The sequence below is a fragment of the Melopsittacus undulatus genome, chromosome 4 (assembly GCF_012275295.1).
Source record: "Melopsittacus undulatus isolate bMelUnd1 chromosome 4, bMelUnd1.mat.Z, whole genome shotgun sequence".
NCBI lineage: Eukaryota > Metazoa > Chordata > Aves > Psittaciformes > Psittaculidae > Melopsittacus > Melopsittacus undulatus.
Genome location: NC_047530.1, coordinates 72,026,677 through 72,091,183, shown reverse-complemented (window position 1 = coordinate 72,091,183; position 64,507 = coordinate 72,026,677). Strand labels below are relative to the sequence as shown.

The 64,507-nt window shown below is 44.5% G+C and overlaps 1 protein-coding gene across 1 annotated transcript; it reads right to left on the bottom strand.

The window, feature by feature from the left end:
• Window positions 1-17,688: 17,688 nt before the first annotated feature.
• Window positions 17,689-48,445, bottom strand: ACVR1C (activin A receptor type 1C). Its single transcript, XM_034062007.1, has 9 exons — window positions 48,359-48,445; window positions 33,614-33,844; window positions 22,344-22,583; window positions 20,931-21,161; window positions 20,533-20,700; window positions 19,836-19,992; window positions 19,007-19,131; window positions 18,137-18,267; window positions 17,689-17,814 (listed from the first exon to the last, which is right to left on the bottom strand). The coding sequence occupies exons 1-9, from the start codon at window positions 48,429-48,431 to the stop codon at window positions 17,689-17,691; spliced, it is 1,482 nt and encodes a 493-aa protein (XP_033917898.1). The 5' UTR covers window positions 48,432-48,445.
• Window positions 48,446-64,507: the final 16,062 nt, after the last annotated feature.

The window sequence follows — 64,507 nt, the reverse complement described above, 5'->3', positions numbered from 1 at the left end:
ACTGCACCTTGACCAGTCCTGCCTTGGCACAGCTTGCAAGTCCTGGGGGTTATTAAAAATAGCACACCCCTCCCTGTGCAGGGCAGGGGTGCACGGCCGCCCAGGCAAGCTGAGCTCTGAGCTGAAACCTGTCCCTTGAGACCATCCCACCACCATCCCTGTCCTGGTTTCAGCTGTAACAGGTATTTTTTAATGGGAATTAAAGAACTTTTCCTACATTACTGTCCTCTCACAAAAGATTTTAAGGAAAAACAAAATCACCAATTTTCAATAAAAATTAATTTTTGCAGAATTGGGCTGGCACCAGTCACCACCAGTGACTGAGGGTGACCCTGTCTGGGTGCAGTTTTACCACTGCTGGGGACACCAACTGCTGCCCATCCAAAGCAGCCAAAGAACAGACCTTGATGTCTCCTGCAGCCTGCTAGACTGCCCTTTGCCCCCCCCCCCCAGGGCTCTCCTGTGTGGGTTTCCTCAGCTGAATGTGTGCACATATGGTGGCTTTAGAAGTGGGGTTTTCTGCCAGTCCAGAAAGAAAGGCTACTGGCAGACCAGCACTTCTGCTTCCTGACACCAAACTTGTAGCCTGACAAATGCCGGATAAAACCCCCATTTTGCATGAGGTATTGGAGATACAGCAGGCAGGAGAAGGGTAGCTTCCTCTTTTGAAGAACTATTGGCAATGCTTTGGGATAAGTAATGAAAGGCGGGTTGGATTTGTTCTGATTCCATAGCAGTCCTGATGCCTTGACACGGATGACTTTAACTTCCCCAAGCCTTTGCACATGGTTGAATGTTTATGTGAAGGATGTTGCCTACCTGTGCCTTCCCAGGGATCTTGAGAAACATTGTTTTTTTCTTCAGCCAAAGGCTGGGTTAACCTGTTTAAAATACGGCCACTGGAACATCTTTATATTTGGCAGATATCTGCAATTACAAAAATGAAACATATTCTGACCCAAGCTCAAATTATTTCAATCTATAGGTGCTATTGGCATCTTTGAAGTTCATGTTTCACCCGCATGTTCTGCCCTCCTGGTGCTCAGGAAGGCATTTGCTGGAGCAGAGGAATATGTTGGCATGGGGCTTACCCCGCTCCAGGGTATCTGCTCATTGCCCTGCATTCCTGAAGTGTTGGTACATTCCCACCTTAAATACTCATCCCTCAAAACCTCAGCATCTTGCAACAGAGGAATACCCTGTCAGAAAATACCTGATCCACATAGCTGGAGGGTTTATGGCTGACATGGATGAGTCCTGTGGTCCCTGTCCCTCTCCTGGCAGACAGAAAAGGACAGATGTATGTTGCATGTCACAGCAGCACCCCAGAGATGGTTTGACATATGTGTCCTTTGCCTCTGAGATGATGAATGAAAGTCTGGGCAGATCAATGGGGAACCCCTCTGGGTTAAGGGACTGGCACTGACCCTTCTCACAGTTTATCTCTCACTTGCCTCCACCATGGTACTTGTTCGGGGGACAAAAAAAGAGTTAAAAAAGTAATGCACAACAGGGAGCAAACACTCTCCTTTTTCCCGAGAGCAGTAAGCTGTGCCTCAGGGGTGGTGTCTGCTTACTTGCTAAAGCATGCTGTGTAATGTGCTGATGGTGGTGACTCAAAGCTGCTTCCCCTTTTCCTGCCCACAATCACCCTTCTAAGTGCCTTTGAAAACAAACAAAATGCATTTCAGTTCCTCAGGCAACCCTCGTTTACTTTTCTGAAACTCAGTGAGTCATCTCCAGCCAAGCTGAGAGGAGAAACAAATGCAATCTCCCACCAGAGCAAAAAGCAGGACCTTTGAGGCTCTTCAGACAAGCCAGCTCAGTGCTGAGCTCCCAGAGTATACACAATGACATACAGGTGCCAGGCAGCACTGCCACTAATGTCTGTCTTGCACATTAAACCTCTCTAACACGCTGCTACTGTTGGCAGATTAGCAATATGGTGCTATGAGCACACCATCTTTTCATTCCTCAGATCTCCTCCAGTATGCCCATGGTGCTGATGCATTCTGGGCAGACACAAACTCAGGGAAGGCTGATGAAGAAGGGAAGAGCAGAGAAAACATTGCCAGGGCTCTCCTTTTCTCCTACCCGTTTCTGTGGAATGAAAGCAGAAAGTCCTCATCTTCCACCCTCAGACCCCAGAGAGATGCTTCTTTGCTCCACCATGGAGATCTAGCCCTTGATCAATCTGCGTCTCTGCCCCTCCAGTCCCAGAACTCCAAGGCTCTTTACAGACACCCCAGTTCCCAAAAGTATTTCCAGCATTGATGTCTGCAGAGGAACTTCCTGTCACACATTAGTGCAGACTCCAGCCTCTCCAGCACTTTCCAGGAGCAGCACTGCTCCGTAATGGAGCTCGGGCACTGTAGGCTCTGCTCTTCCCCACCACCCTGCAACAGCTCTGACTCATGCTTTCAGCCCCAGATTCAGGGCACAGCACCCTCCTGAAGGACCACAACCCGGAGACACCTTTGGGATGCTTCAAGTAGCTGCTGTTTGATTGCAACATATCTGTCAAATCAAGCTTGCTGCTTTCTCAGTGTTGCTACTTCCATAGGTTGGACTTGGCTTCCCAAGCACATTCATCTTCTGCTCTAACCATTTTCTCTTTTCTTTATACAGCTTATGTGAACTACAAATTTCTAGCTGTTGTGAAAGGAAACCAAAACTGTCGTGACACCAAGGGACTGGTTTTACATTTAAATAATTGGATGGGTGCCCACAGACTTAGAATGGATTTGCATTTAATGAAAACAGAACTGGGTTCTTCAGTGATCTTGCTGAAAATGCAACCTGAGGATGCTCCTGCAAGTTGGTCTAATGTGAATAACTGCATATCTTGTGATACAGACTCATAAGAGTGCAAAACCCCTTTTTGAAACTGTGATGAAATCTGCCGCATGGTTTCAAACAGTTTCTATATTTTTAGAATGAGGCTTCCTATAGTTACACTTTAACATGTAGACAAACCACACAAGCTGTTTTAAGTAGCTAGTCCTTTGTACTACCAACTTTTCCACTTGATAAGTAGCTGGTAAACCATGAGATGACTCAGAATAACGGTTTGAGTACTCAAATGAGTATCACCCCACAGGTCTCTCAACATAGCTGCTGATCTACCCCATGTGCTTTCCTCTGCTTTACTAACAATTTTTTCAGAATACCAAATTATGAACTATGGGGCTGATCTTGACAAAATCTTGAACCACAAGCCTCTTCTGAGGGTTGGAACTGTCCTGGAAGTTTAGGTTCCTGACCCCTACATAACCTGAGTTTCTGATTCCCTATTAGATTTTCAAACATTTGTGAAGTGTAAGATGACAATCCCGAGCCGTGATCTTGGTGACTTGTTTATAGCCAGTAAATTCCCAGCGCTTCTCATGTAACTTACCAGTGAAATTAGAAAGAGGATTTTGATAATGAATCAAACACGAGAAGCAATACAGGAATACACCAGATAGACACCTGTGCAGCTTAGCAGCTCTACCCTCTCTCAGGAGCAGGTAAAGGGCACCCCACGGCATGTATACACAGTAATATATATAACTGCTGGTTTGTAATGGAAGATACTCAGACAACTGCAGTACCACTGAGTTGTAGCATCCTATTTATACTGCTGTCTCCTGAAAAGATAATTTTCATCTGTGTCCATCTTCTTTGTTATTCAAAATAATCTCAAAAGGGTTTAAAATGAAGTAGATTTTAGTATTTCAAATATTTAGATTAGTAGATTTCAGTATTACATTCCCACACACACTACAAAAACTCAGGTGAGTATCAATTTGATCTGAAATTTTCCCATAGTTTTGCTAGCATTGAGACACCAGTCAGACCAAATCCCTCCAGCAATGTAGCTTTGTAAGTTACAGCTTCTCTCAGTCCAGCCCAGAGGAGAATGAAACAAATCACGTAAACTTTGTTTTACCTGAAGCCCATTGCCATTCTGCACCCACACCAGCACAACCCAGGACAGAGCAGCTTCATGGAGGTGTTTGCTCATGCTCTTCTCCTGCAGAGGTTCCTTCATCCACGAGAGGGCCTGAAGTGTCAGCACACCCAGTTTTACTTCCTGGGATTTGTTCTCTGTTTAACTGGAAATAAACTTCCAGAGGGCAAAGATGGTGCTCCTGCTAGGGCAGTGCTGTGAAACAAGAGTGCTTCCAAGGAGGGAAGTTTAACCATGCCAAGTGCAAGGTCCTGCACCTGGGTCAGAGCAATCCCAGGCACAGCTACAGGTTGGGCAGAGAAGAGATTCAGAGCAGCTCTGTGGAGAAGGACTTGGGGGTGTTAATCAATGAGAAAATGAACATGAGCCAGCATCAGTGTGTGCTCACAGCCCAGAAAGCCAACTGTATCCTGGGCTGCATCAAAAGGAGCATGACCAGCAGGTCAAAGGAGGTGATCCTGCCCCTCTACTCTGCTCTCGTGAGACCTCACCTGGAGTATTGTGTGCAGTTCTGGTGTCCTCAACATAAAAAGGACATGGAACTGTTGGAACAAGTCCAGAGGAGGGCCACGAGGATGATCAGTGGCTGGAGCACCTCCTGTATGAAGACAGGATGAGAAAGTTGGGGCTGTTCTACCTGGAGAAGAGAAGGCTGCGTGGAGACCTCATAGCAGCCTTCCAGTATCTGAAGGGAGCGTACAAGGATGCTGGGGAGGGACACTTCGCTAGGGACTGTAGTGATAGGACAAGGAGTAACGGGTTGAAACTTAAACAGGGGAAGTTTAGGTTAGATATAAGGAACAAGTTTTGTCATGGTTTAAGCCCAGCCGGTAACTCACAACCACGCAGCTGCTCACTCATGCCTCCCATTCTTCCCACCGCCCTGCTCCCACAGGAATGGGGAGGAGAGTCAGAAGAATGTAAATCCCAAGGTTTGAGATAGAACAGCCCATTGTACCATTTGATTTTCCCAGAGGCTGGTGCATGGTAAGGGATGTGATATACGCACTCAATGCCATCCTCTTTGGCCCAAGTGTCAATAAGCTTGTTCTAGAAATGAGTCCCATTGTCTGACTCAATTCTCTCTGGGGTGCCACGTCACCACAAGACTTGTTTCTGAAGGCTTGGGATAGTGTTCCAGGCAGTGGCGTTGGGCACAACATATGTTTCCAGTCATCCAGTGGTTGCTTCCACCATGGTAAGCACATGGGAAGTGAGGGTGGTGGGGCACTGGAATGGGTTGCCCAAGGAAGTTGTGAATACTCCATCCCTGGTGGTGTTCAAGGCCAGATTGGACAGAGCCTTGGGTGATATGGTTTAGTGTGAGGTGTCCCTGCTCATGGCAGGGAGGTTGGAAGTAGATGATCTTAAGGTCCTTTCCAACCCTAACTATTCTATGATTCTATAAAACACTGTCCTACTATCCAGATTGTTGCAGCCACAGGATGGGTGGGCAATGACAAAGTGCAATTAAATTGATGTCAAATAACTAAGAGGCAATCAAACACTGAATGGAAGAGATTCTGCCTCCGCAGCATAATAATGCTCCAGTCTAATGACTGGAGACTACTGATTTTTGCTCTTTTCTCCTCTTTGTTTTCTTTTATGAACTACCTGTACATGTCTTAGGCTCTCATGAGCTCACACACTTTCTAAATTCCCACAAGCCATCAAGTCCAGGAAAAGATAGAATATTTGAAAGAAAACAAGATGCAACAGCTTTCCAAAATCCACAGTCATTTGCCAACAGGACTGTGCCATTCCATAGCTGTAGACTAAATGATGCACTGCCCAGGCAGTGACCAGGGGGTGCCTGGCACATCCTGTGCAGATGCAAGCTCCTCTCCACCATGCACACACATGCAAGTTCTTTGTACTACTTAGCATAAATGCTTACATCCTCCTTGAGCTGCTTAGAAAAGTCACAGAAAACTAAACTTCACAACTTCTGTACCAAAACAAAGCCTCTCTGTACTTCATGCTAAGTTACTGCAGTTTCTAGTCTGCCATGTCTATGAATTCAACTCACAGTTTGGTAAAGGGAGACAGGAAACATCAGCTTCTGAGCTCAGAGGTGAGTTGCATCCTTATGAATGAAAGAGCACTGGTTTGTGTCTCAGCAAGGCTTTACATTCAAGCTCGCTGTTCACCAACTCTAAAATGCACAGAAAAGTATGGGAGACTTTCCTCCAAGCACAGCTCATGCAAAGCTGCCTGCTTCTGAAGCACCCACCCTTCCAAGGCTGACAAGCCTGCTGGGTTTCTGCCCACACTCACAAGGGAAGAAGGAATGACTGAGGAGCCATCCTCTGCAGGACAGGAACCTGTACCTTCAGGGTCTCATGAGCTGGCTCTTCTCTGCTACCAGGTTTGTACCGATGACTCCTTTGGACCTGGTTTACCTAACAAAAAGAAAATTAAGAATTAGTCCTTTCTCTTTTAGACCAAAATTCTTCACCGATCAGTCTCTCATGAGCTCTTATCCCCACGTGAAAGCACTTGGCATTTTGCTGGTGCTGCCAGGATGCAGCAGACAAGGCATGGCACCTGCACACTAAAGCACACATCTGGTTCACTGGGGCAAGTTGCTTCTCTTCCATGCGTGCTGGAGAAAGGGATCTCCAAGGAGCATGAATTTTTCAGGCTGCTGGAAGTGCAGCATTTCACTCTCCCAGGTAATAGGACACCAGCCCTGGCTGAGGACAGCAGTCAGTGCTTGCAGATGAGCCACAGACCACTGCTGTTCCACTGGGGACCCACTCCAGAAACTTTCTGGAAACATACAGTTACCAAAGTGAGAGTGCACTTATGATCCCACTCTCTGTTGCAGAAGGACTGAAATCACACATAATTGCCTATAATACAGTGGTCCTTTTAGGAAGAAAAAAAACCCAAAGCCCACAGTATCTTTCAAAAGCCATGGAAGTCTCTCTTGGGTAGTAGCATGGTGGATTTCATTTTGACATATCTTAAATTTGAATAAAGTCTGACTTAAAGCCCTAGGCTATGGCTACGTTAGGAGAATTTCCAAGCAAGCTGACCGCAGAATTGAAGTGCTCTGTGTGAGTGGGTGTCACTCAGATTTACACCACTGGAAACCTAGCCAGCTGGAAGAGTGGGATCCAGGGACTCTTGTATGAAAGGGAGCTCAGAGTTCACATCAGCACAGGTTCAAGAACAAGGTGCTAAGTCCAAGAGCAGACTCTCCTTCCTACAGGTACAAGAAGCAAACCCTTTTCTCAGGAAGGATGTTTTCCAGCACGGGAGAGAAGCTGCTTTTTGCAGACAGGGAGGCACAAGGGTGCAAGGAACGCCCTGGTTCAGCACCAGTGCTTACTATCTGTTCACCTCTATTAGAATAAGGGTTCATCATTGCTATAAGCAGAAGCTGGATGTTTTGTGAACCACCATGTCTGCTATACACCAGGAAGAGCACGCACAAGGAGGAACGGCAAGGCAGAGCTCACACACCATTGCCGCACAGCTCCCTACCAGCACAGGGGTCTGGAAAGCATGCAGGACACACTTCACACATGACTTATTCCTGTCATGGGTTCAGCAGTAGCTCATGCTCTGCCAGTGAGGAGGGAGAGATAGGGCGCCTGGTCTGGGCTAGTCGGGGAGGTATTCCATACCACAGCACGTCCTGCTTGGGGAGGGGACTGGAAGCTGGCCGGGAGGGAAGGAGTTAACACGCCGGGCTGAGCTCGGGGAGGGAACGGGAAGCCCTCTCTGGGGCTTCCGGCTGCTGGCCTCGTGGGGGCGGGTGATATCGTATTCTCTCTCTCTGTTTGTCACCTCTAACATTGATTTGTTATTGGTACCGGTAGTTTACTTCTGTTATACCTTGATTGCTGGACTGATTTTACCTCGATCCGTGGGAGTTGTATCCCTCCGGCTCTCCTTCCCATCCCTCCGGGAGTGGGAAGGTGAGGGGGGGGGGGAAAGGGAAACAGAGGGGGAACTGTGCAGATTTAGTTTAAACCGTTTTTATCGCAATCCGTGGGGGCTACATTCTTTGGATTCTTCTTCCTAACTCTCCGGGAGCAGGGAGACTTGATTTAAACCACGACAACTTTTGGCGCCCAACGTGGGGCCCGAGGGTTTGAGATAAGAACAGATCTGAGCGGATTTATAGTCATTTGTCACAATGCTGTTTTATTGGCTCTCACAGTTTTTTCTCTTGATCTCACGGTTTCAGGATTTTACCAATTACTTTTCATATATATTAGCTGTGTTAGTGTTTATCAAGTATGGGGTTTGGGCTAAGGTTCTGGTCTCATTGTACTTTATGGTAATGACTTGTAATACAATAGAAACATTAATCATGAAACTGATTTGGTTTATGCTCCCGGTATGGTCACCAACTTTATATTTTGGGAGGTATATAATAGAAATGCTTGGGAATTTCACATCTTTTTTCTCCTTCTCGGGTGGTCAACCTGTGAAGGAGACATTCTGCTATCCTCCCAGTGTTCTCTCCAGATGGTCTACAACATCATTTGAGGGTTTTGAAGTTTTTGAATGGCCTTTTAATACTGTTGAGACTTGTATGCTGATTGCGATGGGTATCACCATAGTAGCACGCATACAGAGTGTGTTTTGCCCACAATTATTTCATCTGATTTCAAGAGTTAAGCGGAGTCAGGTCTGGTCCTGTGTTGGGGTTAAACGACGAAATAGGAGGACCAGGAAATCTTCCCAGAGGCTGGATAGTCATGAGTGGCAGGGTGTATGGGATAGTATGGGCAAGCATCTAGGTCAGTGGGCCCCTCCAGTACTTTGGAATTTTACTCCTGAACAAGTGAAGAATCCGGAAGAATTAGTAAAACAGCTAAATGAGGTGTGTTGTCGTCCTGGCCATACCAGAGATGGACAAATTACAGCAACATGCTGGGGCTTGGCCTATGCTTATAGGGCCTCAATCGACATTATCCAACACCTTCAAAAGGAAAAAAATGCCCCTGGATCTGATAGCAACACAGAAGTCAGCGCAGCTGTTCCAATTCCAAGTACAGCAGCTACACCATCCCCAGTAGTAAGTACAGTTGCTACCCAAACTTCAGCTGCGACAGACAGTGCAGCTACCCCAGCAACAAGTACAGCAGCTATTCAAACCTCGACTGCGACAGACAGTGCAGCTGAACTACAGGACCAATTTGTACCAATATCGGTTGCTCCTGTACACAAGAGAAAAACCAAAAGAGAGGCAAGAAGGACGAGGCAGGATGAAGAAACTATGCATCCACTACCTGGTCTAGTATCTGATCAGGGGTCATCATCACACGACGAAGAAGAAGTGACTTCTCGATCTCGGACCTCAACTGAGCTGCGGAATATGCGAAAAGATTTCACCCGTCAACCAGGGGAGCACATCATCACCTGGTTGCTCCGATGTTGGGATAGTGGGGCCGATGGTCACAAACTAGCAGGTACAGAAGCCAAGCAGCTGGGGTCACTTGCTAAAGAAGGGGGAATTGACAAAGCAATTGCAAGAGAGAAAAAGTCCCTCAGTCTTTGGAGGCGGCTTTTGGCAGCTGTGAAAGAAAGGTTTCCATACAAGGATGATGTTATGAGTCGTTCGGCCAAGTGGACTACTATAGACAAAGGCATCCAGTCCCTGAGGGAATCAGCTATCGTAGAGATGATTTATCACATCAAGCCGAATAATGGGGATATACCCATAGACCCAGATGAAGTCGAATGCACACGACCCATGTGGCGAAAGCTTACACGAAACGCACCGTCGTCATATGCCCATTCATTGGCAACGGTAACTTGGAATGACATAGTACCACCAACAGTGGATGAAATGGTTCATAAACTCCGAGAATTCGAAGACAATCTTACCCCTTCCATCATCTCAGCTGTGGAAAAAATGTCTCAGGATCTCAGACAGGATCTCAAACAGTTGAGGATTAATCTGTCTGATTTATCTAGCTCTTCACGTGTGCCAATACGTGTTTCAGCTATTAACATAAAGGCGAATTATTTTTGGCCCGGTGGGCCCACGACACTTCAGGCCATCAGGGCAGAGACGCAACGTATAAATGGGCTCGTGATCGAGGGGTGGACTTAACAATGGACACTATCGCCCAGGTTATTCATGAGTGTGAGACATGTGCTGCAATTAAACAAGCTAAACGGTTGAAACCTCTTTGGTATGGAGGACGATGGCTGAAGTATAAATATGGGGAGGCCTGGCAAATTGACTATATCACACTCCCACCAACTCGCCGAGGCAAGCGCTATGTGCTTACCATGGTGGAAACAACCACAGGATGGCTGGAAACATATGCTGTGCCCCACGCCACTGCCCGGAACACTATCCTGGGCCTTGAGAACCAGATTTTGTGGTGACATGGCACCCCAGAGAGAATTGAGTCAGACAATGGGACTCATTTTCGGAACAACCTTATAGGCACTTGGGCCAAAGAACATGGCATTGAGCGGGTATATCACATCCCCTACCATGCACCAGCCTCTGGGAAAATTGAACGGTACAATGGGCTGTTAAAAACTACACTGAGAGCAATGGGTGGGGGAACTTCCAAGCATTGGGATACACATTTACCAAAGGCCACCTGGTTGGTCAACACCAGAGGATCTGCTAACAGGGCTGGCCCAGCCCAGTCAGAACTTTTACATATTGTAGAGGGGGACAAGGTGCCTGTAGTGCACATGAGAAATTTGCTAGGGAAGACAGTCTGGGTTACTCCTGTTTCAGGCCAAGGCAAACCCACTCGTGGGATTGCTTTTGCTCAAGGACCCAGATATACTTGGTGGGTAATGCAGGAAGATGGGGAAGTCCGATGTATACCTCAAGGGGATTTGATTTTAGGGGAAAACAGCCAATGAACTTAATTATACGTTGTTGCTTGCTGTGTAATTTTTTTTTATAGTCCATCAACTAGATGTCTTCAGGTCACCAGCGACTGGCCCTGACTTCCCTCTAACCATCGTCCCAACAGAGAATGAACTTTGATAGAACCAGATGAGTTCTGCAGTAAAGGGATGATCAATATCGGCAGGCAACAATCCAGCACTGCACACAGACTTCCCTGCTATAAAAGACTATTACAAACTTAATATCATGGACCAAATGGACTCAATTGCATTATAGGGATTGGTCCATGTATTAAGAAATGATTTTTTTTTATTTGTCTGGGTGTACGCAGATGTATATATATATGTGTGTATATCTATATGATGATATATTGAAAATGTGGGATCTAAGCATGACGTGAATGGTATGGAATAAGGGGTGGATAATGTCATGGGTTCAGCAGTAGCTCATGCTCTGCCAGTGAGGAGGGAGAGATAGGGCGCCTGGTCTGGGCTAGTCGGGGAGGTATTCCATACCACAGCACGTCCTGCTTGGGGAGGGGACTGGAAGCTGGCCGGGAGGGAAGGAGTTAACACGCCGGGCTGAGCTCGGGGAGGGAACGGGAAGCTCTCTCTGGGGCTTCCGGCTGCTGGCCTCGTGGCGGCGGGTGATATCGTATTCTCTCTCTCTGTTTGTCTCCTCTAACATTGATTTGTTATTGGTACCGGTAGTTACTTCTGTTATACCTTGATTGCTGGACTGATTTTACCTCGATTCGTGGGAGTTGTATCCCTCCGGCTCTCCTTCCCATCCCTCCGGGAGTGGGAAGGTGGGGGGGGGGGGGGGGGGGGGGGGGGGGAAAGGGAAACGGAGGGGGAACTGTGCAGATTTAGTTTAAACCGTTTTTATCTCAATCCGTGGGGGCTACATTCTTTGGATTCTTCTTCCTAACTCTCCGGGAGTAGGGAGACTTGATTTAAACCACGACAACTCCTCATTTCACAGCAGTGATAGGAAGCTGAGGAAGTGGTGGACAGCAGGAACTTGCCCCTTCCCAGTCTCTGCAGAGACCTGAGAGCCCCGTGCTCATGGCAGCATCCTCCAGCCCCGCTGGATGAAGAGCTGGGAGCACATGCCAGAAGAAGAGTTTGGGTTCATGTTTGAAAACTCCAGTGTCACAGGTTACCTGAAACAGCCCTCAGCCCTTTTCCCCTCACATAAATAAACACTAGAATCAAATATTTTCACACTCCATGGGAACACAATGGCAGAGTGTGCTTAATTTATTAAAATCACCACGTCTTTCCCAAAGTATACCAGTATGTAAAATATGCATACAAAATGCAACACTGAAACGAATTATTTACATCCAGGGCAGCTGCAATATCAAGCAATAACTTTAGCAGTAGTTTTGAAAATAACTTGCTGCAGTGTACACTAGATTAGGTATTTCACAATATGAAGGTTGAATTTTTACCACTGTACTGCTATATGAAGTTTTAAGATATTACAGTATTTCCAGATAAAATATTAATGCTCCTTTAAAAAACAGACAACTTAGAAACTGATCTGTAGACTGACAAAACACACATTTCTCTTTGGGGACTGAAAACCACAGCAGATTTAGACGCAAATATAATAGCTACATTCAAAATACATTCAATCTATTTATGCCAAAAATACATTCAGTTTAAATTATTACTTATTGCACATTTCTTATACTCTGTAGAAATATATTGTACCTCTTAATGTGTATTTCCCATACAGTAATAAATTGTACTGCCTGTTAAAACAGAACACAGATGTCTTTTCCTAAAAGATTCACACAGATTGGGGTACCCTGCCACATAGGTATGATTCCTGCCACACCACTTGGAATCACAGCGCACAGCTGGCACTGCCATGGTTCAATTCATGGGAGAAGACAAGCTCCCGGTGCTGCTGCTGGTAGCACCCATGCACAGTGGCATGAGGTTCCACGTGCAGGCTAAGGAACAGCTCTGCAAAACTGAAACTAAACCACAGTAGGAACTTCTGAGCCATAACCTGTGTGAACATGCATCACTTTTTGTGCACCTATATCTGCACACCACAGACAATGTGGTAGAGAGTCTTCCCACCCATCCTCCCAGTAAAATCTCTGGTACGGGTGGGAGCCATGCAGGAGCACTATCTGCTGCAGACAGAAGTCCTGGAGCTAAGCATGTCTACATAGAGGTGAGGCAGAGTAAGATGCCATTCGTAGCATCAATGAAGGAAACACAAAGACTTCTTTCCTATGAGCAAGGATGTGTCAGGGACATCCTTGAGCCCATCAACAGCCACATAAGATCCCAACAGAGACTGTAAGAAGACCTTGATCCGTTCAATGTTAAGAACCTGTTATAAGGACTAAACATATTTCTAAACAAATTTATTTATAACTCCTGGACCTATTGCAAAAAAAAAAAAAACAGAAGTGACATAACAATGACTAAAATATTAAAGGATTCATTATAGGGTTATATTAGGGAATGATCTCAGTTAAGTGCAAATGCCTGTAAAAGTAGCAAAGTGCAAAATAGATTAGCGTTTGGATTTCTCAAGGGCTATTTGAGGGGAACACTTCAGGAAACAAAAAATCAGGTGCTTGAGAAAACAGCAATTAACTTTCCCTTTCAGTTCATATTCCATGTATTAAGGTTTATGTTGTTATTAGAAGCAAAATTAAAAGACTAGTAACTCCTCCAAGATAGAAGCATCAATTAGGAGAGGCTGGTGACAGGTCTTGAGCATTCTTGAGCTTGAAAACTTCTATGAGCTTAAGAATTTGTACTTTAAATGGAGATTAACAGGAACATCAGTAAATTCTCAAGAAATCAAAGGCTCCCTAAAACCACAAAGTGTCTCAGCATAACCTCTGCTCTTAAATTTGAACACAACAAATCTACATTGAGGGAAAAGGCCACTAAAACAAGGGTTCTTTGGTTTTGTTTAAAGGAGTGTATATCTTACAAACAAAGCCCAGTACAACATCAACCCTTTGGCTCAGTTATGTTTAACTCTAGCTTGCTAAAACATACATTTACTTCTCAGGAAAAAAAAAGAAAAAAAGAAAACCAGTGCAAAAATATTGAGCTAAGTGAAAAGCTAGGGCAAACAGACCATAACATCTATGCACAAGAAAAGACTGAACGTATTCCCAGGGCTGGAGCTGTGAGAGGTGCAGCCCAGCCAGAAAGACATGGCCTAAAAATCCACCACCCCGTAAGACTGACCAAATGATTAGGAAAAAGCAAGTGGCATTTACAACTGAAAAGAAGTTACTGATGGTGGTTACAGTGGTGTCTGAAGCAAGATTTAACTAAAAAAAAAGCAAGGGAAACAGGCTGCACCCCAAGGAGGGTACAGCAGAGGAAGACAGGCTTCTACCTATGTTCTCCCTGCACATCTTGTCCAATTTCATTACACCATGCAAAAAAGAAGCGGGTGAGCTGCAGTGTAAGGGTATTGTAACAGCCACAAGAGACTTGCAAAGGCAGGAACCATATTTACTGCAGTAGCTACAACAGGCACAAATGCCACCTCAATCCCCAGAGCAGGGGAGGGCTTCAAGAAACACCTGAGCAGCCACCAGCAGCACAGCAGTGGCAGCACCAGATCCACAGCCTCAAGCAGGTAGTACTGTCCCCGATCACCAGTCCACCATCCTGTTATCCAGTAAACCTTCCTGGAAACACCTCCGAGCTCTGGAGAGTGCGTCACCAAAGCGGTTTATGCCAAAATGGTGGGTTTTTAATTTCACAGCATGACTTCAGTCTAGCACAGTTCCTGACCCAGAGGAGCTTCTGCGTAGACACCAAAGTCCTCCACTGTGCAACCCGGTTCCTGGGAAAGAACCCCCAGGAACAGTTGTTACATACACTTTAGAGGCATAGATACTTTCAAAGGATACTAAGGGTAAAAAGTGCATAGGACAATTTAAAATGGAAGAAAAGTCTCTAGAAAGCATTCTGATAACTCTCCCTGCAAAGTTCAAGGAATGCTCCATTTTAGGCAAAAAAAAAAAAAAACCCTGACATATTTTAAAAGTGGTATAAGAGAAGCTAATGGTGTCCCTTGGCCACCTTGTGTTTTGTATAGCAACTGGCTGAGTTTTCACCAATGAGTCTCAATGCATCGAGACTGCTGCAAACATCACAGGCTTTTCAACCAGATGGTTCCTTTACACCGCTCAGCAAACACCACTCCTTCCTCCACTCCTTCCTGATCATGAACCTGCTCAACCACAAACGGTACTGCTAACAAGAGGCATACCTGCTGTCAGCATAACAGCAGGTGTACTTGGCCTGCATCCTCCTTTTGAAACTACAGGGTTTGTTTTAAAATAATTTCTTTCCGTTATTTCAGCATTATTTTAATCAACTACTTCTGTTTCATTATTGATCACTTCAGCAGTGCTGTGATTATGCAAGTGCATCACACTGCAAGGAGGAGACATCCAGGAATACACTGGAGTCATTTCCAGAGTTCCACTGGCTAACTGTTCATGGGTACCCATACTAGCAGGTCACCCTAGTAGCTTGAGTAGGCTTCACTCTTTGATACATTCTCCTTGTTATTAATTGTTCTAAATGACTCAGTTTAATGCATATTTTAACACACTTCTCTGGTTGGTCACAAACATTCGATTCTTTTTTTCTCAGACAAGCTAACTGGGTCCGCAAGCACTGGGAGCTCTGGAATGACAGACCATTTCCTTTCAGGCACCTTCCCAAGTGCCACAGCAATTCTGAAAAGCATGTCTCACCTGCACATTTTACACACTTTTGAAGCAGTGGTGCTAATACTATGTAAAATTACTTTTATTTCAGTGGATAAGACATTTCCTTTTCCCATTTAAAATAAATCTTTGATTGCTCCTTTTTAACATAAGGATTTTTTCAAGTTACATTCTATAAGAACAAATGCTGGATCTTTCGTTTGCAAATATTTTGATACTGAAGTCAGCATCATTTGGATCATGCAGTTGCAACAATCACCCTTCATACAGCTACAAAAGAATGCACCTGCTGAGCTCCCTGGTGTAGTTTATGCAGTTGAAGCACACAGGTATTAAATCTATAGGACAGCTTTGATTACGTCTCAGAAAGCATACGGGAGAAAAATCTACTAGCAATTCAGTAGAAATACTCTGCACCTTTCAGCTAACAGACCATGCAAAGACTTACAGTATTTAACACAAGCAGGAGTGACTAAAAGTTATGCAAACTGGTAAATGGCATTAGAGCCTATTTACAGTGCAATTAACATCTATAAAGCGTCCATAATGTCCTAGTGTCAGGATGAAACATGAGTACTGATACTGCTGAGCATCCCACTCAGTAAATGTTTAACCCATTTTTCCATGTAAGAGCTCCAGTTCAAGAGGTTACATGTCAAAGATTGATCTTAAATACCATACTTAGGAAACAGCTCGCTTCCACAGAACTACACTGAATTTTTGCAAAGCTTTGCTACTCTGGAAAGACCTCTGGGCTTAATTTCCATGGATCATTCAGATTCCAAAACATTTAAAGAACCATATTATTATGAAATGTATAATTTTGGCTACTAAAAATATTAAAAATATTTAAAAATATACTGTATTCAAATGTGTGGACCACGGAGTGGAGCAGTATTCACAAAATGCCAGAACATCAGTGAATTCTGAAAAAACACCCTACTTCTGATAGCTTGCAGTATTATTGAAATACAATTAGAAATGTTCATACTTTTCACCAGCCTGGTGCTGTTACAGAAATCCATGTGAAACATCTAAATAGGCTGTATTGGCTTCTTGCAAGGACATCAGTGCTTTAGTTTTACATTTTAACAGATCCCTAGGCCACAACAGACAACAGCAACAGTGACCTAGTCCAGAGTACAGGTACATTTGAAACATTAAGCCTTGGTCCCTGCTTGCGTGGGCACCTCCATATCCTCCAACACAGTGAAGTGGGTGCACAATATGTCACTCCAAAGAGAAACAAACCTTTCTGACAGGTTTCAACTCTCTCCCAAGGATTAATTTTGTTAAAGCTTCCCCCTAAAACATCAAAAGGCACTAAAAAAATGTTACCAGTGGCAGATTGGCAAAATGTTATTTAAAAAATATATACTCTCTCGGATTAGGTAGAATTCCTCCTATTCCATCCCTACATATCTATCAGGAAAGTATTGCCTCTATTATTTTTCCTACTACTAAAAATAAAAATTGTCTCTTAATCAATATGCTCAATAAACAAATGAACAGAGTGAAAGAACTCCAAATATTAACTATAACATAGGATATGAAACCAAGACAATGAAAAAAAAAGTTAATAAAAACCTGACCAGATGCTTTTGTTCACAACATACATACTTAGTAGAATTTTCACCTTTTTTATTTGCTTTGGTAATGATAAATAAAGTGTTTAAAAACACATTTTACTGACAGGCCCTTTTCAGATACTTCCATAAAAATATGTAAAAAGCTGGATTAAATTTGGTCTTTTACTTGGTTTGAGGATAAAACTTGCGGTTTCCCTTGCGAACAGGCTTTAAGCAATACTAGTTATTTCCAGTATGTTTGGGGTTTGACTAGGATAAAAAGCACAACAGCAGAAGGTATTTTTTCACTGCTGTGGTATTTCAAGCTCCTTTCTGCAATTAGCCTAGTGTCTAATATTAGAAAACCAAAGCAAGTCATTGACTTCTTGTATAAAGCATGATCTACTAGTCAAAAGCTGCCCCTTCCAGTGGCCAAATACAAAGCTAGATGTCAGTGCTCTGGTTTGGGCACTTAAATACTGAACCATGTTATCTGAGGTAGACCAAACATAAAAACAATGTCACATGTTAAAAGATGAACAGAAGAATTAATTCCCCTCTCGTCCTCCAGGGAGCTTCATCAGGCTTTGGAGTCCTCCTGCACACAGAGCTGTGAGATGGTCTTCTTGATACGCAGCGCGGTCAGCCGTGCAGCGCTGTTGGCATACCAGCACTCACGCATTATCCTGCCCATCACTCGCAGCGCCTGTAAACCAGAAGTTAAAAGAACAGGTCAAGAATAAAACCATGACCTCCTGCTTTTATTTTTTAAGAGCAATACCAGGAGATAAAATATAGCTCTCCGAAACAATAGTACAACAGCAGTATCACAGATTAAGACCTATGTTTGAGAGAGTTCAGCACTGGGTACAAAGACAGTTTGTATAGATCTGGGAGCTGAAAAAGAGCTAGATATCTGAAACACATCTACAGTCAAAAGAGGCTGGACATCGAGTTCCCTTTGCCTCACTGAAAAATTCCACCTTAATTTAAATATGCTTTGTAATAAACAGGAAAACTGCTTTTACCTCACAGCTTTGCCACTGGTTTGGAATATTTGGTCTGAGCTTCTGCTCACAAACTACCCTTCTCATATCTTCTATTGAAGGATCAGAAGGCACAACATCATAGTAAGGCAGCTGGTATTCCTCAGTGATTCCTAGGAAAGATTTATTGTGCATGTAACACAAAATCCAAAGTAGCTGCTCCAGAATAAACTCTAATTGTTTTTACAGGCAATGGGAGAGAACAGAGGAACATTTGGGACTATACTGAACAAGTGCTCTGTGACAGACTTCTATTACCACATACTGCCAAGATAACAGAGTGCTTTTGGTTTATTAAAGATGAGAGTGGTCTGGACTGCAAAATTAGTTGTGTTCAGCTCTGGGGTCCCCAGCATAAGAAGGATGTGGAGCTGTTGGAGCAGATCCAGAGGAGGCCATGAAGATGCTCCAAGGGCTGGACCAGCTCTGCTATGGATACAGGCTCAGAGAGCTGGGCTTGTTCAGCCTGGAGAAGAGAGGGCTCAGGGGAGACCTTAGAGCAGCTTCCAGTGCCTAAAGGGGCCAACAAGAAAGCTGGAGAGGGACTTTTTAAAAGGGCAGGTAGGGATAAGACAAGGGGGAATGGCCTTAAACTGACAGAGGGTAGATTTAGATTAGATATTCAGAAGTTCTTCCCTGTGAGGGTGCTGAGGCTCTGGCACAGGTTGCCCAGAAAAGCTGTGGCTGCCCAGTCCCCTGCAGTGTTCAAGGCCAGGTTGGACAGGGCTTGGAGCAACCTGGTCTAGTGGAAGGTGTCCCTGCCTGTGGCAGGGGGGTTGGAACTGGATGATCTTTAAGGTCCCTTCCAACACAAATCATTCCAGGATTCTATGAAAAGGCCAGAAACCTCACCTCCAACAGAGCACCTTCTGGCTATCTCCCAGTATACTAGCCCAAGAGAGTATATGTCTGCTCGCTTGAAAGACTCGAAGATATTCATGTTCATTGCGTCATCAAGTATCTCAGGAGCCATATACCTTTAAAGCACACAAAGGTTAATTTGCTAGAGCGTGTACATATGAACAACTGCAGCTGCACTGCTGCATGCTGGAGCCAGGGAGCAGCTGGTCCTACTGCAAAAAAGGGAAAAGAGAAACTCCTTTGATAGCAGTTTTGAGTGTAAGGGACAGAGTTAGCCTGAGTGGCTGAGAAAGTCAGAGACAGTGCTTCACACTGTGCAGTTCAAGTGACTGTCACGAACTAAGCCATCGAAACCCCAGGGAAAGACAGGGATGGGCTACCAGTAGAAACCAAGCATGTCCTCTGTTAAAGGCACTGGTCTCCAGCTCTGCTCTGCTGCTTGCCTTTCACCTTTCACTACCATCAGCTATGCTGGTGGAGGCAGGCAAATCACAAGAGCAGCAGTACAGCTACCTACATCCACACACGTTGCCATGACTCCTCATGGTTCTGGGCATGATGCGCTTCCTGGGCCCAGCAGCACATGGGGTGACCGACACAGGACGTCCGCACCACAGAGCAGCATTCCATGTGAGCTGCTGTGTTCCATCCCAGCCCAGGGCTGGCAACTGCCTTCTGCACCCAGCCAGCAGGGACAGAGGGCTTCGGTCTGTTGCCAACACTTGACGTGCCAAAAGCAGAGGGGGAAGTCACCAGTGGAGGAAAAGGCTGAGAGGCACAGAGGAGCCATCCCGGCAATCAGGAGCCCACCTTCACCCACCTCCTGGTCCCAACCCGGGGATTCTGGGGAATGTCAATGGTGTTCAGCACCGAGTCGTGCTTCACTGCCAGGCCCAGGTCTGCAATGGCACAGCTTTCATTCCTCTTCACTAGGATGTTTTTAGATTTCAGGTCTCGGTGAGCGATTGCTGGCTTGCCTGTTCACAGAAAGATAAAGCACTGTCACTTTTGATAATAGTATGAATTTTAACTTAATGAGCAAGGAAGAAAACCCTTTTTTATTCAACTTTATTACTATACCCTGTAAAAATCCACTAAAGCCTATTTTGTACCCAATCCAGCTCTGCTAAATGCCATCAATTAAACAAACAAACAAACAAGCCCTCAAGGACATTTTTGTCCCAGTATTGGTATTTCAAGAATAAAACACTAAAAGAGAAAGTGGCAAGTTTGCCCTCTAAATTAATTCAGAAAATCCTTGACTGGCACTCCCTTTTAGCACAGCTGCTCCCACAGGCACCCGCTTTAAAGATGTAAAAGGAGAAGCAGACAGAGAAAGTGGGAAGAAGATATTCCTATTCTCTGTTGATACTGTACCATACTCACTCTAATACTGTGTCTTGCAGTTTAACAGTTTGTAACATGCCTTCCTATACCGTATCACCCATAACCATTTTTGCAAATACTACTGAAGCTCCTTCGAACACTTGAAATACAAGCAGAGGGGAAGCACTTGCCTTGTGTGCCAACAATCTCCATGTGGAGGTGTGCCAGGCCACTGGCAACTGAGAGCGCCAGCTTCACCATGCCCTCCACTGTCACGGTGACTCTGTTCAGGTAATCAAACAGGGACCCTTGCTCGTGGTACTCAGAGACAAGCCAGAGCTGCGTCCATGTCCCGTTATCTACTCAGAGGAAACAAGATTATTCAGCTTTAAAAAGAACCATCCAGGAAAAGCCTTTCCCATTTTGTGGCCAGCTCAGGCATGCAAACGAACAAGTCTTCTGACCACACCATGAGGAAGGCGCTCAAGGAAAGCTGTGACTTTCAAAGTGGTGTTTCAGATGGGGGTCGGGGCAGTAAAAGCAATTCTTACACAGACACCCGGGATTTCCCACGGGACTCACAGCATACCCTTGTTATCGGCAGCAATGAAGCCCAGGATGTTCTCGTGTCTCAGCATAACCGTCTGATAAATCTCTGCCTCACGGAACCAGGATCGCTCATCTCTAGAGGAGAAGATTTTCACAGCTACATCTTCCCCACACCATTTTCCACGCCAGACTTCACCAAATCGGCCTTTTCCTACAATTTCCTGTAGGACAATAGTCCTCGCAATGGTTCTTTGTACCAGCAAAGGTAAACCTAGTTTAAAGAAAAGATACGAGTATTTGTGACATAGCACTGATCTTTAAATCCTGAAACTGAACATTTTCCAGTGAGCTGTACTCAGGGCTTTGCTTTCAGAGAGTACCAAGGGAAAATCTGCCATCAGCACCGTGCAGACTGAAGACCAGAGCATGGTTTTGGAGCGTGCCAAGACCTTAGCTACTTAATTGGGTTTGATATGGACTACTGCTTGTTTTGCAGTCAATTTGTTCTGGGTGAAATTTTCAAAAGGAAAAATAAATTATTGTGGCAGTTTCACACTGTTTTGCTGGCCATAAACCCCTTCCTCCTTTGACCTGATACCATGTTTGTCTGGGGCTTAAAATAACTGGTTTTTGTTTTCTTTTTTGTTTTCTTTTTTTTTTTTAAATCGGGGCAACCTTGCTTTTAACAGCAAAATAATGAGCAGGAAAAATGCAGTTTGAAGACCAGCTTACTCAAATCACTTCCATTTCCCCAACAGAGCCTCACCCTGCAGCCAGTACTGCCTTCAAACGGGCTCATTCTGGCTGTCTGTGGCCAGCCCTGGGTTGGCTCTGGGCAGAGAGAAGCAAACTCGCTCTTTGGCTGAAATCAGACCAAACTGCACCAGCACTCACAAGACTCCATCTGCCTCCACCATAGCTCAGCACAAATAAAGCCCTGTTATTAGCTCAGGGTTGCTGATGAACAGTTGAAACTTCAGGATAAATAAAGCCAAAGTCTACTCATTATATCTGTCAAAAGCAGTAGGGAAGTATAATAAATGAATCTTGAGAGGCATGTAGGTAATAGAAAACAACATTTCAGCTAGAAATGTTTTGTTTCAGACTTCAAACTGACTTCTGAGTTAACTTTTCTAACTTTGCCATTCAAATAATCAAACTTTCATAATTTGACAGAAAAAGAGCAAAGCCCTATTGCTGCTGTAAGGTGTTATCAAGTGTATCAGCACAAAACTTCCCTTGACATAAAACTTGCCACTGATGTAAGACCTTCTGAGTTAAGACCCTCACCAGTAGGTACCCTGTGCCCAGTTGGCAATGTTCTTTACATCCCTACAAGCAAGGTGGCACATGTGCCTTTTGCATCAAGAGTATTTGCTCTTTATGTTTGCGGCAAAGGAAAGGCAGCCGCGGTGAAGGCAACAGGCAGGGGAGCTGGGCAGGCCCTACATACCAGAGCCGGAGCCAGAGGTTGTCATGTCGTAGATGAGATCCTTCAGTGTCTTCCCAGAGTTCACCAGGTTGCACTCGGAGAGGGGCTCCTCCACATTGGGCTGCTTTGCCCTGCCACGGGCACAGCGCCGACTCTGGCAGGTGCACACCACCAGCACCGCCGCGAGGGACAGGATGCAGACAGGCACCGCCACTGTCACCGCCAGCACCACCGGTCCTGTGCTGGCTTTGCTGGGAGACTCTGATGCTTTTGTTAGACACAAGGGAAAAGAGGGGAAAAAGACATTAAGTGAAGGGCTGTGGAGCAACAACGTATCCAGGTTTAATGATTTCCCACAGTCATCCTGCCCAGCACTGGCAGCAGTGAGACAGACCACATTTCTGTAAGTTATGGAACCTTTAACCCCACACTTTCTTTGCAGGTAGTCCGGGCTCAGGTTAGCACTGCGAGCACTGCTGAACACCACTGCCTCAGGCAGACTGCCCCACCAGCAGTTCCTTAGGGGAACACCAGCAGAGATGCTCAGCAGCATATATGGCTAGTGGCAGCACAGCTGCAGATAAGGTGCTGTACACACATTTGCTATGCCTGCCCCCAAACGGCCCCAGGAAAGCTCTTCAGACATGCTGACCCCTCCATACATGGTACTACCTGCTTGTATCTCCACTGATATGTTACTAAACACGCAAAGACTTCTCACAATGCATCCTGACCACCAGCTTCTTCAGGTAGTCCACCCCACCTGTCCACACCATTCAAGACTGCAAACATCTGAAGAACATTTCCTTACAACTGCAGTTCCAAAAATGCAGCAGAAACCCTGCAGAGTATGAGGCTTAATCTGTTCACATTGGTGAAATGCTATTTGTAGTTAGCTGATTCCCCACCTCCACACTGCAGAAGATCAAGAGACAGGACCTGCAGATCTCACCAAGATACAACTGGTGCATAAGGATGCACCAACTTGCCCACCATCCTGGCCAACAGTAACCTACATTCCACATGCAGGAGCATAAGCAGCAGCTCCACAAGCAGGTAATCTGCACTCAGTGAGCAACACCATATCAGCTTTGTAACCACAGTGCCTTTCCCACACTTGAAAGCCTGTGTATAAATTTCTCAGCACACTGCCCCGCTGAAAACAAAGCATTGGAAAAAAAATATTTCCTAACAATGCATACAGAAATACAAAATTAGAGTAAATGAGGCATTACAAGGATTTCTAAGACAGAACACTTTCAGAACTTGTGTTCATGAAGCTGTATTTCACAAGAGTCAAGAAACAAGACTGTCCTGGATTATTTTCAATTTCTCAAACTGTAAGGGTAAAACAAAACATATCAGGAAGCTATAGGAATACATTACTAAGGTATTTACTTGCACATGCACACACAATGGGTCAACCTTAATGACCCCAAAATTGTAAATAAGCAAAATTACAACAACAAACACACACACAAAGAAAAAACCCAACACTACACCCACCCACTCCTCCAAAAATAAACCCAAGGAATCCCTCAACGCTCAGAATCACGGGTACCAAACAGTGGATCTAAATAAAGACTTTGGAAGATTTAAGAATCATGAATCCCACACCACCAAAGTCACCCCTCTGATATTTTAGAAAATGAACCACCCCTCTCTCCCTTCAGAAAAAAGCTGAGCAACCTGTATGCTCTAATCCAGATCTTGAGAGTAACTCAGAAGCAGCCTCATGGCCCTCAGCAGTGACTGCTACTTTCCTCCAGTTACTACAATAGAAGTACTTCTGCAATGGACCTCATCAAGCCATGCACTCAGTCTTCAGAAGTGCCAGGAGCATTAGCTGTGGAAAGCTAACTTGCTCCTTTTTCTTCTCTTCCTTAAATTTTAGCACTATATGCTTATAATTAAGTGAGAAAAGAAAATAAATGTTAACAACAGAAGGCCCCATGTCTATTCATGGCACACAATACAAATAATTCTGAAAACAAAGTTGTTCCATCTTGCCTGCAGGCTTTTCCTTTAATAGACTTCAGCTGGACACTCAAGGGGTTACCTGCTAGATTTTTAAGAGGATTTGAAGGCAGAACTCCCCCTTGTAAGTGCTGCTTGTTAACTGACACACTGTGATTTCCCAAGCTCTTCTTAATTATGTGTCTACATGGCAGAGGTTTCTCCCGAAGCAGGTAGGAAGTGCAGCAAGCCTCAGGAACTTGGGCACTGTCACTGAGCACTGTGCCTTGCAGAGCTGCTTCAGCTACACAAAACTGCATGACTGGGAAATATTGCATGCACAAGGAAGGCTGCAGAGGAATGCTGTCATGCTATGCAGCTGGCACAGAGCTAGAATGTTGTGTTGTGGTGAGGAGTTGTCCTCTGGGTGTTCATAACACTGCACTCCTAGTGTCATCACCCAAATCAATGTCCTCATTGCAGACCTAAGCAGATTTATTATCTGAGTGGCTATGAAAGACAAACATGCACAAAATACTTACTATAAAATGTCAGGTTTTCCCACTAATTGCTGAAAAACAACATACCATGAAATTAACAAAATATAAAACTTTATTGTTCTTAGGCCAGTGTGAAGAGTATCAAAAGGAAAACAATCAAGAAGCTTTGAACAGCAACAGAAGAGAGACTCGTAAGGGCATCTTCACAGACAGGAACACAAGCTACAGGTCCTGAACAGAGCAGCAATTCTCCCCAGTGCAAGCAGTCCTACTGATAAATATCTGCTCCTAGCAGTGGGTGATCTTAAGCACCTGCAGGTCCTGCACATGACACATGCCAACAGGCAGGCAGCAAGCACTGGTCCTGGTGGCACATCTTTCACCAGTGCCTGCTGCTCCTGCCTGTGAGTCTTGCCATGCACCCTCATTGTCTTCTGCTGGAGAGTCTTTCCACTTTGTCAGCACAGGGTGTGCTGTGGGGTCACAGTAGTCCCTTCTCGCAGCTCCTTCCTTCTCTTCCCTCTTTTTTCACGGCTTTCTCGGTTCCAGAGCACCACTCTTTACAGATTCAAACTTCTGAAAAATCTCCACTTCTCTTTTTCTTTACTTTCATGCTCATTTCCTTGCAGGCTGGATACTACAGGCAGCAAACCTGTACAGGCAAAAAAGAGTAACAGTTACCATTGGCGTTTTATCCTAAAATCATACATACCTGTGTATATATATAAAAATTTCCAGGATCTCCTGAAACTGGGAAGCAGCTCCAGCAGTGCTTCAAATGGGAGAAAAGCCAAGTTTTGCTAAGAGCACAATACACTACTTTGCTTAGCTTTTCTTAGTTGTTCCTGAACCCATTGTACACCCCCATTGCTGCAATAAAACCTTGGCCTCCATTTAGAGAGGCTGCATGGGCAGACTGGCAGCTATGAGAGTAACTGCGTGATGACAACAAGCACAAAGGACTGAAGCATAGAGCAAGGTGAGTGGAGAAGTTTCCATTTCCACAAGCACTCTTCTCATTGCTCAGTTTTCACTACTACAGCCACATTACTACATTGGCCGTGTCTACACTACCTTGTCATTTACTCCACAAATCTAGGTTTGTTTCCTAGATTTGCCAACAGTGAGACAGACAACAATGCGGTTTAGGCTTCTGGGATGTGACAATTTGTAACTTGTGGTACACTGTTTGTACACTGTGAACTACTGCAACAGGTTGCATGGCAGAATTTTAAGGGGCTCAGAATATGCTCAATGTATATTCAAAAGGGGCAACAAACCACCCTCACAGAAAACAAAAAAAAATTATCATCAATTTTAACAGAAAAGTGATCCAATTCATTTTTACTGAAAATGTGTATCCACACAATTTGTGTCATCGAAGAACTGCAGAGAGAGCTTTGTGAGATAACTGCAATAGAACTTAATTTTTAGAGCTATTTCCCTGCCATATGGCATTCTGGGAGCCAGGCAAGCAGTGGAGTAGGCTGGAGAAAGCAGCAGGTCTAGCAGGGACACTGTGAGCACTGCAGGCCAACAAAGCTGTCTTTGACTTTAGGGCAAGGAGCAGGAGAAGCCTCAGCTGGAGCAAGAGGATGGAGGAGGAAGCACAGAGACACTAATGGCCATTCTGGAGGTGTAGAGCAGGACATCAGAGCAAAGCACAAGCAAAATTCAAAGATTCTCTTACACCCATTCAGGAGAGTGAGATCCAGCATCAGGAAAACAGACACCAGCTTTATGACTTATGCAGTGACAGTTGTTCAGAATAAAACCAAGTTCAGTGATGCTTACAGGTCTCCTCTGAGATGCTGCTAAGTTGAGAGAGGTCAAGTGCAGAAGGCAAGTTAGCAGTGAGACTGGAAGCTGAGATGTCTGGGCCAGTTTGCACGAGGTCTCCACAGAGTTTCTGGCAAATGAAGAGATCCTGACTGTCTAGAGAAGTTTCTTGAAAGGAGTCAACTGGAAACCTCCTTTGTCATCGTTCAGTCTACTTGCTGTACCAAACTGTGGATCAAGGTTGGTGGCAACTACCCAAACCCTTTCCAGTTCTTCGTAGAGCACATGGAGGAAATTTGAGAAGTACCAGCGCTGAGGTTTCTGCTGCACAGTTGATCATAGGCCATCTTCAACCGCGACCCCTCGCAGCAGGGGGTCCTGCAGCCAGGGCAGCAGCCATGCCCTTGATGGGCTTGTGCACCATGGCCCTTTGGGGATCCTTGGAGCTTCCCACAGCATAGACGATACAGGAGCAGTGACAAACAGCCCCAGTGTAAAATACGTGGCACATTAGGTACAGTCATTAAAGGCAACATCACCCAGTAAGTGTGGCAATGTTTACAGCAGTTGTGCAATGTTAAACTCTTCGGGAAATAAGAAAACCCCTCGTGACTACCTAAAACTATCAAATCAACACCATTAATCACAACATTTTGCAATCTGATTGTGAATGTACTATTCAATGACTTACTAAGAATAGAAGCTGAATACATGTTGCCATGTATGAAACAAAAATAGCACATCTGGCAATATTTATAATTTCACAATATGGTATTAGTTGTATTACAAGTTGTGTAAACAAAATAGTACTTTTAGGCAGAAAAAAAAGGAAGGAGGTTTTTTTTCTCCTCCAATGAAAAAGACATTACACACACAGCATTTTCCTTGCTTTTAACATATAATGGGCACCGTAAAACTTCTAAAAGCCCTGAACTATGCATGTTTAAACTCCTAAACTACTTGGGGAGAGGGGAGACGGGGAGAGGGGTAGAAATATGGACTCTTTCCAATGTGGTAAGAAAATACTGTATCTGTAATGCGTCTACACTACAGATGTAGTACATCTGTAGGGGGGCTCTAGTCAGACATACAGAATACTTTTAAACAATTTCAAAAATACACAGTTTGGAATAAAGTCTATAATGAAGGCTATCCCATTTCCACCATGGTTACAGACCCCGTCACCCCCTCCAGGACATTCAGAAATCAGCTGGGAAAGGTCTTCTCAAGGATCCAGGAGTTTGAGCAAACCTATCAGTCAGGAACACAGCTATGAGATAAATGGATGCATTACATGAAGTGCTGTTGCCCCCCAGCCCGGCCTCCTCTTTGCATGGTTGTGTTCTTATCAGTCCCTCCTGAGAACATGAATATGGGACAGCCAAGATGGACAAAAGCCTGTGAAGGATTTGCAGAAGACATCCACAGAGCAGCTATGACAGGCGGGGACTCTCCCCACAGAGGTTTTTTTTGGAGGAGAACCTCAGAAATCAGTCCAGCCAGGCACTTTTCTTTTGCTCCATTCCCCATCCACCTTGCTGTTATTCATCACTAACATTTTAGGGTAGTTAGAAGAATTGTGTTTTGTCTCTCCATTCACAGTCCAGACCTTCCTTCTAACTCTACTCTTGGACCAAATCTGTGCTGGCGAAACAAAGTTAGATCTTTTCATCCTGTTCAATAACAAATGAGGGATGCCAAACAAATGAGGAACGCCAAAACCAAAGGAGAGTTTTGCCCTGTTTTGCACCCTGCAGCACAGCCACGCATCCCTCAAGGTCCATAAACTATTAAAATCTGTATTCAAGCACAGGCTTTTATTCAGAAAGTTATTAGCTGAAGGCTGATTTTTCTCCTTTTCTATATTAATATGTACCTTATAAAACTCTTGGTACAGGTATATCTGACTTTTTAATACTAACATATCCATTCTCCTAAGGTCTTTAATGTCTTTAAGGCATTTTTAAACAGGTAAATGAAGAGTATTTGTTCATGTAACTATGAAAATCTTGCACAACAATTAGTCTAAGTGGTACCATTCGTCTCTCTTGACAATATGAACATACTCAAGGGATTTTTGTTTCAACAATTCTATTACATTTTCCTTTATTTCATCCCAGTGTGTGCCACTGTAGGTGATATGAGGTCCATTTGAGCCTTTGTACAGTTTGGTCAATATGAATAAAGAAGAAAGCTGGCAAATTACTTTTTATTCAGTTTGTTAATCCCACTATTAGCTTAATCTTGTTGCATAAAGCCTTCTTTCTTCTCTGACTCATTTTCCATTATGCAAATACAGAAGAGAAATCATACGCTTTTCATCTCAAGTTCTAGGGATGCTGCTGTGCCAGGTCACCCAAAACAGCAGAGAGGAGACCATTCTTGCTGTGTGCTGCCTTTGCTGGAATGACAAAGGTACTTTTGAAGGCAAAACCCTAAAAGCAGAGAATTCTTTGCTGCGCTGAATTTTCCCACCAACTCACGGACATGTAGCTGTACTCACTGGACACATCCCCATGATTTTTTGTTAGAAGCTGACGTTTTCTTTATCCAGCCTCTGAAAGCAGCCTGGTCAGAAAGCCCAGAAATCTGTGACAAATTCACCTGCATCCACCCCATTTCAGTTATCAGTATCTGTAAAAATGGGGGCTTACAATCTAGTGTCACTAGGTGTTTTCAGATCAAGAGGTAGAATGAGAAGCAGCATGAACCTTTCTCCACACTTCTATAGACATGCAATTAAAGACACCAGACCTCAAGAGGGCCTCTTATCTATATCTGGTAGCAAATATAAAGTGTCTGAGCTTTCAGGCCCCAACAATTCAACAGCTGCCAATTCACTGTCTCCACCTAATGAGGTAACTGAGGGCAACATCAATTTTGCTGCCCCCTCCACCATAGCCAAATGTAAGCATCACATTATAAGAAGCTCCATAGTCCACTTCAGGGCTGCAGGTAAAGGTGTGTCATCTATGCACAGATGGGGGTCTGTATATATACCACAGGGGGGGATATATCTTGCTCACAAGTGGGTCTGGATCAGAGACCACAGGCACTGCCTCCCAGATCTGAAATATGCCCTGAAAATCCTGAGACACACAAGTCTGCAACTGGAAGAAGTCTTCAAGCTGTTATTAGCAACTCTTCAAAATAGCCTGTTGCATGCTGAGGTACACAGAGGCAATTTCTCATACAGAGAGAGATTCACAGAAAGTTCCACTTTTCTGCAGCCCTGTTATGACATCCCACTGGCAGGGGAAGGTCACCTCAGGCAACCTGCTGGGCAGAAAGTATTCCAGTAAAAAGAGTAGAACCCAGGAAATGAATTCAGGGTATCACTGAAGCCCCCTCCTTACCACAGACTAATCCTACACCTTGAAACTTAGCACCAGTTAACGCAAAATACTGCAATGAAGTCCCTGCCTACAAGAAGCGTATAAAAAGCAGATATCCAGGCTGAATCTGTCCCTAAAGATGTGTATTTTCAGACATTGTAAAACCAACTAAAGCAAAAGCAACCTCCTCTCATGCAAGGCACAATAACACACGCTCTGCTGCTGTCTGAGGCATGCAATGCCATCTGCAGTCTTACTATGGAAATTCATGTACCAGCAATCAGAACAAATTGCTTTATCCACTCAGAGATCTGCACGCTGCAAGCCATTTGATTGTTTTCCAATCACTCGTGATACATTTACAACATCAGCCCTTGGTAATTAACACAGGGACAAGCCAAAGCAGGGCACCACGAAGAGGCACTGAAGGACAGTCTTGTGTCCCCAGCTGGAGGCAGCTACAGCAACCAGAGGAAAAGCCAGCCAAAGCTCCAGCCTCCACTTTAATTTTATCTCAGTCAAAGAGGAACCGAAGATGTGGATTTGGATTTCTAAGTGCCACATAAGACCAGAAAGAAACAAAAAATACAAGCTGATCAAGTAATTGCCTAAAACCTTACTCTGGAAACACCAATTTCCTAAGCTCAGGAGTGCACCTGTAAAGGCAGCCTAGGCAATGGTATTCAAACTGGTTTTTCCCTGTGGCAGAGCCCACCTCCTCAGTATGTTGTCCTGGTTTTTCAGCTGTAACAGTTATCTTTCTCTTAGTAGCTGGTGCAGTGCTGTGTTTCGGCTTTAGGCTGAGAGCAATGCTGATAACAAACCACTGTTTTAGTTGTTGCTAAGTAGCGCTTACCCTGATCAAAGACTTTTCAGTCTCTCATGCTCTGCCAGTGAGGAGGGGCACACAGAATCACAGAATCAGCTAGGCTGGAAAAGACCTTTAAGGTCATCAAGTACCCCAGAACTGCCAAGTTCACCACTAAACCATGTCACTAAGGGACTCAGTTACATGGCTTTAGAACACTTCCAGGGACAGTGACTCCACCACTGCCATGGGCAGCCTGTTTCAATACCTGATCACCCATTCTATGAAGGAATTTTTCCTAATATCCAATCTAAACCTCCCCTGGCACAGCTTGGGTGCCTATTGCTTGCTGCTTCGAGAAGAAACAGTAGCTTCATATATCTTAAGAATGCTTCTCTGATTTACCTTAGTTCAGGATTCAGTTGGACATTACTTCCGGGAGGAAGCAGAGACAGGACACTTCACCCAAACTAGCCAAAGAAGTATTCCATTCCACAGTATTATACTTTAGTTATTGGACTGTTCTTACCCAGCCCTTGGGGTTTGCATTCTTTCAGTTCTCCTCCCTGTTCAGCCTGGAGCAGGGCAGGGGAAGAAGGGATGGGGAGTGAGTGAGCAGCTGCTTGGTTCTGAGTTATCAGCTGGGCTTAAGCCACAAAACAGGTACACTGCTCGAAACTTCCTATGGCAGAGGGCATGGGTACTGCAGAAACAGCCTGGACAGGCTGGTTGTACTGCCAGGTCCCTCACCTACATACTCAGCAGTGCTCCTTAGAAAGGTTATTTTCACTGGAGCCCAAATGAAGCTTTCCTGCAGCATGAATTGTGTGAAGGAGAGCTGTCAGGAAAAAAAACAGCAATCAAATAACAATGGCACTGTTAAATATCTGACCAACATGAATTCTCCCAAATGTTCAGAGCAAAGGGCTCAGGCTAAAAAATAAGTAAGTAATGTTCCCTGGTTCTGAAATATGAAACCAGAGGTTTTGCAACTACCAGTTCAAGATGACAGATATGCTTCCACTGCTCCTCTATAAATAACAGGCTTCTCCCAAGATTCCAGCATCCCAAGGTGAAAAAAATAAAGCATGGTATTTTATTTGTACATTTCTAGAGCATGACCACTATTAATACCTCCTTTCTCTTGTCAGCTGGAAGACAACCATTTAAATATCTTTGCTCTTGCCCCAAGCAACAGGTGAGGTTAGGTAGGGGGGTACAGAGCACCCAGCTGCTGGGCTTCTACTTCTGCCTAGGCTGGCTCTCCAGAACTGCCTGGAGTAGCTTGGAATAGCCCTTCCATCCAGCATCTGCCTGTTCACACCAGGAGATGTTGGTACCCAAGGCCACCACAGCAACTCCCTGGTCTGCTTCCTGCATTTTACATTATGTGCTTCACTGTATCTTACAAGTGCTTCCAGTAAAAGCCTTTTAAGTTCTGTTAAGGATTATATGAAAGCAGCTTAAACACAAGTTGTAATTGTAAGTTATGTATTAATTTGCATCTTTCTTACCTGTAACTTCTCTCACTGGCATAAGTGTATAAAAAGGTATTATCTGATAAGGTAGTATATTTTACAGCTTTTTCAAAAAAGCCTGGATTAAATGCAAACATTGGAAAGAAGAGTCAAACTTAAAAATAGGATAAATATTTATTTTTTAAAAGCACTGAATCAACTTCATTACACAATTTTGAGTCTGGCAGACTCAAGTACTGCACCAGCTGTATAATACACAGAGCTTCTGGAAGTGCAAATCTTTTTCCTCCCTCTAATTGGGACCAGGAATCTTACACTTTCTCACTCCTGCTGGGCAAGAATCAATGATACCGATCTAACACCAAAGAAAAGCTGCCTTACGAGCTGCTAAAATGAACAACTGAATCCCAGAGTTCAAGACAGACTAACAAGACTGCTGAAATGGCATCAGCCAAGGACATTCCCCAGAAATGACCTGGTGTTCTGTACCCCTCTCGCCCCCCACAGTAGAAGACCCTACCTGCTGTAGGAGCCAGGGAGGACACTTCTGCCTTCCTGGTCACCACAGAGCCACTGTGTACCCCTTGCTCCTTAAGCATAGGCATGAAATCATCAGCTGTAGTAATTGCTCCTCAGTACAGGTCACAAAGACATGGCACTTGGTGACACAGACTGGCCAAGGACAGTGGGGAGCAGCTCCTCACACACCAGGGCACTGCTGCATCATTGGTCAAACTTCACCACCAACACAGATATTTGTCTGTCCAAAATCATGGGTGTATCTCCCATATACAATGCAGTCAGCACCTACAACTATTCACCTTCTTTCCAAACCTCTCTAGTCTGAATTCTTACCTGAGCCATCTAAAGCAGGTTTGTTAAATTGTGTGCAGAGATGTTTGAGACTGTAAGACTTCAGCCAGTGCAAGGTCTTCATTATTTCCTTGTGATGCACCAGTTAACAGCTCTCAGCTCCTCACAATGGCTAATTCACAGCTGCTATACATCGCTGATCCATGCCCCATGGAAAGTCCCCAGTACATTAGATATCATCTTCCCAACATCTAGACTAATGCCAGTTCAAATAACAAACTCCTTAAGATATTCCAGCACATAAAACCTGTGAGGTTACAAGTATCTTTCCTTCAGACACTTCCTTTCACCTTCACTGTTAATGCCCCATGGGATATCAAAGACAACATTTGGAGTATCTTTAGGAGATGGAAGAAATTCTCTCTTCCCCAGACAGAGCTGCAGTTTAGAATTTCCCATCTGAAACAAGTCAGGAAAAAGAAACAACAGGTATTGTTTTACAGACAGCCTTTAAAATCCCACTTAGCTGCCTCTTAGGGTCACATCCTCTGCACAGTATTTCTGCACTCTCAAGCTGTCACACAAGCCTCTGAACAGCATTCTGCACTCGAGCAGCACTTACCGACAGGCAGGCGGAGGGTGATGTTGTTGCAGAAGTCAGTGTAGCAGCACTCGGTCTTCGTGATGTTCTTGGAACTGTGGCAGAAGACCTGTGCGTTCAGCTCTGGAAGGGAGACGCAGGACTTGATCACCTCCTCCCGCCCGTTGGTCAGCATGACCGAGGCCCAGCAGGCACCCTCTGTCTGGCAGGTGAAGTTGGTGTGCTCACACAGCTGGCACACGCACTTGAGACCTGAAAAAGAGGTTTACAGCTTCTGTGAGAAGACCTTGAGAAGACAGACCCCTACGACAACCATGCAAGCTTGTCTGGCCAGGTGGCCACCATGAGCACCCACGGGAGCTCCAGCACAGGTCCTGCACTGAGGCCATTGCCTACACTGGAGGAAGCCAGTCCTGACAGAACAGGTCTCAAACATATACAGATGGCAAGTTTGAGAGCAGCTTGTCCTTGGTCACAGGGAAGTACATAGTGTCTATCTTGCATGGTGGAGAAGACTGAACATGGCCAGCCCTCACCCGTGCCAGCCACCCATGCCACGCTAGCAATATGCACATCTTGCCAGAGCCGACTGGGTTAGAGAAACAAGTCCAAGGAAGCACCAGGAAGCAAGATCCTGGCACACACCACCTGAGACCCTACAGACAGACACAGGAAGTAACTATGGGCTTTTCCACCCCATGTTTTCTGAGATGATGCACCGTTTACAGGCACACAAACAGCTGCCTGATTTCTTTTGGAGGAAAAGTCTGCTGACTTCCAAACTTTGCATGTTTTTTACCATAACTTCATGTTTCACCAAACCAAATAGAAACACATTTAATTACTACTACATTTTTTCAGGCTCTATTGACTCTTGGAAGATGAAGGTGGAAACCAAAGACACATCATCTCAGTGAAACACCAGATGTTGACCATACATGTTTTTGCTTTCCTTGTTTTCTTCCTCTGCTTCTTAACAAAGAATTTTTGCTTGCTTCATGCCAAGTTTAGGAGCCCATATCAGCAGTGATAACTCAGACACCTTAACTTTGGGCTGAAATCAATTTGTAAACAAAAAATGAAAACCAAACCCTTCTTTAAATGCACTTTATGTGATTGTTTTGTTTCTGTACAAGCAAACAAACAAACAAAACAAACCCCAGCAAAACAAACACCTCATTTTAGAGTACAAAGGCTTGTTCTCTTCAACTTTTTATGCAAACAGTCCTTCACTGGGTCCCCAAAATGCATCCCGTACACCTTCTCAGGTCAGTTATAACCCTGCAAGATTGAACCCTGCTCTACTTACAGAAGCCAGGGTATTTAAAAACAATACAATTAAAAAGTAATCTTATCCATAAATCAATTCTGGTTTTTGGGGAATTGGGCAGACAGAGACTGTTTCTTTTAGTTAAAGATAACACATATCTGAAAAGTATGAGGGAACAAGGATGGCCACCAGGAACAGAAGAGCTTTCTTCCAATTTAGCTGGCCCCTGACAAGGCAGTGTGCCCCACTCTCAGCTACCTTTCCCTAATCATACCAGGACCTAAAACAGTCTATACCATCACCCCCAGCTGACAATCAGCAAAAGCTTTGTTTACACAGGAATGCCCTGGCTCTTTGTGTAATTTGTGTCCCACAGCTGAGGGGGAAGGAGCAATGGCCGATGGCTGCAGCAGTGCTCGCCATGTGGCAGGAGGAGCAGGGACTCATCTCAGAGCCTCTGGAGGAGCAGAGAAGTCCTGACAGACGTCAGTGCAAATTTGATTTCTGTTTCTGTGACACTATTTGTTTTCTTTACAACAACCTTCATCCTGTGCTACCCTTCTGAAATAACAGCTTGTAGTGTTTATCTTCAGCTTAGGCCCGCAACAAACTTCCTTGGCACCATATGTTCGTGTTTATCCTGGATGCAGGGTATGCTAGGAACCATATCACTGTCTGTCTGCTTTGGCTGTCTCTCTGTGCAGGAAGTGAACACAATCAATCACCCAGCAACAAAACAGGTGAATCTCTTCCTTAAAGATATTACCATAGTTCTAGAAGAGATGCCAGGAGCAAGACTCATCAGATCCAAATAAAAAAATAGATCTAGCAGAAGAAAAACAGACACATCATCACCAGTGCTGCAAAATAAAACCATTACTTGAGGAAATGAGTATAAGATTGTCACAAGTGCCTTCAGTGTTTCAGACACATCATTATGCTATTTTTCTCCCCCTTCTCATCACCTAAAAATAAAATGGGAAATGATCTTTACAATGTCATCCACAGTAGGTAACCGCAAGTTTTATCAATATCCTGGTATTTTGTACATTGCTTGAGAGGAGCTGAACAAAACTGTCATTGCAAGTCCCAAATAGCTTCAAGGGTATCCCTCTGAGCACTGTAAACACAGGGTGAGAACAAGATGGCTAAGGGGCTTGTAACCTCTCTGACCAAGCTAAGACAGTCACTTATTTCCAGAATGAAAGGGGCTATGCACCACCTCGACTCTACTTGTAACCAGCACTGGCTGGATGCCCCGTGAGCACACCAGTCTGACGTTGGCTCACCTGGCTGGGAAAGCAGAGGGTGCCACCGCTTGAAGACCAGTATTTTCTACTGTTCTGTTCCCAGCGTGTTTTATTCTGGTCAATGTCCATTTTTCTTTCTACTTCACTGAAAGACTCTAACCCCATTTTTCTCTTTAGTTTTGAGTGTTTTGCTCAGAACCAACTTGTCCAATCTACTGCCCACAAATGAAAGTTCACAGACCTATGGAAATCAGACCTGCTCCCCACAGAGCTGTTTCTGTGAAAAGCCATTACACAAAGAAGCATAAAAAGAAAGAAGGTTTTGGTCAAAATTCCCAGTACAACCCAATTACATCATTATTGCTTCTGAAAGTGAACGCATTCAGCTGCTTGACAACAAGCTGGGAGGAGCAGGGATGGGAGCATGTTGAACTCAACTTGCAGGGAATTATTCATGCCCACTGGAGACTAGAAAGTCCTGGAGACCAAGGTGGCCTGACAAGCATTCCTCGTTCTCCTTTGGAACTACTGAGCTCACAGACATATGCAAGACAGGCACACAAACTTCTGATGGGAACACTACATTCAGTTTGGAAGAAGTGGAAGAGCTTACAAAGAAAAAAAAAAACCCTTGTCCACACCCAAAACCATTACATCCTAAAAAAAACACTTTAAAGTGTGTTTGTTCTACCATACTTGAACTGTTGCTCTTTTTAATCATACCTTTAAAAAAGCTGATAACCACTGCCCTAGCAGGTACAGACCCTTCAGCCTGTTCTTCTCAACCCAGCTCCTTCCAGTTGTCCTGATCTGTCCCAAACCCCACCCCATCCCAGTTCCCATTCCCCCAGCGTTAGGCAGCTCCAGACCCCTACTGCCACCTAATGCGAGTGGCTGTCCCCAGGAGTGTCCACACCTCCCTACCAGTACATCAGCTCCTCCCAAGGTGGCTCACACTCACTCATACCCCACCAGCTCCCAAAGCCTCACCAACATACTGCCCCATCCACGTCTCTCCCTTCACCCTCTCCCAGTTACTGCTGCAATCCTTGCTCTTGGTCCTGCTTTCCTTCCTATGGGATTGCCAGCTGCAGCATTAGCCCCCACAGCCTCTCAGCCCTGACTCCACCAGACTCTTCCCCATCTCTCAGACAAGGTTTCACCCTCTCCCTGCTCAGCAGCAGCATTCAGTGCTGGGGCAGGGGAAGCACTGCACTGGCAGCACCAGAGAGAGGCTTCTCTGTTCTGCTACTTCTGACAGCCATGAGCTAGCCTGCTTCTGAAATCAGCTGCTCCAGCCAAGTCTTCCTAAACCAAGACTTTTTGGCCTGGAACATGTCTGGACTGTCAGTTGTTGTGTGTTGGAAGTCAAAGGAACAACATCATGACAGCTGGGAATAATACACTGGTCAGCAAGAACGGAGGCTTCACATGTCTCTGCTGCTAGCAAGATTCAAAGGGGTCCTACCAAGAGGTGAAAGCTGCACTCCCTTCAGCCTCATATTTTGTATTTTCCTAGCATTGCATCTTCTGCCATTGCTCACCCATGGTTAAATGCTGCCCTCACAGAGGAAAAAGAAAAAAACAAACAGGAAAACAGCATGGCTAAAACTATTTAAAGACAAGTATGAGCTGTGGGGGAGACAAAACTCTTTCCTCCCAGAAGATTTACACAGACCATTTTAAATATAATTCTACAAACAAAAAAGCCCAAGGTTCCCTAGATATCTGCCTATGCTACTGGGTAAATTCTCATGTAGAAAAATACATACAAATACCCAACCTTTTTTCCAAGACCATTTATGTACATCAAGAATCCTCTGTTAACAGAGCAGTATGATCTTAAAATGTAACCATGAAAGTATGTTTTCCTGCACCTGTGCTATTTCAGCTGCCCCACCTCAATGGAATTGAAGAGGGTCCTGGACCCTTGTGAATATGCCCGTGGGAAGATCCACTCTTTTCCTGCTCCTGGTCCCACTAAACAAGGGGACCTCATCAGCTCCTACCCAGTGCTATAGAATCCTAGAATGGTTTGGGTTGGAAGGGACCTTAAAGAATGTCTGTTTCCAACCTCCTGTCACAGGCAGGGACACCTCCCACTAGACTAGGTTGTTCAAAGCCCCTTCAGACCTGGCCTTGAACACTTCCAGGGATATGTCTCTGTACTGCACCACATGTGTAGCTCCTCACGGATACCTGTACAACCACTTGACCTTGGCAGAGCCCATATCATCATCCCCACTGACAACCTCAGGGACACAGGACTCGCCAGAATTTGAGGTTTATTCGTGCTGATCCACTAGGCATGCCTCAGTGCTCTTCCAGTTTATTCATGACAACTTCCTCTATTACCATTTTCTTTTTATGGAAAAAACATCTATATTCACCTATATAATCTGGCAACCTACAATAACTAGCAATGTATCTCAAGCTTTCACACTACTGCATAGTTTCTGCTCTACTTTGACTACAGCACTGTCCCAGAGAAGCTGGCAAGACGCTCCCCTCAGTTTACAGACCAGAGGAGTAACAGCATTATGACAAAAGTTCTCCTGTGTGTCTCACACTGCTCAAGCAACACCACCTTAGAACCATGCTGTCCCTCCCAAGCAGCCATTCTATGGCACAAAGGAAGAGGAAGAATTTGCAGATATTGACTGAAATTCTGCAAGTCCCTACAGGCAGCAAGATATTCCTTTTCTATCCCAGAGGAAGGAACACCACATATCTCCAGCTCTGTTCCCAGGGACGGTCCTGCCTTAGGGGTATAGTACCATGGGAAGAAAGTCAGGACTTCCACCACCACAGGAACCAGAGAGGTGGAGTAAAGTGACTGTGAAGGAGTTAAAGGGAAAAGGACCAAAGAGGCAGAAGGAAAATATGCTCACAAAGTTTCAAAATAAGGCACTTTTTAATCCACTAATGAACATGACTCTTTATTTACTCAAGCACATTTCCCTTAAAACATTGCATTCTCTGGTTGGGAAATTAGGAGAAAGTGAACAACTGAAATACGCCATAGCCTCAGAGAGCTATGTTAGGCATCCAAACTTCATTGCCAATAGTTACAGTTCTGAGCATGTAATTGTCCAGCAGTCATTAACAAATTTGTGCCGAATCTCCCCAGAGAACGGTTCCCCACGGAGGCTGCACCTCTGTAAGGAGCATACTGTCCTGCCAAGATCAGCTGTATAGCCCAGGGCAGGGTCAGAGCAGGAGGAGACATGAGCTCCCTTTGGTAGGGACAGCAGTTACAAAGACACTGCATGACAGGGCTGTGCAGGTCTCTTGACTTCCAAAGAGAAGCCCAGCACTTGTCAAGACCCAAGTGAACAACAGGAGAAACCAACAGCCAACTGAGGCGACCAGGAAGTAATTCATGAGCAGTCCAATACACAAGGAAAGCAACCTTTAGATACTGAGGCCAGGATGAAGAGGTGTTCCCTGGTTTTATCATTTTTAAGACCTAAGTAGTTCTCAAGCATTTTTTTCCTGTTGTTATTGCAATAGGAGCTGAGACTCTATATCAGTTTCATGGATGAGACCTACCATGCATCAAGGACAGGATGATTTGTTCTTTGAGCAGAAAATAGCCTGCATGACTTACAGAAAAAGCAACAGGTTGTTTTTTTGCCATTTAGTTTTCAATGCAACTGTAAGAAAACACACAATACAAGCAAACACATTGTGCAACTAACTTACGTAGCAGGAATAACTGAACCAGCACCTGATTCACAACAAACCAACACAGGGATGCACAACAGAAGATTGTTTTTTATATGCTTCCATCCATTTTTCCTCAAGTGTCAGCTTCAAACACATGAATCATTAGATAATCAAAGATCAAGAATGAAACTACACGTGAGCAACATATGAAAGAAAATTAGACACCAGGTAACAAAAGTAGCTAACAACTAAAACAAGTAAATAGACATAGTGTAACCTCTACAGTTAAACTGAAAGAACTGAGCATGTAACTGGCATAAACTAAGACTGTGGGACTAAAACAATAAACTAAAAACTATAGGGACATAAACCCCCAACTTGCTATCTCTTGTGAACCACACAAGGTTCTACATTTCAACAAAGATTTTTTACTATACGGATTTAACAAGGCATTAATCTTCCATTAAGTCATAAACCAGCACTACCCACAACACTTAGCAGTTTATCCTTGTGACTGCAGGGCAGCAGAGCATTTCAAAATTAAATTGGAAAGCAAATATCTAAGTGGCCTTGCAGCAACCAGTTGTCTTTAAACATAATGGGAAGGACGGCTGAATGTCCAGAGTGCTTCCATCCTCAATCCTTCTGTACAGTTATTCTGTATTGTGCACTTCATATATCCTTTCATTTTATTTCCAGATTAAGAGATCTGGGGCTCATGTGAGCATGGGCTCTCCAGACTGCTCAGGTCCCCATCTCAGGCACAGACCACAGTGTGAGGACATAGCTGCCCCCCAGGCCACCCTCACATGGGAGGAAGTGTTGCAGTACTGCAAGGCCCATACCTGGACCTGACCCACCACTCAACCCAGCCACCTCACTCTTGGGATGGTGTCAGGGGCAAAAGCTTCAGTGCTGTTAAAAAACATCTCAAAGGAGACCCTAAGAACTATAGGCTGGCCAATTCCCATTGTCCGGTCTGTTACTTATGATGGTGCTGGAATAACAACTGGTTCAGGCACAGGTAAAGGTGCCACAGGGTCAGCCGGCTCTGGCACTGTCCCTCAGCAGGCGCTCTCTGACCGAGTCTGCATGACTGCGGGTAACCAACCATGGCAAAGAAACTTCACTGCCATGAGGCAGAGTTGCTTGAGTCTTATCCAGAGGTCAGCCCACTTGCCTGTTAGCGGCTGGGATAAAAGGTAGAGGGAAACCGCCAGCCTTCACAGTGAGAGACTTTTATCTGCAGAGCCACAAAAATGTGTGTTGTGTGCTCCAGTCATCTGGAAAGGGGAATCGATAAGAAAGCAGCAAGGTTTGCTGAGGACAGAAAAATCAGACTTCAGAGAATCACAAACATCACCACGGCAAGGGACTGAAAGACAGAAGAGAGTAAAATCATACAGGAGAAGAAACAACTTCACTTGTGTATGTGCAGTACCCAGCCCAATACCAGCACTCAGAACAGAGATGGCTCTGCCTTTCTCTGGGGAACATCAGCTCAGCTCACAGAGGGAAGCAAAACCAGGAGAAGCCAGGAGATCCAGTGCCCTGTTCTGCCATCTGGGACTGGTTTCCCTCACACACACCAGAAGGGCAGAGGAGAAATAGAAATTGTTATGGGACAGATGGCAAAGGGGACTGGACACAGATTAGGAAACTGGGCTCTTTCATGTCAAAGCCAACTTTGGGGAGATATGAAAGTTTTATAAAGAAATCATAGATCATATTGAGAAGGCGAATGGGATCAGTCACTCACCACTGCCCATTAACTTGACAGTCTCAGGCAGCACTGATGTTATTGACAGAAGACTTCAAATAAGCAAGAGGAAGCACACTGCTTTCTCATGCTGCCTTGCCACCCTTCCCAGCAGCACTAGGTGTTGATATTATTGCCACTGTTTAGAATAAAGCATTAGTATATGCAAAAAGTCAATGGCCAATTCCACCCTTATGCACTAGACATTTGTAGAAGCTGCCATGCACGAAGATACAAACCCATCTTCCAACTGAGAACCCTTAACCTGCCAGCTGGGGGAGCTGGGAGAGTCTAGAAAAGCACATTCCGTACTCACACTGTATCCCACCCTCCCTCTTCAAGCATGTGCTGGAGGAGCAATGATGGTCGGGGCTGCTGAGACCATCCCTCTGCCTCCTGCATGCAGCCACGAGCCCAGGCCAAGAGGGGAAGAATTAACTTGCAAATGCTGACTAAGACTCTGCAAATCTTTCCATGTAGCCAGAGATGTGCATTCCCTCCCAGAGCACTGCGCCTGCTCACATGGGTCTCCACATCCATGGATGTGACAGTGCGTCCCTATCACATTCATTCTCTTGTAACACATTTCTTCAGAAGAGGAAACCAGAACCTTGAGTAATGGCAAGTGCTGAAAAACCCTTGTTTTGGGGGCTACTATGAAAAATACGGAGAAGTCCCCACTCTGAAAAAAACAAAACCAAACCAAAATCAGTAGGAGCAATAACAGAGTAAAAGCTAACTACATAAATATACTGCAAAGAGGACTGATACCAAACTAAGCAAAAACTAGAAAGCTGTAGAGAAGAGAGGAAAAGTACATATTCCAGAACTGAAGAAAATGTCTTAGAATGACAGCACCAAGTAGTTCCAATATTTTCATTCCTTAAAAATACATATGGGAAGTGATTTTATTAACATCTACAAGTATCTCAGTTTTGGATGTAGGGCACTAGGTGCTCAAAATCCCTCCTCTAAAAAAGCTCAGCAACCATGACCAAGAAAAACAGTAGAGAGAAGCCGAGGTCAGGCATTTAAACTAATGCTAGCAGAGCAGGGAAAGAGCAACGAAACCCCAAAAAATATTTTTGTTGGAATAAGCTATAAAAGGACATTTGCTAATTTCTCATTGGTTTTGATTATGTAGGATATCCTTTGAAAACGTGTGCTTTAGGAAACAGAAGCTGTACAGCCAAACACAATGCATGCAAGAATTATGTGAGATACAGCCTACACATAAAGCTGAAGAAGAACATGCTGGTCTTGATCTGTAAAGTGCTGAAGAAGGAGCCAGTGTCGGGGTGAGGGTAGGAGTTCCATGGGGAGGTAGTTGCAATAACAAAGGGCTGACAGCATTAACCAACTGCCAGTGTGAAGTGGCTGGCATAAAAAAGAATCCCTAGGACTGAAAGCTGAATATAACCAACATCTGAAAAGAGTCAGACAAGGTACTTTACATCTAGGAAACAACACTGACTGCCTTTTCTATTGCCATACAGCTCCCCTCTAGTTAAATACAGCTTTTTTTCACAAAAACAAAGGTAGGTACTGAGGGATGAAATTCTATTTTTAGGATGAAAATTTGAATGTTTTTAAATTGCTGTCTTAAGAAGAGCATAATATTTCAAATCATTTGGAAACCTAACACATCCCTTTTACTTAACTGACGGTGGTTTTGCCCCACTTTATGTCAGACTGAAAATGTTTACTGCTGGTGAAGTGAGAGGGATGCAAGTTCTGCAAATACTGCTCCAATCGCCTAGAATCAGCTTCCTGGTAAACATGGAATTGAGGAAACATTGACTTTTGAGTGCGCTTTATTTATTTTTGCCGCTGTCAAACTGAAGACGCACCAAGCACAGAAAAGATAAAATTCCGACTGCATACTGGCAGTTGGACAAGATGATTGTTGTAGGTCCTTCCCTATTCCATCAGAAAAAGTTAACTTGCAAATACCACTTGTTCTGGAAAAAGGCATTCCCCAGGCTACACTCATCAGTGGTATGAAGCCACCTCTGAAGGAGGGCTGGCACAGCCAAGGTTACATCCATCACTTCAGTCCTAAGGCAACGGAAGAATTCTCTCATCTTGGGGGACCCCAGGACTGCAGCATCTCTGACAGCACTCAGGACAGGACATGTGCTAAAGTGACAAAACCATCAACCCCCAGAGTGATTTGCCTCAGTGATTCTCAGCATCTAGATTTAGGTATCCAACTTTGGCTTCAGTTAGGACTTTGTTCTCTGCACGATAGCTAGAGATGAACCATGATAATTCAGAGCCTAACAGCACTTCAGTTACAAGAGAGGAAATCACACTTTTGAACAGGGAGTTATTATCCAAATATCTCTTCCCTATTATGTGTTCACTGCTCAACACTTTCATGTCATGGTTATGTTAATTACCAGGTTATCAGAACCTTCCCAGCTAGGCAGAAGCTGAATTTCTAGCCTACAAAAGTAAGCATGGAAAAAAGCCCTGAGCCTATCCCTCCCAGCACCTGATACAAAGAATACAGTAGCAGACTATGGCTCCAAGGAGCTTCAGCAGGATGTCCAAGACCCCTTTTCCTAGGGATTTCTGTTGAAAGCTGTGACATCGCAATGCCGTAACTCAAGACAGACTTTGTCAGAAGCTCCAACATATGTACAGCTGAACCAACAGGCACATGCAGCAGCTCATTCCCTGCCTGACAGGGATGAATGGCTGCACTGCTGCATGTGGAGAGCAACTGCATTGCTCTTGTATCAGCAGTGCTCTTCAAAAGTGACAAAATATCCTGGCCATATTACAGACTACAATAATCATTGCACACAGCTGGTAAGAACCTAGAGCCTACTCCAAAAAAGCAAAATGAAATTGCACCCACTCATCCCCCATACAGTCTTTTATCTTTTATCTGTGTGAATTGCTGGTAGACACCCTGGCAGATCGCAGTCGGGCAATAAACCCCTTGTGGTTCTCATCTATGTTGTTTCATTAAAGCTTATTTATTTTTACAGCTTTTTTACTAAAAACTAGGAAAACAGAGCTTCAGTGACCCACAGAAATGAGAAGACAGCATCATACTGGTAATTTGTCACACAGCAGTGAATTAAATTGTGCAGTGAAGTACAACTGCTTTGCCACTGCCATACTTCTTTCCAGGGACATACTATTTTTGGTGCTTGACAACATGTAGGCTTTTCGTTGCCAGTTAATAAGGACTAAGGAAACCAAACGATTAAGCTGGAACAAAGATGCTTTTCACAGAATGTGGCTCACTGGACCCTTCAGCTGCACACATGTACACAGATGTGCAGTGGACAGTTCACAGCAGCTATTGCCGTGAGAGTTACACACCTCGGACTTGTAGCCTGAGTTTACGTCCTATAGGAAACACTGGAATAAACAGCTAAACATTCAGACTTGAGATCCACAGAGCATTTTCAGCAACTGTTTGTAACTCAGTACAGGGATATTATAAAGCATGACAAAGATAAGATAAAGTTGCTTAAATATATTACTACTCACATAGCAACAGTCAAATTTTATGCTATTTTCATATATTTATCATTAGGTAGCAATTCACAATAGCAACCTATTTTGCTTCTCACTTTCATACAGCAAATTTATATCATACCTGGCTGTAAGCAGTCATTGCTTTTCCATGTCTGTGCTTTCAGCTACGCAAACTCTTGGCACTCCCATGGTTACAGTGAAGATCCACACCCACCCATTTTACTGTACCTACAGGCATCTTTGCCATGCATCAGGGATAACTTACAGTTTTCAGGGTTTGCTTTCTGGGGATTAAAATGCTTTTAAGTGGGAAACAAACTTTCACAAATTTAGCGTATGCCTAAAGGCTCTCAAGGAATACAAGGCAGTTCAGTGTTGAGTGCTACAACAGTCTAACATGCCACCAGCAGATACCGCAACACTCTTCCTTACTGCAACCTGTACCCTCAACTCCTGTTTATTTAGAAATGCTCACAGCACCCTGAGTACTCTCCAATTCCCTGAAATAATGCTATGAAGAGTATGGAAGAGCATGCAAAGCTTTTGATACAGCACACATGAAGGTGATGGAGAGCAAAGATGGTGAGGGCCAGGAGGGGGAAGCAATCTTGAGAAGCCCACAGCAGGTAAGCAGACAGGAAACAGCAGGACCATTCACCACATCAGCAGCAAAATACATTTCCCCTTAATGCTACAAACATACCTGAATACTGGGGCACCATGACATGCTTGCATGACAGAGAACAGGGGGTAAAAAGCTTATCAGCTTATTGGTGACACGGACAGTGGGATCGAGGGCGCCTTCAGCAAGTTTGCCGATGGCATCAAGCTGTATGGTTCAGTTGATAACGCTGGAGGGAAGGAATGCCATCCAGAGGGACCTTGACACGCTTGTGAGGTGGGCTGATGCCAACCTCATGAAGTTTAACCATGCCAAGTGCAAGGTCCTACACCTGGGTCGGAGCAATCCCAAGGCACAGCTTCAGGTTGGGCAGAGAAGAGATTCAGAGCAGCTCTGTGGAGAAGGACTTGGGGGTGTTAATCAATGAGAAAATGAACATGAGCTGGCTTCAGTGTGTGCTCACAGCTCAGAAAGCCAACCGTACCCTGGGCTGCATCAAAAGGAGTGTGACCAGCAGGTCGAAGGAGGTGATCCTGCCCCTCTACTCTGCTCTTGTGAGACCTCCCTTGGAGTATTGTGTGCAGTTCTGGTGTCCTCAACAGAAAAAGGACATGGAACTGTTGGAACAAGTCCAGAGGAGGGCCATGAGGATGATCAGGGGACTGGAGCACCTCATGTATGAAGATAGGCTGAGAAAGTTGGGGCTGTTCAGCCTGGAGAAGAGAAGGCTGCGTGGAGACCTCATGGCAGCCTTCCAGTATCTGAAGGGGGCCTATAGGGATGCTGGGGAGGGACTCTTCCTTAGGAACTGTAGTGCTAGGACAGGAGGTAATGGTTTCAAACTTAAACAGGGGAAGTTTAGATTGGATATTAAGGAGAAAGGTGATGAGGCACTGGAATGGGTTGCCCAGAGAGGTTGTGAATGCTCCATCCCTGGCAGTGCTCAAAGCCAGGTTGGACAGAGCCTTGGGTGATACGGTTTAGTGTGAGGTGTCCCTGCACATGGCAGGGGGGTTGGAACTAGATGATCTTAAGGTGCTTTCCAACCCTAACTATTCTGATTCTATGATCAGAGCATGCTTAGTCACATACCCTGATCAGACAGGTTTGCAGTGGAGTGTGAGCTGGTATACAGTAAATCAAGCAGATGCACATCTAAATACTTTACAAGCAACAGCAGTCACTGCTCAAGACCTGAAGACTGTTCCTAGTTATGTGTAAGTCCCCTCAGTGCCCCCTCTGAAGAGCTGTAAGGCTGCAGAGGACATCTGCCTACTCTGGACTGTACGCACACACACCCTTATCCAATCCGGACTCTGAAAAGATAACTAATGGGATAATAAAAGCAGAGGACACTACTACTGAAACTTCAGAGAGCAAAACAGTGCAAGACTACTCTATATAAATAACAATCAAAGCCAGTGTGATTCATTAGTGTACTGAATAGTCTCCAGAGGGAAGTAGTAATGGCCACAGCACTGGCGATGCTTCAGTTCAATTCAAGCATAAAAACCCTTGAGTAGCACAGGGCTGTCTGTATCTGTGGTTCACTTCCAAGCTTGAATAACAAAAGATGAGACAAACATACAGAGCTCAGATAGATCAGGTCTGACAGTCGTTGAAGGAAATAAAGATTTACCAGAGGTACAATACTTTATAGAAGTACTTCAAACATCAACAGCGGAGCCTTGTTACTCCTCTTTTTCCAAAAGAAGTGATTATGTGAGCTTGGAGCCATGACCACCCCTTTCTGCGAGAGTGTAATGAGCATCACACCAAGAAGCTCCTGGAGTGAAAACATTGAGAGAAAAGTAATTAGAGTAAGCCTAATAAAAATATATATTTGAAAGATTCTATCCTATGCTGCCTAACTTCTGGTTTGCAGAGCACTGTTTGAGAGCATAGGCTTGGGTTTTAAATGAAAAATTTAGGTGAATGAATGTTTCATAGCACCTGCTGTGCAAGAGAAGAACCTGTATTGGAAGAACTTAGACTCTGTGTGTTTCATGCCCCCGCCCGAAGCCTCCAACATTGTGAACCTTGTCCCATCCATCCCTGTGTCCTGCTGGGAGGACAGGACAGGGCACACGCCCTGGGGGCCCCACAGGACACACAGCACGGGGCAGATTCCAGAGTTTCTCACCATGACCAAGGGTGTTCAATTCGACGAAGCTGCCTCTGAAGCACCAAGCAGAGCTATGGGTGCACAAGTACAGCGCGGGGTGCACGCCGGAACGCCCTCGGGGCAAGATCCACCAGGTTGCACTTGCTAGAACCGAGCAATCGAGAACTGGATGATCTTAAGGTCCTTCCCAACCCTCACCATTCTGTGATTAACTTCTGAGAGCGCCGGGGTCAAACGGGCGTGGGCTGGAGCCAGCCCCGGGCTGGTTATTCCCCGTAAATCCCAGCTGACCCATTTCTTGCGCGGACACGTCGGTCACAACGAAATGCATTAAGCTCCTTAACCTCCCGAGGAACAGCGCTGACCCGGCCGGGCGCGGGCACAGCTGTCGAGCAACGGGCGCACGGCGGGGCGGGGGGCACCCGGGGCGAGGGAAGGTTCCGGGACAAGGGGAGAGGGTCCCGACGCTCTGAGCAGCGATTGCTGCACCCGCGCCCAGCGGCGACCGCGCATCCCGGCTGCCGAAGGTGGCAGGCGGGACGCGCCCGGTGCCGCTCCCGGTGCCGCTCCTACCTGCGCACAGCGAGACGGCGGCGCCCAGCAGCGGCAGGGCCACCCGCAGCACGGAGCTGGGCACCCGCCACATGGCCACGCACCGACGGCGGCCACGGATCCTGCTGCCGGGCGCCGGCCCCGCCGGCAGCTGCCCCCCCTCGCTGCCGCCGACAGCTATAGCGGAGCGGGGAGGGGCCCGGCAGGCCCCGCCCGCCCTTACCTTCCCCGGCGGGGCGGGGGCCGGCGCTGCCCCGCCCGGAGCCCCCATGTCCGTCCTGCTCGGCCCCCTCCAGAGCCGTGGGTCCGGAGGGGAAGGGATATTGGAGCCGGGCTCAGCTCAGCTCAGCTCCCCGGTTCTGCCAGGGGAAACCCGCGCTGGCACCGCCTCATCGCTCGCTACACGAGCGGTGGTTCACCATGACAGCCCTCTGAGAGTCTCAAAGGCAGGTAAAGGTAAAGCTGCCCCAGAAGAAATGACGGCTTCTCCTCCTCAGGTTTTAATTACGATATTTTCTAAAAACATATTAGTGTTCTTCAGCGTTCCAGTTCTTAAAGGGGCCTACAATGCTGGAGAGAGACTTATACATGAGCATGTAGTGACAGAACAAGGGAGGAATGGATTTAAACTGATAGAGGAAACATTTAGATATTAGGAAGAATTTCTTTCTTTATTATGAGAGTGGTGAGGCCCTGGCACAGGTTACCCAGAGAAGCTGTGGCTATCCCATCTCTGGCAGTGTTCCAGGCCAGATCAGACAGGGCTTTGAGCAACCTGGTCTAGTGGAAGGCATCCCTGCTCGTGGCAGGGGAGCTGGAACTGGGTGAGCTTTAAAAGGTGCCTTCTAACCCAAACCCCTCTAGGAATCTAGAATTCTTCCCCTTGGTTGCTTCATCAAGCTATGCCAAATTCTGAACTGTTTTCAGTGTTCATTCAATGTCTTGTTATAATCTATTCTTCATCAAGACCCTCATAAGCTCCATCTCCTTACAGCCTGGATAGCACAAACAGCCGAAAAAGCTCTCTTACCCACTACAAACCACTGTGACATCGTTTGCAGCATTTAATCCTGACTGCTCAGTAGTACTTACATGTACCATCATAAAAATAAATCAATGAAATCTAAATCAAAATATAATCAACTCTGTACTAAAAATGTTAGTGGAGCAGAGTATGTGGCCTAAATTACTTTCAGGAAGGTGTTGAACATGCTCCATTTCTTTATATTTATTTTAAAGTAAAACCACTATTTCCCACACATTGTAGCATGCATCTCTGGATTTTTATTACTGCCATGCACGACTTTATTATTATGATGACATCTCTGTTCAGCTTTTTAGGTTTCCCTAGACAGTAATTCCTAGCAATGATCTTTTTCCAGTTTTTTTTTTCAGTACTGAAGTTAGTGACATTTGTCAAATCAGCCTTTTGCAATCTACCTTGTTCTACCTGGTATTTCCAAATGTGCTGACAGAGGTTCCATAATTGCATCAAAATGCCTGAGGGGAAAAATAATATTGCTACCAATTGATTTTATTCATCTAAGTTTCCATATGTATTTGTTCAGGGTCACAATATCAGCCATATTCACAAGGTCTTCACCTTTACTAGCTCCTAATGCCAGATGTTTCTCCACTCTACGATCACACAGAGCCTCCCTCCACCTCACTCACCTGGTGAGTTTGAGCAACTGTTGTTCTGAACACCTCTTCCAAGGCAACTGTAATTAAGGAGTTTCAGCAAGGTCCTGGGATTTGGGAATTCAAGGCATTCCAATGCTCTGCTGCTAACATTAGCAAATTTATTTAGGAATCAGTTCAACTAAGAGTCTGATGCTGTAGAATGGAGGCCCAAATAACATGAAGGAAAATGTGCCAATAGTAAATGCTGAGTGCATGGACATGCTGATGTTCCCACTCCATCCTGCTGAGATTAGGCACCACAGCAAGGCATTCCTGCTGACTTGGGAGCCAGAGCCTTGGATCCTCCTTCATAACTTGCTTTGGAAAAAGTAAGCAGATCTAACTAAATTCTTTCAAGATGTCCCAGAGAAGGAGTGCCAAGCTGTGCAGAAATCAAGTCAGTGATGGAAGCCTTTACCTGGGAAGTGCTTGATTAGCTCTGCAGCTGAAAAATGCTATTCTGGCTCCTGTGGAAGATCCCAGACCAGCTGAGCACTGGTGCTACTCAGGGCTTGAGCACTCCCATAGGAAAGGGAGGTGCCTTCCCAGGAGTAAGGAAGAAAACCACACAACATACATGCCATAGGGGAAGCATGACCGCCTTCCTTTCCAACTCTGTGTGCATGCAGATACAGACCAAAGGGATGTCACCTGGGGCACAGGGACAAAAGCTGCTGCATCCCCAGAAGCTGCAGGCTGTAGAGACATGTAGTCTTCCCTTTTTCCCCTTCCATGGACATCCATGTCACCCCATCATTAAATGCAATGGGAATAACAACATCTTATTACAATTAAGTTCAGCATGCTGATATTTCATAGCAAACACCGTAGGTATGTGTAATACTGTATTGAAAAGTAACACAGCATCATATTATATACCTTACTGCTTTATGAATAATGGAAAGCAATTAGAAAATACATGGCAAGGTCTAATAAGAAAAAATAAATGCAGGTTTGGGTGTCAAAGTGATAAAATAATAGAAGAAAGATTTGCAACTCCTTCCCTTCTGAAAACACAGAGGTATTAAGTGCTCTCTGACTATGGCTCGACAAGAACCTGTTCAGCCATATGTTACTTTGAGGTAGATCCTCTCTTGCCTGTGGTAATGTCACAGTGTTAAAATCCTCACTAACATCTAGCTACTGCTCTTTCTGACAAAATCAGATAAATGTAACACTGTTCTTGGCAAATCCACATTTTCTTTCTCTCCTCTTGAAGACTTACAAATAACTTCATTTGCTCAGTGCTACTAGAAAGTGTAAATATATCTCATCCAGACTCATCTCTTGTTCATAGCATGTAATTATTACATCTGCTTTTATGTATGAAGACATAGAATTATTAACTATGTAATTAAAGCAGACAAGGTTATTCTTCAGTTTTTAAAAATAATCTCTAGAACACATTTGTTCACACTTCACAGAAGTGATGAAGAAAACAGTATCTCCTGTGCCTGTCAAGAACATGAATCGGAGTTTATAGATGGCAAGAAATTTGCAGTTCTTAATGAAAAGTCCATTCTGATTTTAAATAAACATTTCTGATTAAAAATGTTTGGTTGTTTATTTTAATAGAATCCCCTAATGTACTTTTCATCTCACTACATAAAATGGAAAGGCTTTTCAATTTTCATTACAAGCTTTAAAGGGTTACAGCAGGAAGAATGTTCCACACTTTCTCCCTTCCAGTAAAATAACAGAGCAGGATAAAGTGGTTTACTGTATGCCCTTTCTCTGTATCACAGCCTTTGGAAAATCTAATGTGTAAACTTACTTTCAAGCAGGTGATAAAGCCAAACTCAGTGAGAACACGACAGCTGGTACCCAAGTGCTGAAGTGACGAAATCTATAAAAACATATATACTCAGTATGACCAGGTGTAATGGTGACAAACATATTTCACTGTGACCCTGATGCTGCTGGCAGACAAGTTCACCATCCAATTGCCAGCTGATGTTCTTGTGTATGATGAATGGTTTTCCCAGACTCTCTTTTGGAGCAGCACAACTCAGTTCATCGCTGCTAACACACGTGTACAGGTTTTTCCCCATCACAGGAGCATGTTCCCAGAAGGGAAAAAAAGAACGCTAATTACCAACTCTTAATCATGACTAGCTTCTCCTTTTGTTTCTATCCCGTTGTTAACAGCCTGTGCTGCTCGCTTTAGTAATTTCTCTGAAGCACAGAGCACAGTAGAAGAGCCATGCTCCGTGTTCTCATGAGCAGTGCCGAAATCGAACTCCATTTGTCCTAATTAGTTTGTCCTTGGTGTACCATGGTTTTTATTAAGTCAAATTTTTTGTTTGACTTTCAGAAAAGCAAAGTGCCTGACCTTGCAGTGAAGCCAAATGGAGCTCTGGTTATAAATGGCTAAAAACACTTGTCTTGTACATACCTCCTACAACAAATTACATAAATTTGTACTAGTCATATTTCTATCAGAGATTTGGTAGTGTTAACCCTTGCACTTCCATCACACAAATGCAGAGCAACTACTAAATCCTCTACACAAGACAAGGCAGAACCATAGTTTTAATTTAAAAGTTCATGGAGATGTCAGTCTGCAATTTTCTGTTCTTTCCCCCATTGTAACAATTTTTTAGCTGCATCTACATTATTCCTTGAATAAGACAGATACTGAGGGTTTTTCCAAGCATCATTTTGCTTAGTATTTGTTGGATATTTTAGTTTCTCCTCTTCTTCTCACATTAGTATAATTGCACAATTTTTTTTAGCTGAGAATCTGTAACACGTAAACATTGAAACAACGAAACTCACCTACAATAAATCTGCCATTTAAATTATGTCTTGTAACAACCTTAACCCCTTCCTTCCTATTCCTTAATTCCCCACCATCCCCAACAACATATGTGCATGAGTTTATCTTTACTCATTGATACCAGGAGGCATCTTGTAGTTAAACACATCTAGTCTAAGAAATGCTACCTATAATTAATCTATTATTAGATAGCAAAGTCTAATCAAATCTCTATGCCTTCCAGAAAATGACAGCTGGTCTGGAATACACTTTTAAGTGAACATGTATATAATGAGCACTCTTGTTTCTTATTTGGACTAAATCTAACCAAAACCATCAAGCTGAGATTATGCACAAAGATTACAAGATTGTTTTCCAATGACATCCATGAAACAGTATGGTTGCATAGTTTATTTCTGATGAACTACATTAATAACTCTGCTTCAGACTTTATAAACCCAACAAGTCAGTTTAAAAGCCAGAACCCTCATTCTCATGCAGTACTTTGCTTAGCTGTGGAAGAAGGATTTCTCTGGTTTGCTCAGGGAACAGGAATGCTGAATGGTGTCAGTGATGCTCTAGTGAGAGCACTGTTACACTTGTTTGCAATATTCCCTTTGTATTCAGCCTGCAAGGCATCTCTACATTTGTACCCTTGGACAAAGAGAGCAGCCTACATGGACATTTGACCCAGCAAAGGAAATCACACTAGTACATGGTCCATCACCACAGGATAGACCATCAATAGCTGCTGCTGCTGCTGATGATGATGCAGTGAGAGAACTAATGATCAGCAGACCTGAAGGAAAAACTGTAAAGGTATGCAAGTGCACTTGTTCTGACTTCAGAAGTCCTATCTCTAACCAGGATGATCCTATCCTCCCGTTATTTCATAGAGGAGTGAACACAGGACACAATTCTCAAGCAGTACAAGCTTGCCCAAAATCGAAAGAGATGAATAGAAACCTTACTCCCTCCAGGCTTCCTATTTCCTGTGAGAGTTCTCATTTCAACTTTTTTCCCTTTTCCCCAACAATCTTCTATCCCCAGTTCAATATAAGATTTTCAGGGTGAGGAGACTCACAGAAAATTATTGCTCCATGGAAAATACTCTATTTCAGAACATTCATTTCTTGACAAGACCCATGTGGGCAGATTTGCATCAGAAACAACAGACACAAGTGGATCATAACTAAAACCAAAGTAATTTTGAAAAGGAAGTGCTTGCATAAGAAATACCACTTACGGTAAAGTTGGAACTTTTGAACAAGCCCCACCAGTGCACCTCAAGGGACAGAAATGCAACCCATGATGCTGTCCTTGACACGCTTCTCTGCAGCAAGTGTTGTGGAAGAGCAGGGATGTAAGTGCTTGAGGAGAAGCCCCTTCCCTGGGTTCCTTGCACTGCCCTGCACCCCCAGCAAGAATCTCTTTGCTCAGAACCTGCTGAATGTGAAATGAGTGCTGTATTTTCTTTGCTGTTGCCTCAGAGCTCAGGGAGCTCACGTGGTGGGGTTATTGCTAACTGCAGTCAAGGATGCAAAAAGTTGAGATTTGTTTGCTAGAAATCTTATTTCTTCTTCTACCATGATACTAACTTTGTTCCAAGGTAACATCTATAACATCAGTGTCAGGGAACCCTGCACAAGAAGCAGTAAATTACTGTTAATACACTACTGACAAATTACATGAAAAGCAATGTATTACATAAAATGATAACTAGATTGGGGGGAGCGAAGCCAACTGGTCTTTCTTTTTTTATTTTTTTTTTTTGTTTGAATTACGATAGAACACTGATGTTGCATTAAGTCAAGAAAGTTTCAGTGAAAAATCTAGTTCCACTAAAGTGGAAAGAAAAAACTCCACTCAAATTGAAGAGGATTTATCCATCTGAATGTAGCATTCACCACCTGGAACAAGTAGGAATATAGGTTGCATCTATCCAACCCCCTCCAGGAGGTTACATTATATGTGTTATTTTACCAAATTTATATATTCACATAGTTCAAAAACTGGTTTTATTCACATCCTGCACATCGAGAGTGAGGAAATATCACAACAAAATTGATAGACCTGTTAATTAGCAGCCCATCCTAAGGGATTTCAAACCATTCAGTGAATAGTGACCACTGCATTGTCAAAGGCTGGACTCACCCGGTCTGATATAGGGACTTGCAGAGATGGCTTCATTTTAGAAGAGATTTGCTGAGCTCAGGAAAAGTTACCAGACACCCAATAACATGTCCCAGGTAAAACATCCTGCCAGGGACTGGATGCCTAACCTTCTGGCAGATAGCACACGGAGGGAAGAGAACAGAGGGGTGGGAATGCCGTCTCTAAAGCTGGCGCCAGGCAAGAGCCTACCCTGCTGTTCTGGACAACGTTCCTTCTACTGTTTTGAAGAGATGCTTCATCAGTAAATCAAGTCTAAACACCAACTAAATACCAGTTTGGACACACAAACCCTATATATACATATGTATACACACACACATATGAGAATCCTAGTAGGGTAGTGGACTGATGGACTAAATAATTCCAGTGAACAAAGATTTGTTTATGAAAACCAACATTACATATACTTGCATGCCAAATCCAGAGTACCTTATTTAGGATCTCAATACATACCTACTAGAAATTGTAAGGCTTTTTGACACAAATCAATCCCTACCACTTAGAATACAGATAATGGCAGTATATTTAAATATCTAACAAGTTTCTTCCACTTTCCCTCCGCATTTATATTTGTATTTATGAAAGAAAAGTAGTGTGTCAGAATACTAATTATATTGCTCCATCATACCTCTCATGCCAAATGCTCTATCCAGCTTTTTTATACATCACATGTCGATGCTGTCAATGTTATCTGTGTTAAACCAGTTCATGTAATTTAATACTGATAATGCTGTCTGTCTTCAAAACACACTTGAGACCTTTTGTTTCCATCTAGGCCATTGAAAAATTAATTGTCTGGGCCCTTTATATGCTATTATGTTTGGTATTATATGGCATCTTTGAAATCTGGAACAATGCATTTCAAACTGTCAGGTTTTAACCACCTCCTATAGGTGTCATGTAAATAAATGGCATTATAGCTACTATTGATGCAGAATAAAAAAATCAAAGAAACAAAACCAATAAAACAAAAAAACACTGAACCCATTTATATTCTCTCAGCCCTCTTCTCCATACTGTATATGTTGTTTGCCTCCAGTCCTCAACCACAGCTCCTGTTTCGGAAGCACCCAAGTTTACTATGGTATGTAACAAAGCCTACTGTTAAGGCAGCAGTATATAGGCTCAAATCCGGTGAACACTGGCCTTTTCTTGGTTTGTTGCTTTTTAGCAGGTTACTGATGTTGCTCAACAGCTACAAATTTGGTGAACTGTTTTGAGATACAGTAAGAGTACAAAGTACAACACCTGAATTCAAATGGAACTTCTGTGATTTAGAAGTAGAATTCTCTATGTATGTCCTTATTACTGTCCAAGTGAGAATGAAGAGCAGTGAGTGCCCTCCCTCCTTGTCCCAATGCCAACAGCTGGGATTCACTCATGGAGTTGCTGGGAGCAGCTCCTGCTGAAAGTATCTGAGCTGAGGTAGAAGTCTATATTAATGGGTCACTGGTTGAAACAGCACTTCAGGATCTACTAAAAAGTACATTAAGGGCAGAGAGGGGGAGAAAAGCGGGTTACTCACATCTTGTGTTTCTAGAGCATTCAGTGATTGCAGATTGGGGTCCCCAGCTATCCACAATCACTGATCCTTCACCCTTTGTCTCTAAACTTCATCAGGCCTCTGACACACTAAATGCCAGCAAAAAAGAACAACAAAACAAGGGAGGAAGACAAAAACCCCACCACACTTCGAGGTACTGTGAGGCAAAAGTGCTCCCAAGTTAGATGTTTGCATGGCATGGTTCATAATACAGCAATAGCGTATCCTGGGGATTTAAGAGTCTCTGGAAATGGATAACACCATAAAAACAATTGCCAACTGGAAGCACTTCTAGGGCTGGCTGGAAAACAAGAATCTTATTTTGTAATTTGTTTTGCTCCACGTCAGGACAACACTGAGACCTATTGAAATTTTGTGCAAGCAAAACAAAATGAAATCTATGGACATCCCAGAATAGCCAGCACATCAGTAGTTACCCCTTACTTTAGCCATCACATCCCATCCCAGGTCAATGTTCTAACTACAGAGCAACAAAAAGGTTTGCTGTTTCCCACTCTGTTCATCCAAAAATGCTATGAAACCTTAAAGAAACTGCCATCAGAATGACACATTCCTGTAAATACATTATATTGCTGACCATAGCAACTAGAAAAAGAGTAAAAAAAATCCTAAACTGTTTCAACAACCATTTTACAGTTCCCTATCACCACCCCTACCCCTTTTCCCCAGACGCTGCTTTCCACAGCTCCAGAATCTTCGTAGAATGGGTTGGAAGGACCTTAAAGATCTATTAAACAGTAGCCACTCATAAATATATATTAAAAGTTCACATTAACCTGAGCAGGTGCCTTCTTGATGAGGACGGTAACAATAGAACTTCTCAGAACATTTTAGCACCATTCAGACATAAGAAGCATCTAAAGAGTGCAACTAGTGCAATTAAACAGTTAATTCACTAATGGGACTGCCCACTCTGCTCCTTACCTCCATTTCTTGGGATGACTGGCAATGTTCCTACTCTCACTGGTGCTGAGACGGCAGTTGCTGCAAGGAAAATGGCAGCAGAACCAGAGGATGATGAAGCTGCTGACTCAGGCACTTGGTCCTTGCTCCTCTTTGTTGCCTTCTGTAGCGTTAAGCGTGAAACACGAGCTAAGCCCAGATCAGCTTTTTAGCTTGTGCTCTGCTTCATGCCCAGCCTCACGTAGCAAAGACCTTTTGTCCATTAACCACCTGTGAAAACCACAAGCAGAGAGACCACTGCTCAGAGGCAAACAGTGCTGGGGATGTTTCCGAGACATGTTCTCACCAGTTCTTTCTATACCAGTATAGACAAGAGCACATTATTTTAGTCTTCCTGTGGCTTCTACCACTAACCCTGGCTTTGGGCCAGTCAGAGTGTACTGGGCATCAGGGCTATGCAGAGGATTTTCCATGGGGAGCTCCTTTAGGCCCAGTTCAGGAACCACCTTGCAAGGGAGCGAGATGACAGAAGATTCATGAGGAAAAGAAAAAGGAAAACTGAACCATCCACAGATAATTGCTGGAAAAGGCCAAGGAAACAAAGGGTAGGAGTGTTGACGTTCAGCGTTGAACTCCTGACAGAAAACACTGATGCTTGTGTTCCACATTTAGAATCATAGAATAGTTAGGGTTGGAAAGGACCATCAAGTTCCAAGGATCATCTAGTTCCAAGCCCCCTGCCATGGTCAGGGACACCTCACACTAAACCATGTCACCCAAGGCTTCATCCAACCTGGCCTTGAACACCGCCAGGGATGGAGCATTCACAACCTCCCTGGGCAACCCATTCCAGTGCCTCACCACCCTAACAGTAAAGAACTTCCTCCTTATATCCAATCTAAACTTCTCCTGTTTAAGTTTTAACCCATTACCCCTTGTCCTGTCACTACAGTCCCTAATGAATAGTACCTCCCCAGCACCCCTGTAAGACCCCTTCAGACACTGAAGGCTGCTATGAGGTCTCCACACAGCCTTCTCTTCTCCAGGCTGAACAGAATCACAGAATCCCAAGGGTTGGAAGGGACCTCAAAAGATCATCTAGTCCAACCCCCCTGCAAGAGCAGGGTAACCTAGAGTACATCACACAGGAACTTGTCCAGGCGGGCCTTGAATATCTCCAATGTAGGAGACTCCAAAACCCCCTGGGCAACCTGTTCCAGTGCTCTGTCACTCTCACGGTAAATAAGTTCTTCCTGATGTTAACCTGGAACCTCCTATGCTCCAGTTTACACCCATTGCCCCTTGTCCTGCCACTGGATATCACTGAAAAGAACAGCCCCAACTTTCTCAGCCTGTCTTCATACATGAGGTGCTCCAGTCCCCTGATCATCCTCGTGGCCTCCTCTGGACTTGTTCCAACAGTTCCATGTCCTTTTTATGTTGAAGGACACCAGAACTGCACACAATACTCCAAGTGATGTCTCACAAGAGCAGAGTAGAGGGGCAGGATCATCTCCTTCAACCTGCTGGTCACGCTCCTTTTGATGGGGTCCAGGATATGGATTTCTTAAACAGCTCAAGTGTATGACAAATATTAAGCTATTTTTAACTCCATGCATTAAAGACTGCATGATCCATGTACAGTAAATAGTCAAACAAGAATAAATGGGTAGGCCTTATTTTTCCCTCCTTATTTTTCAACTTCTTTTTACACTGATTTATGGTAAGTTTTTCTCCATGAGCTGTTCCACTATCCTTACTCCTCTCAATTCCCTCATTTTCATTTTCTTTATTGGAGGTAGGCAATGTAATGTGCTAGCTATTTTTGCAAGTTCCTGGCTAGCATCCAACAGTTCTCCATCTCACCTGCCACCTTGGGTAGGTTTTAAAGCCTCAGGTTTTCCAGGAGAACATTCCAAGAATAAAAAGAGAACTATGCTGTGAATCTGAAATACTTATGGTATTTGGGGTAGGGGGGTTTTGGGTGGTGAAAATGGAGAAGACTGCTGCAGAGACCTCTGCGGAAGAGACTGATGTGATGCAAAGTCCTTGAATCTAGTTAGCAACAGTCACTGAGCTTCAGTCAAGTATGTCACGATCTTTTAAGATCAAAGGAACAAGTTGACTGCAGATTTTAATGTCTTTAACAAAAAACATCCCTGGCTTAGCTAAGTGTGATTTCCTTCTGGCACAGCTTTCCTCTCAGTCTGGAAGGGAAAGAGCAGTTCATGGAGATCAGAGGAAGGTGGGCACAGTTGAAGGTACTTCCCTGGAGAAGCTGTCCAGGCACAAGGACAACTTCCCAGGCAGGTGAGGGAGGAACAGATACGGGTGGGGAGTTTGGGAAGGAGAGGACAGAAACAGTGGCAGATAGGCTTCAGTGTGCCCATGGCCAGCACAGAGAGGGGTGGGATTGGGCTGTGAAGGGGACCAGGGCATCAGATGCTCACAGAGCTATTCCGCAGGGTGCCTACCCCAACACTCAATGCAGAAAACTGCTGCAGCCCTCAGATGTCACACACACAAATCCCAGTGAAGCTGCTGGAGCAGGGATCAGGCAGGCACACTTGAGCAGCAGCATGTCCTGAGGTCCCGAGGGTCTAGGTAGCACAGGGCTGAGCCTGTGCCATTCCCAGACTCTGCCCAAGCCCAGCTCCACACCTCATAGGCTATTTAAGGTCTGGCCAAAGCTCAGAGCTCCGGGACACTAGCCCAGCTCACAATCCTCAGCAAGACCACACAGGCTGGCTACTATGGGTACAAACAAGCTGAGTGCTCTGCAAAATTCCCAGCGCTGCAGCCACCTGTACAATTATGTGCATCAGGAAAACCTGGAACAGACCCCCCACTTCCAACAATGGCACTGAGGCTCTCTGTTGTATTGTGGACCAAAAGGACTCAGCAGACTGAGCCTGGCCAGCAAGTTGCTGTTGGAGGTTGCACATTCAGTGAGCATGTTTAAAAGCTCTTCCTGCAGTTGAAGGGATAAGGAAAACATGGAGACCAGGTAAAATCCTGATGCAATTCCCAGGGCTAGATCCTGATTTTACACTGGCAAGGGATAAATATTGCAGCTTTACTCCACCTAAGGCACTCAGATATCTTTAAATCAGTAGAAAGAAGCAGTCATAAAGTGTAGCATTAACTCTAGACTGACCTGAAAGCTGTGCAGTACTGTAACCAGTTGCCTCTTCCTCCCTTTCCTAAAGGGCTGTTTTAACCAGAGTTAACCAGGTCAGAGTGTACTGGCTCCTTCTAGATGCTGTGAAAGCCACCAAAAAACAAAAGTTAGAGCTTTCCCAGATGCTTACAGAAAGATTAAAAATTTACAGGTGTTGAGGCTGAACACAGCATCAGCTTTTCACTTGTTGAAAGGAACAGATTTTAGCATAATCACAAAAACAAGGAGCTGCTAAAACTGATGCCAGTATCCAAATGTTAATGATTTTAGATGCTCAGGGCTTCTGTGATAGTGAAATCCTCAGTTATTGCACAGGAAAAAATGTGGATGGCATTTTGGTAGTGACTGCAGTTGTAAAGACAGAATTCGTACTTATCAGTGTTAGGTAATTGTTAAAACCCACCTCACATCATCTGTGAATCAGCTGCTTCATTACTTATGCAGTTCACAAAGATGAAACATGCCAGGACAAGGCCCTTTGAAGCATGGGCTCAAGCCCCACAAGCAGCTGACCACACATCAGGGAGGACAGGGCAGCTCCTGTGGGATGCTTCCCTCTTCTGCTCCCACAGGCACTGCACCCCCCACACACCCTCCAGCAGAGCCATGGCCTCCACAGCCTCCCCATCTGCTGTAACCCCCTGCCTTGCACCAGGTCAAGGGGAAGCACAGCCCATGGGGGCTGCACAGCGCTGCTGACCCAGCCACAGATATACAGTAGGAACATCTTGGTCAAGAACAAGCAGAGATATTTATTAGATCTGTAAGTATAAAGAAAGTCCTTGAGGAGCTACACCAGACTGGAAAACAGGACATGCTGCTGTGCCAGGGCTACACCCCCCCCATTTAGACATGTTGCTGGGACAAACGCCACTGCACACAGAGCAACACATGGCAACGACCGTGGCAGAAAGGGGAACACCTTAAAAAAAAAAAAAAAAAACCAAAAAAACAAACAAAACCCCAAAACCAAACCAACAAAAAAAGCACCACCAACAAAAATACCCCAAATAACCGAGTCTCCCAAGGTTGATAGCTGGCAGGCACTTTGGTGTATCATTTTGCAGGCCACCATCCCCACGAGGACCATGCTCCTCGACCTCTGAGCAGTCTGGCTGGCACAAAACAGGTTGACCAAGTGAACAGATGTCCCACACCCATTGGAAGATCCCTTTTGCAGACTTCACACAGCTCTTTTAACACGATGAGTCCGTAACCAGTGAGAAAGTGCACTTTCCACAGAGAACATTCCAGCTTCTCCTCCATGTTTTCCAGAAGTCCCTCTTGCAGCCCCTCTTCCACCATGATGAGCAGAGACTGATGTAAATAAACCATGTAGGGCTGTGTGTTGCTTTTCCTGGCGTGCTTTGGCCTGTGTCATGGCACAGTTTTTTGGTTCAGGCACTAGAAGCATGGTGGGTTTTTCTTCCTTCCAACTGGGAATAAAGCAAACATGCTATTTCCAGGTGAGTGTACCGGTTGCAGCACACCATTAGCTCTACAGTTGACAAAATGCTTGCTTTTCCTACATACATTTTAGCTTTAAAACATAAAAAGAAAAATAAATAAATTGAATTCTGTGTTTGAGAAAGATTTAACTTCTCTCTATAAATGGCATAGCACCTGTAAATTGTTGTTTCCCTTCTCCCCTGCCAACCACTATGCCAAGGCTGATCTTTCTGCACAGCTGCCATTTCACCCTGCAGGAAGAGAATTCCTCGTCCCTCCTTACTAGTTTAATCCAGGTAAGTAAAAAATTCTGGAAGCCCAATATAGATTTTTCAAGGACAATTCCAGCACAGAAGGCTCACGAGGGAAGTTACAGCGAAGTGGGAGAAAGCCTCCAGTGACTTCACTACCACAACACTAACTTGAGTTGCTGGCCTTGGGCTGCTTTAGGCAGCTGTCCCCAGACACTTCTCGAAGTGCAATGCATTCCTAACCAGTAAGCAACAAGTCTCCTGCACATGAGAAAGAGAAATCTTGACAAAAAGCAACAACCTCCCTGCCCCCCTCCATCTATAGTACCTCTATTTTTTTGCCCAGCCTTCCTCCTGTAACTGGCAGGCAGTCATAACTATCAACAGGACAGCTGAATCAAGCACTGTTACTCATGCCTCCTCTTCATAGGGCTCTCATATATGGCCAGGCACTGTTCAAATGACAGCACCCCAGATCCATACTGGCTGTGTACAGTGCAAATCTGCCAGACACATGAATAATTCAACTACGGAACTGCTTGTGCCATCTCCATAGTAATAAATGCAGCGTTAATGCAGCATATTATATATAAGCATTCCAAATCTCTTTAGAAGATTAGATTTTATGGGGGTATTAGAGGAACACTGATTAATAAACATGCTAGAAAAACTGCACAAGGGATGGGGGTATTACCTTCATATACATCACTTGGAGACTCCCATACACACACTGCCAAAACCTTCACGACTTGAGGTGAAAAGCAGCAATCGATTTCTCCTGACTGTCCAGACACCCAAAAATGAGGTTTAAATAACACAGACCACACATAATCAATCCTTCAGTGGCTGTCACTGAGTTTTTCCTTCTCTGCTCACAGGCACACCCCCATCTAGTTCCCAAAGGACTGTCAATTTACAACACTGTAATTTCTGCTGATTTCTGAAAGTACAGACCTCCACTATCTTCAGTAGCAAATACACATTAGAAAAGCAAAGTGCTGAATGACTTACCCCTAACTCCAGGGATAAATTACTTAAATTATTTTCCACTCAATTTGCTTGACTCAAGCTTGCCAAATAGTCACCTAATTAAAAATAATTTAGTTAACAGTTCAAATAGTTCAGTCAAAGCTGGAACCAAAAATACTTCATTAGCAGGGCATGAAGATGAATTGTTTTTTAAATAATCTCTGAATGTTTTGATAGATGAGAGGAAGCAGCAGCTGCACCAATGCAGTGACCTTGTCTAGGACACTGATGGACAGAATTTTTTACCCTGCCAATGACTTGCTTCTTTAATCTTCTTCACCTAACGAGGGATAAATGGGATATTATGGAATGCTTTTACGGTTTGTGTTTTCATCCTGCAGTTGGTTTTCCCTTGCGTGCCCAGTAAAGGGCGACAAAGTTGATGAAGGGTCTGGAGCACAACTATCATGAGGAGCAGCTGAGGGAACTGGGTTTGTTAAGCCTCTCTACAACTACCTGAAAGGGAGCCATACAGAGGTGGGGGTCAGCCTCTTATCCCAAGTAACAAATAACAGGATGAGAACAAACAGCCTTCGGGTGCACCAGGGGAGGTTTAGATTTGATCTGAGGAAAAATGGCTTCATTGAAAGAGTTGGCAAGCACTGGAGCATGCTGCCCAGAGAAGTGGTGGTCACCATCGCTGGAGGGATTTAAAGATGGGGTACAGTAAACCGCTATGGAGTATACAGAGCTGTTTCCAACCTGAAGTCATGCCCATCTACTTTTCAGAAGATGCTATAACAGAGAGGAGACAGATCAAGTATTTATCATGACCATCTTCCCTAATATCTCATCAGATGCTGTGACTCAGTACCTTAGCATTAGAGAAAGGCACTGCAAACTCAGCCAACACAGCCAGAATTGTTGTTAATCATCAGCATGACAAACTGTGTCCCTCCTTCACCACCTGGTGCTGGAAAATGCTGCAGATGTGAAGACTCCAAGTAAAAAAAAACCCCTCAACAGACACTTCAAAAATCACTGTACACTGAACTTCCACCTCTGGCTCTGTCCCAATCTGTTGCTGGAGCCACCTCCTGTCTCTTCCTCCACTGTCCAGACACCCCTCAGCTGTCCTCACTTCTGAGCACTGCAGCAGCCTGGAATCCCTGCAGGAGGTTGCCTCACTCCCGTTTTGTGTTAAAAACTGATGCCTGTTCCATCATGTAAATACAGT

What these genes read in the sequence shown, in the direction of transcription:
- ACVR1C (XM_034062007.1), bottom strand. Translation starts at nt 48,431, where the DNA reads ATGTGGCGGGTGCCCAGCTCCGTGCTGCGGGTGGCCCTGCCGCTGCTG. An exon ending in CATTGCTGCCGATAACAAGG is followed by an intron (nt 20,701 to 20,930) that starts GTATGCTGTGAG and finishes TCCTCTGAGTAG; the next exon opens with ATAACGGGACATGGACGCAG. An exon ending in CCCCGGGTTGGGACCAGGAG is followed by an intron (nt 19,132 to 19,835) that starts GTGGGTGAAGGT and finishes TGTGCTTTAAAG; the next exon opens with GTATATGGCTCCTGAGATAC.